Raw genomic sequence first — 72,089 nt, 5'->3', positions numbered from 1 at the left:
AAAAAAAAAGAGCCAGAGGAGGAGACAGTGACAGAGAAAGAAACAGAACAAACTATATTATCTGTGACAAGGACTCAGTGTAAACCTGCAACATCAAAGTAACAACAGAGGCTTCGCAGGGAGGGACTTTAAGCTGCAATACCTGCAGGTAGGAGAGAGCAGCGCGTGCGCCAAGGGGCTGCAGGAGCCCGTGGCCATCTGCCGAGGCAGGGGCTGGGCAAGTGTCTGACCAGCTCCTGCAAGAGGCTTCCAAAGATGGTGGGTGTTCATGAGGAGTGGTGAGGGGTCTGCCACAGGGAGGAAGAGGAATGGGGAGCCTCTGCCCCCCTGCAACGCCCCTGTGCATCCCCAGATCTCCCTGGGATCTCGGGCTGCTTGTGTCCCGACCGTGACATTGTCCTCGCACAGAAAGGCAGCACCAGGCCAAAGCTAAACCTGTATTGTGAAACCAAAGGGAAGAAACTGCATCTGGCCACTTGTTTTATCTACGCTGTCAGAGTTTCCTACCTCCCATACATTGCTTTTGCACCTTAATTAAACTCCTTTTCCACCTGGCAAAGTCTGATGCAATCAAAAGCAAACCCGAGACACTCGTGGAATTCGCTCTCTGGCCACTGCTTAGGACAGAACCAGAGATGCGTGTTGCCTTTTCAAATGTGCAAGAATTCCTAACTTCTCACCTCTTCCCATTACAGGCACCCAGTTTTCTTCTAAATCCTGGAAATGTAGTCTATATGATCAAAGAAACTCATAGGAAATACAAGCCTTTTTCCAGTGGCAGTGAAAGTCAGAGCATCATGTGCTCCAACACTGCTTTTTGTTCTGCAAAGCCATTTCTTGCACCCCATGAAAGACCCTAGGAAAGTACAGTTAATGTAATGAGCTACAATTTCTAACTATGGAAAGCAGTCAACCACAAAGCAAAACCCAGCGAAACTCTTGTTTTATTGCTACTTTGGTCAGTACTCGAACCACCGAGTTCTGTGCGCAGCAGCCTGTGCTTCAGGCTAATAGCTGGATGCAAATGCCCCAATCATTTCACTTTCAGTGCTCCCAAATTGCGTTTAGACCGGTTTCTACAGACTTTAGCAACCTTTAGAGAGAACAATACAGTGTTCGCTAGGTCGTAATAAATATATCCTGGTCTGGGTTATCTGCTTGGTGCTGCTCATGTGGTTTAACAAAGCAACGAGTCTGGCGTTACTGCTTTTACTCACAGTGCAAGTTATTTTCACCACGTCAGATACAGACCGGTATACTAAAAGTAGGAGGGCAGTGCAAATATTTTGTTGACTTAAAAGAAAGCAATTAGTCCCAAAGCGAAGCAAGGAGAGATTGTTGATGCTGGTGATTTGTATTTCACTATAAAGCAAATCTGGATTAGGGTTGACTTTAATCAGGTTTGTCAGCAGGGATCAGCAGATCCATGAGGATGCACCTTGTCCTTCTGGAGGAGGAATGCAGTGTCTGTGCCAGCTCAGCCTGCCACGCAACAGGCAGCTTGCTTGAAAATTGTCCCAAGCAAGAATTCTGCTTGGATATTGAGGAGCAGCTGATGTGAACACCAGAGGAAAAGGAGCGTGAAGCAATCCGCAGTCCCTACAGAATGGCTTCCAGGATGGCAACTTTGCAGACGCTGATAATAAGAAAGGGAAAATGCAGTATACAGCTCAAGCAGTCATCCCCCCAAAGGTATTTAGGAAAGCAGTGACACTTAACAGAGTCAGTGGTGCCAGCAGAGCCGTTAAAAGGTGTTTATTGTGCAGGCTCATCCAATGTTCTGGAGATTTTGGGTCAGCCATTTAATTTCCACAAGAATTTGATTTCAGGGTGGTGAGTTCACCTTGCAGTGAGATTTGACTGTTGGTTGTGCGTTTTGTAACAGCTCTGAAAAAAAAAACCAAAACCAAACCCAAACAAAAAAAACAAACCTTGAAAAAGCTATCACTGAAAAAATCATCTGCCCATTCTGAGCTCAGAGGGAAAGGCTGGCTGGCTCTTCTATTATTGATGAGAGAAGAAAGGAGCAATGCAGCAGAGCCCTCAGGAAGGGTGTTAAACACTTTATTTCTGCAGACTCTAGTAGACCTGGTATGAGTACAGTACACAATATTTAACTGGCTCATTTTCAGTGTCTCAATCTCCAAATCCCCTTCATAGACAGCAATAAGAGCCTCTATATGGCCCAGTACACTTCTCCATACCCTGTGTTGGGTGACATTCTACCTCTGCTCTGACTTGCAACACTGAAAGAGAACCTCACAGTCTTCTGAAACAGACAGAAACGGGAATATTTGTCATTATGAACCATGGCCAAATCAATAAATTAGTGTGCTTCTCTACTGGATAGCAGGCTGAAATCTTTAGTGTTGTTTGTGTCCTATCTATCTATATAGGCATAAAGCAAGCAGTTTCCTAAGGAGGAGTGACAATTCAGGAAGGGGATTGTTCATCAAATATTCATCCTGGATATTCTCCTCCTCTGGTACTGATGTAGAAGACAGTGCTGGACTTTCTTACTTTGTTTCTTACTATTCTCTTATTTGTCTGCCACTGCCTTGGGTAGAGCAGTCTCTTTAACACTTCTGTCTGTAAGAGCAGTGATTTCTGTAAAATGTGGGGAACTAATCTGTCGGTTTAGGACCCTAACTGTTGCCCAGCATCGTGGCTTTGAAGTCATTTTCACATGAGCTGAGTAACTGGTCTTGGAGTTGACTTTTCATTTTCCAGCCCTTCTTCCTAAATGGCATTAAATTGCTTTATGGTGGTCTTTCACTGCAGAGAAGTCAGAGTTCTCCACTAGCACAGGAGCTGCCTTGGGTGACATACAGAGTTTGGGCCTCAGAGGTATCAGTGACTCCAGTGGCAGTTCAGTAATAAAAAGAAACTCTTGTCAGTGATGCTACTGAAGCATTCTGGTCCTGAAGGGCAGGCAGAGAAGAAAGCATGCCGGACAGGCTTATATTTCCAAGCAGTTGACTGGAGGATTATGGTAGGAAGGAAAAAAAGGATTTCTTTTTCCACAAGCCCCAGTCTAAGCAGAGGCACTAGTAAAAACAATTATCTTGCCCTGCTGCCGGCTTATTGTGAGAAAAACAATTACTCATCCTCATCTGATTCTGTTCTGGGGACGAAAAAGAAAAATCTATTACAATCCCAAGGCAACTCTTGGTAATGAACATTTTTAAATATGTTACCAAGCTGTTTGTGTTTTATAATGAGCTTTCTGGAAAATATTATATTGTGTTTCTAATAATCCCCTTATTGAAGTGTTATTGATTTGGAGAAAAGAAAACTAACATATATTCTCAGGCCTCTGGATAAGGACAGAGACTTGTGTTAGCTATTTCCTCTTAAGAGGTTTTGCTGAGCACGGAGTTGCCGTACAGAAAAAGCTTTAATTTCTTATTTCGGATATCAGTGACCTCAGCATTTGTACTGCCGACTGTGCACATGAATAGCACTCTTCTATTATTTCTAGCCAAGCAGCCACAGAGAGAACTGTTTAGGGTGAAAGATTTCTTCTTGTTGGTAGCATCACAGAATGGAAAGAGCGGTCCTTCTTGTTTTAGCTGCTGTGTGCACAGCTATCCAGAGATGACCCCTCCCTGCAAACTGTGGTGGCGAGGCACAGAGAACGTGCATGAGTAAGAGTTTGCAGATGAGCCAACAGAAGCCTGCAGAGCTGAGCTGGTGGCAAAACTGCAAGCAGGACAGCTTCAGAAGTGCACAATTCATACCCTGAGAGAGCCCTATTCATGTATCACTCCAGAGAGGATGGGGCTGCACTCATTCCAAACCCAAATTACACTGTTGTTAGGGATGACTGGGCAAGACGCTCCTGGATGTCCCAGCATCACCGTGGGCATGGGGATGCAGCTCCATTGCTTCAACCACGGACAGAAAACAGTCCATTCCTGCTCTGGAAGGGCTCACAAGCCTCCTTCAACACAGCCTCAGGCAAATCGGCACCACCACAGCGAACCACACACTCCCCTTGCCGATAAACGGATGCAGTTACATCAGCCCTATCGCCAGACCCAGTAGCCAGCGGAGTGGTAGCCAACGCCACTTATTGAAACCTACTGTCTGCCAGCAGTGCTGTCGGTGATTAATGGTGTGGCAGCACGGTGGTTTAGATAAACAAGGTACTCATATTCACAGATTATATTACCCTGTGGTAAACCTCCAGGGTTGTTTTTCTGCCTGCCTTGAAGCCAGCCAGTGGAACACACTGAGCCTTTCTCCAACTGACCTCTAATTACAGGCTCATTATTAATAGATGTTATTATTCAGCCTCTTCCATAATGCTCCTCAATTAGAGAGGCTTCCTCTTAGCTCCTCCATCCCTCGCATTTGCTTACTGTCATTCACCAAGTATTTTCAGGTGTGAAAAATACACAGAGCCCCAGACGGGTAGATATTTTGTTCCCTAACTGAAGCCACATGCAATCCATTATTTTTCAGACCAAAATTGCAGGCAGGTCTGGAGAATGAGAACTGTAAGGAAGGAGGACCAGGAGTCAATTAAAAAGTCTGTAAAACAATTTCTGTTAATAGCATGCCAACATAGAAATCCCACTGCAGACAAGGTGTCAGGAGTTCACTCATGGGTTGTAATGATGGAATTTTAAAGAATTCCCCACTAAGTCAGAAAAAAAACCCCCAAAAAACCAAAAACCATCAGCCTTACCCATGTATACACCCATATTATAAAAATTCAGCCGCCCTTGAAATCACTACCAAATAAATGTTATGTGATGTTGTATTAACATATTATAATTATGCTCAGCAGTCCTGAGCTCTGGGAGGGACGTGTCCCTCCTTCATGGGAAAAATGCAGAGACAGTCCCAGCCCTGAAAACTTTAAAACCCGTGTAGACAAGATAGAAGAAAAAAATATCCATATTTTACAAACGTAGACTCGAGGCACAAAAAGACAAAACATGAGCTGGTGGAAAATTTTGATCAAATTTTTTTTCTTGGCTGAAGGCTGATGTTTGGATTTATTAAGTTTGGATTTATCGTTTTGGAAATGTATGTAAATTTTATCTATTTATTTCATAATGCAACATAAAAATAAAAGTACTTTGTTTAATCTTTTTTAAAAATTAATCACCGCATTTTAAATTTTGAAGTTACGTTTCATTTTTAAGTTAATTTCAGTTGTATTAAAAAAAAAAAAAAAAAAAGCCCTGAAAAATGAAACATTTGCAGATTGAACGTATTGTATTTGACCCAGTTCTCTGTCAGTTTTTCCTTTGCTGGTGATGAACGGAAGAATCATTTATTAGAATCAGTCTGTAAAAGATTTATCTTCACTGGGCTGGGGGCTTTGGCAGAACAGAGAATCGGGCTTTGATGCCCTTTGATGCTGCATTAACTGCGCTGTGTTTTCTCTCACTTCGTGAGATGAGATGAAGTCCCGCAGGTGCAGAGGTTAAATGAAATGCTGCAATCAAACCACAGGTAGAAGGGCAGTTGGGACTCGGGCTGCCGAACGCACTGTTGTGTGCGGCACTTGTGGTAAGCAGGTTGTTTCAAAGCAATAAATGAAAGCTGCCTGACACGCAAGAGGCTTTGCTTTCCTGATGCTGAGCACAGAGACAGGATCCTCTTGCCATCTTCTGATGTTACCTGAGCAAATGGACTGGCATCCCTGTTTTATCAGTACTGGTTTCTTAGGATTTATGACTTGTCTAATGTCTTCCCTAAGGATGGAAATAGGTAGATCCATAGATGAATTTATATATGCTGACTGGACACCGCAGTGCCTGTCACAAAAGCCACCTGAAGCCAGGTCTGTGTTAGAGCAAAGCAGCTCACCCCCTCTGGAGTCACCAGAGCGCCCTGGCTGACAGCAGCAGAGCAGCTGGGGACTGCACTCAGTGGACCAACACCAGGCAGGTGATGCTGGCTTAGGGTCTGGCCCCTGAGACTCCATCCTGATCTTCAGGACGGGGACTGGGTGGCTCCGAAATGATCTCTTTGGCTCAGTTTGTGCTGGTTTTGCCTTGATTTCTGGCACTGTTCATCTGGGTGATCTTTACTGTTGCGGACATGCCGTTCGCGTCAGGCTCGCTTGTGCCTGCAGAATTTAAACGCAAAAGGTATAGGCGAAGAGATGCATCTATCCAGTGCATACAGAAACTCAGACTTTACTTATTTCTGGGAATGAGCTGGCACTTCATTTTCTTCAGCCAGCTAGAACTCCTACTAGGGCTGTGATTTTCTGCTGAGACTCATTCCTCGTTTGAACTAATAGAAGCAGAAGAGAGACAATCAATACTTTGGAAATAGCCTGGTTTTTTTTCATGTGCTGTTTGAATATTAGTGAGATTTCTGACCCCTTCCCCATCTTGAGTCTGTAGCACAGCACGTGTACTCTCTGTATGGTGACGGTGGGCACAAGCAATCGCTTGCAGATGAAGGCACAGGCTACCCTGCGTTTCTCCAGGTCAAGTGTGTTTGCGCTTGGCTCAGACAAGGCTCACGTGGTTAGCGGCACAATGCATCTCATTGGGAATGAGGTCTGGACTGTATTTCAAAATAAAAGCTGTAATTACAATTGGCATTTCTGAGCCTCCTGCTGGCAGCAGCCGCCTGCCTCGCTGACAAAATGCTGCTATTTGTGACACTGGCTGCATGGGGGATCCATGGAAGTGGTGCTTAACCAGGTGCACCTGTTTGCACAACATTCAACCAGCTGTTAGCAAGATCTCCTGCTCTCATTCCTGTGCCCTTCCAGCATGGTGAAGGAGAGGAAGAACCACACACGTGCCCATCTGCCCTCTGTTAAAGCCTGTGGTGTGGACCATGGCATCAGCAGACAGTGCTGGGCTGTTGCTGCAGCCTGGGGATGAATTTGGTGTGGCCGGGAGGAGGACTGAATTTTCCAGGGCTGAGAAGTAGACCAAGATGCAAACTTAAATGCGGCCCAACCTCCTCATGTCTCTGTCACCCAGAAGCACCTGGATGTGTGATGCAACGTGCATTTCCAGCTTTATTAGTATGGGGATGGATGCTCTGTTTTGAGGCTCTGGAGACACGAAACGGGGTGTTAAAGTGCTGCTAGTTCTGGTAGCCGTCTGTTCCCAAAGGCAGCCCTTTGGCCCCCCTCTATCACACAGCTAGTTGCGGCAGCGTTTCTGAAGGTAAACTCTCACCCCCTGCTCCAACGGGGACAGTGATTGATGACTGGGATGCAAAGGGAAAGGCTGAAGCACTCTGGTCAGTGAAACCACAGGAAATATGTAATCCTGGATCCCTCTGCTCGGCCTTGCTTATATCTGACTGGTATTTATGGCACACTGTGGCAGCAGTTTACCTTTTAGTATCCTTTAAAGGCTTTATGTAAATGCCTTTGTGGGTTTCAAATGCACTTCTGCTCCCTCTTCTGCTTCACCTGTCTGGGCTGCCCTTGTTGTAACAATCAGATATCGGTACCGTAGATGCCTATACGGCAAAGATCAGGTCTGCCCTTTCTCCTTGCTTTCCTCCCATAGAGGCCAGCAATTATTCCTGAGCACGTAACCGCATCTCAAGCAGCTGCTGCTTATGCAACGATGACCGTCGTGTGCTGTGATTTGTCAGAGCAGGGCGAGGGGCAGACTAGAGCAATACTGGGGCAGCAGCTCACAGAGCACTGCATGCATTATTGTGGTCAATCATTATTTTCCCTCACTTGTGGGAGCCTGGAAAGCACATTTAAAACAGCTTCATAGTTCTAAAAGCAACGCCCAATAGAACAAAACCCATATTGGTAATTAGTATTTGCACAGGCCTTTCCAGCTGTGGAGATCATCACGTTTTGCAGAGGTGGAGCCATTTTATCAGTAGTTAGGTGGAGAGGTTGAGACAAATGGCCTCATACACTAACCTCTTGGTGGGACGTAAGAAACAGAATTCAATTCCCCTGACTCCCCAGGCATTATCATTTCCTCTCAATAATAATCATACTAATTCAAATCATGCTTCTTGCATGGCTAAAGCAACTCGTATCTAATACGCTGCAAGTGCTTTTGCCTTCAGTGAGAGAAGGTGAGAATCTGTGTTGCACTGTGACCACACAGACCGTTTTGGGGAGCTTTGCATTTTATTGCAATTTTTGGTTTGGGACTCACCTTTACACCGCATAGCAACCTGTGTGGAGGGAGCATCCATTTCCAAGAGGAGATGTGCCACAGCAATCTTGAGCCATTATCTCTGATTGCTAGTAACTAACTAACCCCCGGAAAACACAGTCTCCTGAGAAACCTGGCTAAGGAGTTGGTTGTAGGTTTTCAGTCTGAAGGTAAGGAAAAAGGAGCAGGAGAGTACAGAAGTAGAAATACTTGCTGACCAAATGAGAGGTCACATCTGCAGCTATGAACCTGGCTGAGGGTGAGGTGTGTTTCAGAGTAGAACCCTGTCTAGACTCAGCCAAAGAAAACCCCTCAAATGGGTGAGGATCAACTGCAAGGACAATAAACCTCAGATGTCTTGCTTTTCAAGGAGACTATAGCAATGGGAGTTGCAGTCATGTAAAACAGATGGGAGTTTTATGCTCTGAAGAAGGAGAGTGGCCATGGGGCAGATGGATCACTCTGCTGTCCTGGAAAGGTGTGAGTTCTGATGAGATGTCATTGGGGAACAGTTAATCAGATGGATTCCACAGCAGATTTTAAAAGAAACAATCTGATGAATAAATTAGCTTCGTCACGTGCTCAGCTCCAGTAAGAAGCAAATAGATAAAATCTGTGAATGCTGCAGGACAAATGGAAGGCAGGAGGGAGAGATTTCAACATGGTGTTATGCTGAGGGAGACTGAACAAACACACCGGAATGGTTCCTTGGAGCACACCCTGTGGGTAATAGCACTGCCTGGGTTCCTGCTCACAACTGGATCATTCCTTTCTGTCTCTGATGTTCCTTTTAATTGTTTGCCTGTCGCTTCTTGCTGGTGTTCCCCTGGCATCTGGGGCAGCTCCTCCTTCGTGCAGTCCTTGGGGGTCAGTCAGTCAGTCACTAGTGTGTGACCAGCTAGACATGGTGCAGTTGCCAGTGATCTGCCAAATAACTTGCCTGGGTGCGAAGACAGAGGAGAAAGGGGCAGCTGGGCTGAGAGTGAACATCTCCCTGCTGCCACGTACAGAGGCCCTTTGCAAAGCTGTGCTTCCCTGGCACCTTGCAGACAGCAGAGCACACATGCACACCTAGAGATACCAGTACCTTGAGTTCTCTTCAGTTCCTCCCCATGTGCAGACCAATTTTCTGGTAGTGACTAACCCTTACAACCCCTCCATAGCCTTGCACTCCCTGTGGGCGTACTCAGGTTCCCGCGTGGGACATCCCCGCGGCACGAACAGCAATCCTAAAGCTGTAGGGGCTAGGGTAGCCCAAATGCCATTTGTGGTGACAGAGGAAAAGCAGTAGACACGGACCCAGCAGGATCCCTTCAAACTGGCCTCCAGCTGACCTCCAACGTGGCTGTGCCACAAGGCCAGGGCACACGGCAGCGGGCACGATCCCTGCTCAGGGCAGCAGCTCTGCCAGCACTACAGCTTGCAGGTGGAGGAGACAGGACGAGCCTGACTTGCCAGCTTGTTTACATCTAAAATTAGAAGTGAAATGAGAGAATATTATGCTTACAATTTCCGGACAATTAAATTTAAATATAGTCATTTGCTGTGGTGTTCTGCAAGGTGCAGTTCAGCAGAGCTCCGTTAAACAAGCACGGGTGCTCTTGTCCTGCTCCAGGGGAAGGTATCATGTGTGACCAGAAAACTGGCTGGCCCTGGGGATTAATGACCCTATGGAGTCTGAAAGACAAATTGTGAGGAGAGAGAAAAAACACTGATTTTTTTTTTTTTTTTCCCTCTTTCTTTTATTAGACTCTAAATAATTAACAGGCGAATCCTGCTCTCCGGCTTAATGCTGTTTTGCAACCCAAGTGGGCCCTGAAGCAAACGAAATCCATGACTTGCCATTCTCAGTTCCCTAGCAACAAGCCAAAGCACGGAAATGTGCTTGGCCTTATCACAACAAGATGTTAAAGCAATTAATATTCATGACCAATGTCTTCCTGCATTGGAAGTGAAGCCCCCTGTTCAGAAAGAGCAGCCCTGGTGTAGGGACAGATTTGAAGAGAGACAAAACCATGTTACTCTGAAAACAAAGGTGCACATGTCTGCATAAAAAGGCATGTCTGAACGTGACGGCAGTCACACGCTTGCCTGTGTGCACATGTGGAGGCTGTACCTAGAAAATAAGGGCTTTCTCCAGCACAACAAGCCGGTGAGCCGTGCATGAGAAAACGGATACGTTTGAGGGATAAATCTAGCGGTTCCATGTGATTCTGCCAAGCACAGAGCCTGCTAAATTACTTTTGCAGTTTAAACCAAGTTCAGAGAACAGATTTCTTAAGCTTGCTTAAGATCCCACACGTAGCTGTTGATCTGGCCTGGTAAATGAGTTGGTCGTGCTGGGGCAGCAAATGATCTTTTGGGGTAGATGAGAGAAATGGAGCACTGTGGCTGCCGGGGGCAGTGAAAAAACACAGCAGCAGCTCATCGCTTCTGTGGGCTGAGCTGGTGGGAGGATGGTGAGGCAGCAGAAAACTAACCTCTTGGTTAAGACAGTAACATTCAGAGAAATAAAGTCAAGTCGCCTGTATGGTATAGAGGTGTCCTTTCCAGGGACGAACTGATTGCAACAGCAGCGGGCGTTAGCGGAGAGAAGGCGAGTGAGGGACCCAGTCCAGCACGTGACGCTGGGATGAGTGCCGGCGCAGGAAGGGCTCCGGGTGGTGCGTGGTGCAGTGTCCCCAGAATTTGACATGTGCTCAGGCAACTTTCTTTTGGACATACCAATGTTACAGCGAGCGTAGTTAGGTGGTTCTGTGAGACAATGTGTTAATCCTCGGCTGTTGCAGTGAAAGCTCATTCCTCATCCTGCTCTGAGACCTGCAGGCAGCTCTGTGGGGAGATGGGTAACCTGACCACAGAGCCCTCAGCAGCTCTGTGTAAGCTCCAGCCTGTTTATAGCCCCGTGCTTTAGTGGTGTAAAATAAATAACCACTGAAGCTGGATAACCACTGAAGACCCGAAGGAAAGAGTGGAGAGAGTCAGAGAAAGGGAGGCACGTCCCTCCCTCACATCTTTCATCTGACAGTGCAGATTCCCAGATCCAAGACTGCAGAAGCACCCTGAGGCTCACTAACAAATCCTTAGCTTTTCCATGTAGCTGGCGTGGGAACAGGCTCTATCATCAACGTGAAGCCAAGCAGGGCCTTTGTAACATCACAGTGTGCTGCAAATCCACGGTAAGCCTCATCTACCTGATCCTGCCCCCGTTTCCAGCCCCAGGTGATGACACAGCAACTGTGCTGACTCTTACCACAGACTGGGATACCCAAGAGGCCCTTCCTGTTAGTGACTTGTTTGCTTAATTACTACAAATGCAATGAGTTTGGGCCTGTAAAGTACAGATTAAGGGAAGGGATGGTCAGCTACGACTAGTCAAAAATGTGCTCATAGCACTTTTGTTGCCTGCATCTTTTTGAAGATGAGAAGCAACTCCAAATTTCCTTCTGATATAATGAAGGTCTCTGCTTTGTCATGCCAGCAGACTAGGATGCAGGTTAACGCACATTTAATTGACCCCTGGCTCATTAATTGCTTTGAGGGAGAAATAGCAACAGATTTAGAATATTTAATTAAATGCTAAAATTTGGTAGCAAGTTAATTAACATGTAACATTTCCCTCCTTAACAAACACTTCTTAAGACAGGGTAGGCAAGGCAACATTAATTGTAACAATCAATTAGGAATTAAACTGATAATGGGTACAGCTGCTAACAATTAAGAGCTAATTATGTCAAGCACTTTAACCATTTCAGAAAAGAACTGAAGGCTGGTGGAAGAGGTGTAGATAATTGGCTTTAGCCTTCCTGAGACCTTTATAAGGAACCATTCCCTCCCCAGGGCGTTTGTTGTGCTGCTTCACTATGTTTGTTGGTAGGTTGGGCCTTGCTGTTTTCCCTGCATCAAGATTTGCACAAGATAGGGTTGAAGCGCTTGTTTAATGTTGCTTTTAACCATAAAGTAATGTCTTTGGGATCTGTGCTCTTCAAGCATGTTGGTTGGTGCAGGCTGTACTCCAAAATGTGGAAGTGTGGGGATTAAAGTACTGTATAGCTGAAGTGTTGCAGGCTGGGGGCATGTCAGGAGAGTGAATATGCCAGGCTAGATATACCAGGGATGCTCTGAAGCTGTGGCTAAATTTGCTACTCAATGCTTTTGAAAAGCAGAATGGCAAAGAAAATAGCAGCACAAGGCTTAATGTGTTGTTAAGGTCTGGTATAAATTACGGAGTATCATTGAGAGAAAACATTAAATAATAAATATATGGTGGCAGTTTTAAGAAGACAAATTGTCACAGAAGCTATAAATAAAAGGAGTATGTGAAGTGCTGGCGCTGTCCCAAAGAATGGCTCTGCTGCTCAGCCACAGAGCAACAATATTTATGTCTTAGTTTATGGGTTGGGAGCATGTCTGCCGGAGGAAGCCTGCTCGCTGCCAGACAGGCTGGGCTATTGTAAGGAGGGAGGAAGGGGCAAGCAGCAGTTCCCAGGTACTGGAGATTGTCCCTGTGCCTCTAGAAGCAGGTGGGAGAGAGGGAGAATAGAGGGTGAACAAAGAGGGAAGGAAGAAGCTGTTTGCAGGCTGGCTCTACCCTGACTGTCAAAACTTCGCTGTTCCATGATGTGGAAAACCAGCTAGGGGCAGGACATAGGCCCCTCATAGCTTGGTAGTGAAGATATTACAAGACAGTTGCTTTTATATCCCGCTCAGCCTGTCTCTTGTTAATTTTTGCTTGAAAGTGCCATAAAAATGGGTCTGTGTGATACTGTGAGAGCTTTGAGTCCCTCATGCTGGTCTAGACAGCTTTTCCCCAGGTCACCCCTGACAAGTGTTTCTCTAACTGTTTCTTGGAAGTCTGATGCTCTCCCGAGGCAGCACAGAAAATGGTTTCTGCATCGCTTTCAGGCTTATCCACCTCGGTTCTCCTGCACGGGATGGGTGTCAGGAGCAAAAAGACGAGGCAGCCTTTGCCCTGAAAAATGAAGGATGAATAAACAGGAACAAGGCTGGAGGCATATTCTGAAATGTTTTCAAGTTTGTTTTTCTGCTTTAATGAGGCAAGAGGGAGTAAAATACAGAAGATGGGTTCCAGATCCTCTAAAACCACGCACTGAAGAATTGAAAAGGAACAAGGTGCTAAAATGTGATAGAGCTACTACCTGAAGCTGAAACAAAAGTGACATAATGCTTTCTCTTCACAATTTTGATTGGTTTGTTATAGTTTTTCCCGTGGGAAATGTTTTTTTTTTTTATTGAAAGCATCTCTCGTGGGCAAAATGTAACATTTTGACTAGTCTGGGCGCCAGGCTGACCTTAAAGCATTGCCCTTTGGGTTGAAGAGAATGACCCACATTGTAGTTGCCACACTTGCTTTTCTCTTGAAAAATAACAGCCTGTCAGCAAACCATGGTTGTTTTTGTATCATAATGATGCTTGGACTTTGCCAGCACAAGACAATGAAATGCAATAATTGAAGCTGTAAAATCCATCTGTTTGAGCACACTGAGTTTTTCCATGATGTGGAATTACTCGTGCTTTCCATTTATATTTAAATTCATGCCTGTGGAGATACCTTCCTTTGCCAAAGCAGCAGAGTCTCTAGTCGCTGGAATGAGGACATAGCTGTGTACAAGCACTTTTCAGAGCTGAGATCAGTGGTACAGACTGTGCATGAAGCTTGTTCTGCACCTTGAGAAGTGCAGATAACTTAGTCACTGCTGTCACTTCCAAAGTTTGCAATGAACCTTGGAAATGTCTTGTAGAATTGTGGGGAATGAGGGGGTCAAAATCTCAGTGGTGTAGGAGGCCATCACTTGGTGTTCACTGAAGTTGCCAAGAGTTGTCCTGGGAGTGATGTGCAGGTCCTTGCTTCTTTCTATCCTCCTTGTGATCTGTGTCTGGGGTTTGCCACAAGACATTAAAAGCAGTTCGTGTAAGTGAAAATTGAAGAGATGTTAAAACTACAGGGATATGCCTCTTCTCAGATGCACAGTTTCTCATTTAAATAATCTATTTAACCTACAGTTAACTAGCTGTAGGCTTGTGCCATCCCAGCAAAATTCATCCGTAACTGCTGTATAGGTGTGTGGATGACTAAGTTTTGCCTGAGACCTTCACCATGTAACAGGTATCTGTGCTGATGTCAGAGGACTGAGCCAAGCTGGCTATAGGACTTTGCAAGGAAGGGCCCAGTGATATGTTCAGGGAAGAATCATAGTATGTGGGATGGAGTTGCCAGGAAATGTGTGGCATGTCAGATCCTGGGCCATAGTTTATGTAAAATTCCATGCTTCTTGGAAATAACCCCATGCCCTGGCTATGCTGATACTCCTCTGAGCAATGGTTTGTTGCTTTAGCTGTGTGTTTGCCTATTTGAGGACAGAGAAGCTACCCATAATACTTCTATTTCTGAAGTCTTCCGCAGTAAACATGGACACAATCTGGGAAATCTGTGTCTACAGATTGTAGTGGTACAGGCTGGTATTTGACTCAACATAGGTGGTTGGTTAAATGCGGCAGTATTTTTTTTTTGTCAAGCAAACCACAAATGGCTTTTTCTGTTGTGCAGGAGAGACAGATCTATCAACAGGCGGACAAATAGGAGAGGAAAATGTGTAGATGTTTTCACATGTGCAGAAGGAATCAGCAGGAAGATATTCTTAAGAGCTGTAATGTACTTAAAGGGACAAACTCAGAAGAGAAACCAAAAATCCCTGTGTGGCCATCGGATAGGCCTGTCGGTATGAAAACTGAGATCAAACCACTTCACATTTTTTGAGCAGTGTGTTTTATGAGCTAGAGAGGCAGGAGGAGGATGCAGGAAAGCACTGATGCTGGTTCAATCTGTTTTCACGTTAGTGAAACTGTGTTGCTTACTGTGAAATTATGCATGGGTGCAGGGCTAAAGAGGTAGGAACAGTGGCCTTGAAGTAAAACCTTCCTTTGGCTTGTGGGTCACGGGGGCTCAGATTGCCAGTGCAGGGTATGGGGCTTTATTCTACCCGGCTTGTGCAGAAGGAGCTCAGCTGCACCTCCTTAACCTGAGCCTTCCGTGGCTCCCCCCTCTCCAAGGATGTTGCAATGGGATGTCAAATCTACACGGAGGCACCATCAGTGACAGGTAGATTGAGTCTGCAGGGTGGCTACTTGTGATTCCAGGAGACTTGAGTTCTGGAGCATTCCAAAATAAATACGTTCAGCTGCTTTAATGCAGCAAAACAGAGGTAGTTCTCCCTGCAGCAGGAAGGTGGCATTATGTGGAGACGTCTCTCTAGCAATTACTTGGTTTTGATGATCTGTTAAGGATACAAAGCAAAAAACCCCGAACACAGTTTTTTCACTCCCTGTAATGCTCCTTGCTTGCAATTATCTGTCTTTTGCAAGCACTTCAATTGCTGGAGAAGCACTTAGCACAGAACAAGGAGAATAGCTTTCAGTCACTCCTTTGATGTTTTCATCAGAGATGGACTAGCTGCCAGGTAAGAAGGGGACAAAACCAGCTTCCAACTGTCTTTATGAAGTTGAGGATAGACTTCAAAATAAAGATGAGCAGTTTCGATGCTTCTCAGTGTGCTAATCTATCAAGATTAGAATAAGGTTTAAAAATAAGTGTCAGGTTAAAGGGAATGTAGGTTTTGCCTTCAGTGCTCAAATGGAGGCACAGTTAAAGCAGTGATAATTCTTCGGGCTCATTGCTGTTTATGAGGCTTATCAGTCACAAGTTCGTCAGGGGTGTTGGAGAGGGGGATGAGGCTGCTTCATGGAATGTAATGGAAAAGTTTCCTTGTCACATTCTGTCCCATCTGACCTTCACAAGCCATGTGCATGGAGCAGTTTACATGGGTGACTTGGTTTATCTGCCAGTGCTCTCAATAACCGACCTCATCCAAGCGGCTGGGGCCGTGTTTCCTTGGAGCAGCGTGCTCTTACACCAGCATGGGATAGGATTCTTCAAGCAGTGCGGTAGTTCCTCAGACTCTTGACAAGGCAGGAAATTATTGTCTCAGCTCCTTTTAAAGTGAAGTAACCACGAAAATTAAAACTGGGAAAAAGCATTCCTAAACTCTTCGTTTTGCTAGGATAGCACAAGACAGATGTGTCTGGACGCATTCGGGTTCCTGTTACTGCTTTCCATTTTAAATGGTTTGCAGCGAAGTTATTTAAAAGAAACCTATACCCCTCCTGCTCCTAGCACAACAGATGCACATTCCTAATGAACTTTCCTCCTGCAAAGAGTCCATTGCTGCCCGAGCAATTTCTCCTCATACTTAGATGCTCCATTAAGATTGTGAGCCTCAGTAAATATTATGTTAGTGCTGTGAAATAAGTTTACATGATTCGTGTTATTATAAAATAATGTTAGGATTTTTTAGTCCATTTCCACCTACCTCAGCATATGGTTTTGCACAGTAAAATAGGTTTAAAATATTGCTCTTTTTATATGTATTTTTGACTGAAGTGTTTTTGTATAACTGCAGGTTTGAGGGGCAGGGTGACGTATCGTCTGAAGAGCTCTCTCTGTTTTTTACAAAGCCATCCTGATACGGTGTTCTAACGGGCCGGTCCAGCTGGTTCTGTTCAGGGTTGTTTACAGTTATCCTGGCCCAAGAAGAAGTTGTCTGTGAGACGCTTGGGCGAAGTTTGGGGTCACCAAAAGGGTAGGCTGAGGAAGAGTGTTTACTTCATCCCACGACCACCAGAGGGGCAAAAAAAGACCCCAACAGCCAAAGAGAGCATGCGAGAGAAAGATCTCCATAAACCCACCCTTTTCCTGGAAATGCTATGAATATGTATTAAAGGGTATAAATATGTATGAGGAGAGAGAGAATAAATCCTAAGGAGGGAAACTGGTCGGTGCGGGTCAGGTAGAGCAGGTGCTCCCGGTCTGACCAGTGCTGGTTTTGCTTATCTATCTTTAATAAAATGGAAATTTTGTTTATGATTAAATTTGGATGTGATCATTTATAACAGTGCTTCAAAGCAAGGCAGGCACCAGCTTCTTGGTTATCTCTCTTCAGATGATATATATTTTCTGCATGTGTATAACATCCTTCTCATTCTCTGTTACCTCAGTTCTACTGGTAAAGACAACATCTGTGCCTTGGACTGTTGGTCTGAGACCTTTATATGTGTATGGGTAGACTGGGACTTTCTCTGCAGTAAAAAGAGCCATGAAATGGGTATGGTTTCTTGGCTCCAGCCATAGAAAATACTTCCATGGCTTGAACTGCACATGTTCAAACAGTAAAATATATAGATCAGAGGTAGACGTGCAGGAAACAAAAAGCGGTATGAGCTCACTTTAATTTGGGATTTCTATGTTGCTGAAGTTGTCAGCCTGTTTAAGGATGCTTTGTAGCCTTGTGCTTAATATTGCTCTCCATCAAAATAATTTGGGGCAGAGGTGGGATCACTGTGGATATGTTGGTGTGGAAGAAGAAAATATTTGTAGAACACGAGCTTAACGGAGCCAGCACCGGTAATTTTGGCAATGCAGATGCAACAGCACAGGGCTAGGCGTGGGTGAGCACTGAGACTGTGTGAGTGGGATCCCTGGACAGGTTCTACTTGCCTTGCTAAGAGTGTGTGATACCCTGTCTTTGTGGCTGTTATTTGCACAGACTAAAGTATCACAGGTGTGCCAAATTATGCTATAGGTGCAGTTTTACATTAGCCGCAACTATGACTGACTTTTCTGAAGTGAGAGACTTCTAAGGAGGCAAGTTTCCCCTCTGATGGGGGGAAGAGTGTCCAGCTCAAGTAATGAGCTTTGGTAGCCATAACTCTTTACATGGAACGTCATTTCCCTGCTCACACCGCAAAATATTTGTCTGTGATGTGTGAAGTTGTTTTTAGTAAAAGGTCTAGTTTCTCCTGTAAGATTATGCAATAGTAACAAGTTTTCTGAGAAGGAACTCTTTCTCTGTATGGCACCCAAGATGATGTGGGCTGCCTCGGTGCTGCTCTAGTACTGAAGTGAAATAACGCCGTTAATAACATCCAGTTTACTCATGCCGCTTAAATTTAGTCCTGCTTAGTTTAAGGAGTTTGACCTAACGGTGAATGTCGGGTTTCTTTTTGCTGGTAACATGTCCTGTAGGGAAGAGATTTGCTCTTTTAGCATTTAGTTTTTGGGAGCCAGAGCGCAAAGTGATTCACGGCACCTGCCCAGTGCAGGAATTGCACAACCGGCCCATGAGGGTCATCAGGGGCTTCACAAGAGCTGCTGGCAAAAGTTGATGTGATTTTTTTTTTTTTGATACTTCTTGATAAGTCAGCACTGATAACTGTTCTGAAACAGATGCAATTGTGATATAGTAAATTGTTTGTTCACCAAATTTTGTTAAAAATAATGGAAACATATGTTGCCACATGAGCTTTGCAAGGCTAATATTGCTACAGCGTGTAAGACTAACCGCAAGCGCTTAGCTGAGAAAACATAAAGCAAGATTGTATAGGAGGCATAAGGGCACTCCCTTATCAGAACTTTAACAGCTGAAGAGGCCTGTAGAGACATGTCAAAGAAAAACCCTATCAGTTGGAGAGTCCTGTAGAGACATGCCAGAGAACTACGGAGGCTGCACAAAGCTTCGGGGTGAAAAGTTCAACAGCGAGGAAGAGGAGGTACTTCATCCCTGCGCCCACCGCCCAGGGCTCTGCGCCCACCGCCCAGAACTATTGAAGTTTACTACGCAGGCGCAAGTGGGAAGAAACCTCATTATAATACGAATCGGGGGTAGGCGGGGATAGATCATGAATATGTATAGGAGTCTCATTAATATGTAACACTTTGTAGCACATAAGGAAGGCGAGAAGCTGCGAAAGGGCGCGCCGTGGGTGGAGTTGCACTCCCCGGCCGCCCAGCGCTGCAATTTGCTTATGCCTTGCTTGCTGTAATTAATAAATTTTAATTGGATACTACTTCAGTAAATTGTGTGAAGTCAATTTATAACACAATCAGTAAGGAAAAGAAATTTAATTGCTGCTTAATTTAGCGTTCGAAGCTTAAAGCAGCCGGAGGGCGGAGCGGGGGGGCGGGGCTCCCACAACGGACCGCGGCGGCGGGAGCGTCGCGAGGCGGCGGCGTTCCCCCGCGCAGCTGCCGCCGCGGCCGCTGATTGGACGAGCCGGCAGGGGGCGGGGCCTGCGCGCGTTGCGCGGGAGCTGTGAGCGGGCGGGGGGCGGCAGCGCCCGCCGGGCCCGGCAGCCCCTCAGGCCCCGCTTGGGGCGCGCGGTGCCGCCTGTGGGAGAGGCGGCGGGGACGGCGAGGGCCGCGCCGGCACCGCCGGGGCTCCGGGGGCCTGCGCCGTGGAGGAGCCTTCGAGGCGCGAGGTGCGCTGGGCCTGACGGGATCTACCTGTGCCGGCGGGGAAATGGCGGCCTCGGGCGTCGGCGGGCAGGACGGCGTGAGAGAGCCCGACGCCGGGATCGCCAGGGGCAGGGGGGGGCCGCGGGGCTGCAGCGGGACAGCCAAGGGGTGGCGCGGCGTGGCCCGAGGGTGGCCGTGCTGGGGGGAGCGGTTACGCTGCTCTGGGATCACGGAGGGCTCAGGAGGGTGTCGGAAATGCCTGTGCCCCCCCCCCCCCCCCCCCCCCCCAGCCCGTGAGAAACAGGCAGGGTGAACTGGGAGCGTCGGTCACCCCAGAGCTGCGATATCGCTGCCTTAGTGAGACTTGGTGGGATTGGAGTGCTGGGGCTACTGCCCGTTGGGGAGGAACGTATCCTCTGTAACTTCTGCTTTAGAGTAGCGCCCACACGTACAGAAGCAATTCTTCCCTTCGAGAGGATTGCTTCCCCCTGCTCCCACTCTGCGTGCTTCGTATGGGCCCTCTCTTGCTGCCTTTAACAGCATCCTTGTAGTGTTGCTTGAATTGAAGCTGCTTGCAGGCATGGATTCAGAGCTCATGCTGATGCACAAGGGTTTATTTTTAAAGCCATGGATGTTTGCAATTATCTTAAGTGTGAGCACATGCTTTCTGCTTGTGAAAACAAAGCACTAGCCCGTAATGAGATTTATTCTTCCAAGTCTGAAATAAATTAAACATGGCAGCATGAGCTTTTTCTGCAGCAATGCAGTAAAGCTGTAAATATTTCTAAAATGATCTAATTCTTTTATACTTTTCTCCAGGCAGTAGCACTTCCAAGTGTTTCCCTTTTAAGGCTCCTCCTCCACCCAGATTCCTCTTCCATGCAGTCACTGGTGTGGTTTTGGTCCTCTCGGCTGGCAAAAAGCAGGGTGTTTCCCCCTGCACTCAGTGCTCTGACACAAACAGGTTATGAGGGAAACTTTGGCCAGAGCCAAGTGAAGAGTTGTGTGATGGTTTTAGGGACATGTTGGTTGATTCCAGCTTGAAATTTCTCTCCTATGTACAAGGTCCCTGCTTCCTGGAAGCTGTAAGTGTATTCTGGACAGGAGGCAGGGTTGCTGTTTTCTGCGTGCTTTTCCCTTTGTTTTCAGCTGGCTGAGCTGCAGACAGGATATGAGGTTGTGGAGGATGAAGTTCTCAAATGATGCTCTCCCCTAAGGCCCCTGCTCCTGAAAGTGGCATATCTTCAGGCTTTGGTGCAAGGCTTAGTCTCCTGTGCTCAGGAGAGGTGGTGGTGAAGAAGCAGCTAGGGGCAGGAGGCTGAGCACCAGCCCTGTCATGGCATGTAGCACTGCCAGGGATGCCTATTCATGCCTGGGCAAATCACTTAAATCACTCTGCCTTGTTTCTGGTCAGTAAACTGTGGTTAAAAGCTTTCCTTTTGTCCCTATTTCAGTCTGCTCTAGCTGTAAACTCAGGGAAGAAATTTGTTCCACAGACCAATGACTTGCTGGGAAGATGACAGGCAAGATGAATGTCAGCCAGCTAGGGAGTTTAGAAGCTTGGCTTGTAGTTCTCCTCCAGATTAGGAGGGCTCCCAGCTGTTTGCACACTGGGTTATATGTATGTGGCTAGCGATGATGTTCGTTCTTGTACGTGAGCTGGCTGGGAAAAAAACTGCTCTGGTGCACTGTCCCTCCTGCTGAAAGGTCCAACATTCCAGTAATTATCTCAAGTGTCAGCTCTTGTCAATAAAAGTTTAGGTTGTCTAAAGAGTAACCCCTATCACAGGACTCAAGTGCCTGCTGTGGCTCTGAGTAGTGGAGATGCAGTGAGAAACAGAAGTCCAAGGCAATATGCAAAGATTTCTTATTATGAAGAATAAAATTAATTAGGAACCACACTTTGCAGGAATCTTACAGGTCTGAAGAGTGAGTTTCAAAAAGACAAATGACTAATTCTGGGATGTCATTTCCTTGCAAAGATTAACTTGATTAGTGCTGGGCAAAGCAGTCGCCTGGTAGAACAGATGAAGTATGGTTTTAGCAGGGCCTAACAAACAGAAGGAACCCCAGACCCGCTGCTTTCTTAACGTTTCTGGCTTGTACTTGAGAAAAATGTTTTCTTTGAACTTATTAGCTATTAATTATGTGTCCTTAGGGTGTTCTTTCAAAAAAAGCTTTAAAAGCTTGATTTTAAATGACTGTTAAACTGTCAAATTAGGTTTTTACACCATTCCTTGTAAAAAGATTTGTGAGTTAGCGTCATAGACGTGGCTCTTGCAACCCCCTGCACAATTCCTTCGGAATTTTGCCTCACTTCACTACAGTTTAACATAACAGTCACTCTAGATTTACCTACTTGAAGATTTTGGGGAGTTTTTAAAGACAGATGTAACATGGCTATAATACATATTGAGTTACTTCTTCTCTGTAAAATTAACTCCCTTTATGTGTCAGTGATTGCTAAATTTAAATTAATTATCTGAGTTTTAAATGAATGGATTTTCCATTTGCTGTATTGTGTTAAATATTTGAATTCTATTGTTGTTTTTGAATTTTCATGTATTCAACTACTGATTTCTAGGTCAAAGCAGAAGAACAAACGGCCTATTTCTTCTACTTTGTTTTGATACGAAGTATCAGTGTTATGTGGGGTTATGATTCTTCCCATTTTCTAACCAGATTTATTTAAAAAAAAATGTGAAAAGCTTTGGGTCAATATTATCTTTGATTATACTGTTTGCTGCAACATGGGAAAGATTCAGAGACCCACTGAGTTTGACAGGCTGCAATTAGACCTTGCCAGCTGGGTTAATATGAGCAGTGTTGGTTGGATCCACTCAGGGGAGTGTCAGTGGCTCTGACAGAGTGTTATGGCAACCCAGAATCCACCTCTCCTGCAATATTAGATCATAGCATTGTTTAGATTGGAGAAGATCATTGAGTCCAACTGTTAACCCAGCACTGCCAAATCCACCACTAAACCATGTCCCTAACTGCTACATCTGCACGCCTTTTAAATATCTCCAGGGATGGTGACTCAACCACATCCCTGAGCAGCCTGTTCCAATGCTTGACCACCCTTTTTGTGAAGAAATTTTTCCTAATATAAACCTCCCCTGGTGCAGCTTGAGGCCATTTCCTCTTGTCCTGTTGCTTGTTACTTGGGAGAAGAGACCGGCACCCACCTCACTACAACCTCCTTTCAGATAGTTGTAGAGAGTGATGAGGTCTCCTCTTGGCCTCCTTTTCTCCAGGATAAACAACCCCAGTTCCCTCAGCTGCTCCTCATGGACTTATGCTCTAGATCCTTCACCAGCTTTGTTGCTCTTCTTTGGATGTGTTCCAGCACCTCCACCTTAGTCTCTTTCTTGTAGTGAGGGGCCCAAACTGAACCCAGTATTTGAGGTGCAGCCTCACCAGTGCCAAGTGCAGGGGGATGATCACTTAGTCTTGCTGGCCACACTATTTCTGATACAAGCCAGGATGCCACTGGCCGCCTTGGCCACCTGGGCACACTGCTGGCTCATATTCTGCTGGCTGTTGACCAACACCCCTAGATCTTTTTCTGCCAGACAGCTTCCCAGCTGCTCTTCCCTAAGCCTGTAGTGTTGCGTGGGGAGGTTGTGACTTAGCTGCAGGACCTGGCTTTCTTGCATCTCTCACAATTGGCTTCAGCCCACTGATCCAGCCTGTCCAGATCCCTCTGCAGAGCCTTCCTACCCTCGAGCAGATCAACAGTCCCACCCAACTTGGTGTAATCTGCAAATTTACTGACGGTGCACTCAATCCCCCTGTCCAGATTGTTGATAAACAGAACTAGCCCCAGTACTGAGCCCTAGGGAACACCACTTGTGACCAGCTGCCAAATAGATTGAAATCTTTTCACCACTACTCTTTGGACTTGGTCATCCAGCCAGTTATTTACACAGCAAAGAGTATACCCATCCATTCATGACTCCATCAGAGGTAGCTGGGTATTTAATAAGTCTGTGTAAATTGTCAATTTTTCATCTGCCTCTCTTGCTCTAAGAACCTTTTGAAGTGCTGAGGCTTGGACCACCGGCCCAAGCCAGAGTTGACCTATAGATGAATCCTGTACATTTTATAACTGACAACCATTGTACTAGTAGGTATTGTACTAAGTTATAACGACCCACTTAGACTGATGTAAAAAGTGTTAAAGTATGGGAATACTGCAGCCTGAACAACAGGCCCCAAGCTGAAGCTGCTAACTTAGTGTGTAGTCATTAATAAAGTATGTAAACTCACTAGTGAGAGATGCAGCTTAGACAAAATATAGTCGGTAGTGAGGAGAGAATGTTTCCAACTTTCCTTTCTCAGCCTTCTTCAAGGCTGAGAACCCAGGTATTTGGCCTTGTTAAAAACTCCCTTGGTTTCCCCCCCCTGAGCCCTGGCCAGGCTTTGGGTGGAATCCAACAGGAGGATGAAACCAGAAATTTTCCGCTCAACACAAAGGAGCTGGCTGTTCTGGCCTGTCGATCTCTGGTGTCTAAGGCTGGGCCTGTTTGCAGCGACTCTGGCAGCCTCACCTCCGGGTGGAGGCACCGCGTAGGATTTCCCACTTGCTGGGACAGGCTCTCCAAATCCTCGCTGTGACCGGGGCTGCCCCGCCACTGCGGATCTGGACGATGATAATATACGCAAGTGGTGATGTATTTTTCTTAATCCCCATTCTCTCTCTCGTGTAGTAATGATTTAATGCGTTACCCTGTATTTTGCTGTTTGCTGCTTTAAGTGCACTATTCTGCTTTTTCTCACTGCGTGTTTTCTGTATTACACTGTTATCACTAGTAAAATACGCCTGCTCTTTTCACTCTGGCGTCTGAGTTTAATTGGTATCCTTAATCAGCAGAACACCTTTTTAGTGCAATAATCTTAGCTTAGTGATGCCTAGAAGGAAAAAGTCTAAACTAAAGACTTAAGAGTCTTTTCAGTTTGGCTTGTCCCTACTTGCATATAACCCATTTCTCTTGGCTGACTTATTGTCTACCCAGCTCAGGGCCTGACCTCATATCTGTGAATTGGCTTTTTCCTCCAGATTTTATTCTCCATGCCCAGCTGAAGTCTCCTGGGGACACTACTCATGCAAAGATGTTCAACTTGTTGGAAAGCAGTCCTTCTGTTGACTGGCACTGACCTTCAGTCAGGTCTAGCCTGTTGAGATACAGTAACTGGAACACTTGCTGGAAACTCTACTGTACTGACAAAGATTCCTTATAATTTGCTGGGGCCTTTCTTGCAAACAGGTGGTAATAATTTGGCACTCAATTTCCATTTAAATGGAGGCATTAACCTTAGGAGTCCCATGGAGGCTAGTGGGAGTGTGAAGTTAAATTCAGTCCTTATTGCTGCACTGCTTTATGCTGCTGGAGGTAAATAAATTCTGATACCTCTTAATGAGCCATTTTCCTTTGATGCCTTTGTCCCTCTTCCCCTTCCCACCTCACCCCAAGCAGGAGGAAAGGGGCTTAGTGTGCACTCACCACCCTTAATTTCCTTGTACTTTCTTTTCTCCACCCTGGCCTTAAACATTTCAACAAATGTCCAGATGTCTGAATCTTGCAAAGAGGCCATCAGTGTCCAAGGTGGAAGACAGTATCTGTGACAGTTATGCACTGTTCTCCAGATGGATGCTACCAGGGCTCCTGGGAAACCAGTTCTCATTGCTAGCAGCAGAGAGGTGCAGGCTGTGGCTGAGGAGCAGGATGGGCAAGTGTGGCTGCCAGATCAGGAAACCTGGGCTTAAATCCCAGCTCCAATTGGTAAAGTCATTGAGGGGACTTCCTCACCTCACTCAGTGTATCAGTTTCCCCATCTGTATGGGAAAGGATAACAGCATTCCACTCCTTCACGCGGTCTAGAGGGTAGGCTGTCCTTTCCTTATAGGCTGTGCTTTGTTCTCCAGTGTGGGTCATCTGGGAAGGTGCACGTGAGTGTATGCTGGATCCTTGTGCCAGGTTAATCGGGGTGCCACTGACACTTGGCACTTGGAGCACTACTGCTTGTGCTTTCTGGAGCTTCCAGAGTCTCCCAGCCGAGCTCCATTCACACCAGTCTTCATGTTCCTATCACAGAGCTACTGAAACCAGCAGCCAGCAGTGCCAAGTGTAGCCACACTGCAGTGGTGACATCCCAGGACAGGAGAGCCTGCCATGCTAAAACCTGGTTAGAGGAGTGGCCGGTGTGAGTTCCCCCTCTCTAGCATCCCAGGATATTCAGTGCTCAAGCCCAGTGGAACCAAGGCAAGCACAGAAGGTATAAAAAGGAACTTGCAGGAATTTCTAGTCCTTGTGCCTTTTTCCATTCTTATCCCAGATGCTCTTTCTCTTTAGTCTGGGGGCATCATGGTGGTCTAGATGCCCCCATAATCCCTCTCCACGTGTCTCCTGGGTTTCTAAGATCCTGCCAGCCCAGTGCCTCTTTCCTATGAGAGGCTTGTCTCCCAGAGGCATCTGATGTGACACTTTGCAGCATCTGCAAGGGGCAAGCTGTATTCTTCATGTGCTGACAGTTCCCTAATGGCAAATCCCACATACCTAAATAATACAAAGCAGTGTCTGCACTTGGGCTCATCTGTGCTCAAGAGAGCTTGCCATTCTACTTTGAATCCCTTGGCAGATGTTTTCTAAAAATAAGGCCTTAACTGGAGCCAGCTGCTTGCACTTTCCATTGGTTTTCTCATTCCAATCAAATTTCTTTTGCTCTGGCGCAAGTTCCTATCCCATAACTACTGGTTTCCCTGACATAGATGCCATGTAAGGAATTAACAGACCCCTAAGAAAAAAACCTGACTCCAAACTTGATGGTTGCTTCAAACTCTAAAGTTAGCCTGGGTGTGTTAGAGGTTTTGGTTACAGAGGGATGAGTATTAGGTTTTTTCTTTGCTGTTTTCTTGCACTAGACATGTAACAGTATTTTACCCAGCTGACCATGCTCAAGAGTTCAGTAGTGCAGGCTCCAAGTGCCTTGCACCTGTCTGAATAACCTGGCACAGAGCCCCAGCTCTTGCTTGTGTGCAGTACAAAGTCTGGATTCAAGAGGGACTGCTGCCAAGGAAGTTGGTTGGAAATGGCTGTTCTATGGGGAGGAGGTGGCTGTCAGCCCTCTTAGGTGCTGGCCCCGTGGTTTACTGTACCCAAGTGACGTGGCATAGCAGTGTGGGGAGAGAGTAGGAGTAGGCTCTGTTTCTGTAGGGAAGAGGACTTGAGTGATCAATTCCCAAATAGGAGCAGTATCCTAAAGGGGAAAACTAAACCTCCAGGCTGTTAAGGTTGAAGTGCAAACCTTCATTGTATACCTGTAGCCCTGATAGAAGCTGCCTTGCTGCTTTCTCAAGAAGCTTCCTTGCTTCTTTAGCATAAATGATCAGCTATTGGCACAGTGGCCCTTGTGTACTTTAATGACAACTTTTACTGGGGTTGATTGTTAATTAGTCCTCATTGTCACTAAGAGGAAAATCTTTCATTTGGCCCCGATCCTTGTTGACTCAGATGGTGTGAATCAGTTTAGCAGATGGATTGCCATGTGAGGTTAACAGCACCCTTGTCAGCTATTTGCAGACTGTCAGCAATGGGTCCTGTAGGGGTGACCCTGGAGGGCATGTGGGCACCCTTTGCGGACTTGGCATTGCACGGCACTGCTGCACGTGCTTTGCGTAGCATAAAGAGGTAAATAAGAGTGGAAGTGGGACTTCAGTCCTTTTTCTTAAAGGAAGATGTCTCCCCAGAACTAATTCTTGAGCCTTCAAGGGAGTGTTTGTCCGTAGCATATGGGAAGCAATGTCCAGGACTAGATTGTGTTTAAAGAGCCAAGCTGCAAAGTGGGGAAGGTACAGAAGCTTTTTCACCCCTGGGTGATGCTGGTAAAAGGCATTTTACTAACATATTTTGGATGAAAACAAAATTTTTGGTAGGATTTTTTTTCACATCTTAAAATTATTACCAGAGAACTTTGATTTCAGAGAATGTTATTACAACTAAGTCTTAGCTTTTTACTTTCTAGTTTTTGAAAGTGGAAACATTTCAGCCCCTTTTCTGCATAGGCTCAGCACAATCTGGGCTGTATAAGCCTCCAAGTCTCTCCCTTGGCAGCAGTCATTCCCTGGGCAAAAGGGTTGGAAAGACTTGTTTTATGTTATTTTTCAGGAGATGGAAATGGCTTCATCCTGTCTCCTGTCAACTGTGGTCATTTCTATTTAACCCTGCAAGTCTCAGTAAATGAGCAGATAGCTAATAGAAGCATTGGCCTGTATCAAGGAAGTGCTGTTATCTAAATAAGAAAGGACCTTTTGGGCTGCAAAGGACTGGAGGAGGTCAGACAGGAGAGGGAATCTCCTTCAGGAGAGATAAGACATCTGCTGAACTGTAAGTGGGGCACTTCAACGTTTTCATTTTTGAACAAATATTCAGTGGCTCACAGAGAAAGCTTTGGGAGCTCAGCATGCAGCATTGTTTGTGACATTGTAAAATCTATCAGGTAGAGGGATTTTGGCAGGAAACCTTTAAAAAAGCAGTTCCTGAATTGAAATTCTCAGACATGTTGGTTTTTTCCTCCTCCTCCCCAGAGCAAAAGGGAGCTTCAATGTCAGACCTGAGGACAAAACAATCAGGAATGTGTGAAGAATTAAACATCTTGACAGTGTTCCTGTCTCTCCCAGCTGCATAATCTAGTGCACTTCTCGGTCTTTTAAGCCTTTGCAACCCCTGCAATTTGGGAACCAATGAAACTCACTTCGATCTGAAGCCAATAGTGACAGGAGCTGGATTGTACCACATGTTTGTCTGGGGAGATTCCTTCTTGCTGGCTCCTCTTTCAGAGAAGAAAACCGAGACAAACGCTAAGGAAGAACCTGATGTTGGGACAGCTCCCACAGCTCTGGAGAGAGTTCAAGTCTGTATCTCTGCCTGCTACCTTATCCGCAGTGCTTGTTGCTGCTAGTTGTGGCCCTACGAGCAGGGCTGCGGCGTAGGACTGCTTTTCCTGCATCGCTTTTCACATGCTTGTCCGCAGTAGGCATGCCCACATAAAAGGCTCCGCTTTACTGGTGAGTTTTAACTAGTTTCCAAATGTCATGAGCTTACTCCAACTTCAAGACAAATCTTAGTCTCAGGGACTTTCATGTGAAGTGCTTTCTCTGATATCCTCACTGTTACAGATGCTTGCTCAGCGGCTAGTTCAAAAACAATGTTGTATAAGCAAATCAAATATTTTCCACTAACAGTCCTTGAGGCAAAATTACTTGCTATCAGTCCCAGGCCTACATGATGCAATTAAGTGGCACCATGGTGGTCTGTACCTTGTATATAACTCACAGTGACCTTCTGCGAACAGGAAAATAGAATTTTATTAGATTCATTATCCTTTTCTCCAGAATTAATAACTTGCGAGACTCCTGGCTGATTTTTATATTGTAATTGAACAGTATCAGAAAAATTGCTGTCTTGATCAAAACAATCCACAAACCCTCCTCACCTGTTAGTGAGGATGCTCTGTGTGTGTGTATAAGAGTGAGCTGACTTTTTACCTGCTTTGGGGGGGCTGCTGCTGCTGAGATTCAGCAGAGCTCTCTATTGCGTGGGCAACTTAACTATTTCATCCATTTTTAAAGCCTTGTGGGACAATATGCTTCACTACTTCTACCTTCCTCTACAGAGAACGTTTTTCTCCCTCCTCCCTGCAAGTCTGAGAAGTCGAGGATCTGTCCCTAAGTTTCACTACACAAAACATCACAATTGGATATCTGAAGTCAGATTAGGATGAAGCCAGGCTTTGCACATCATTTGGGTAGAAGCCTCTGTACAGTTTATTAGTTCTAGGCCATTTGGGAACAACTACTGTGGAGTTTAGAGTCCCTCTGTGTAGATTACATGGGGTTGAGAATAAGCTGCTGTTGCTGATTGTATATAAAGAAGTTCTTGGTTTTTGCAGCTTTGAGCCTTTGGACCAAATCTTAGCAGTGTATAGTAAAGGAATAAGCTGACTGTAAAGTCAAAGTGTGTATTGGGACAGCATCTCATTGTGACTGACATCTGAATTTTAAGGTCTTTTGCCTGAACATCTGGGAAGAAAAAGAACAGGCGTGTTTACAGGAGTGACAGGAATAGAAGACTTCATAGACAATGGAAAAGTGAAGATATTAATGAGGGAGAAGAGCTGTGCCTGATGAGTCACAGGCCAGGAGAGCAAGGTTTTAAAGAGGAATAATGGAACAAAGTTATCAAAAAAACCCCAGCAAAAATAACTGTTGGCAAAGATTAATCGGTTTTAATGTCTGAAAAGACTGTTATGTTGCCTAGGCTGTTCTGTCTCATACAGTCTATGGTGTTAGATTTGCTGAGACCTGCAATGATGTCAGTGCAGGTGTCTTCCAAGAAGTCACCCAGGACCCTGACTCCAGGATCTTCAGCAGCAACAGGACCCTCCACTTACTATTTTGGGCAGCCTGTTCCACTGGCTAACGGCCCTCGTTGTAAAAATGGGTTCCTTGTTCTTTTCTAAGCTTGTGGAATTCTGCTTCAATTCATTCAATTACTGTTTCATGTTCTATCTGATCCAGGAGCAATCTGGTATCCTGTGCCAAATAACCAAGACATCTTCTGGTCCTATTTTCCTTAAACAGCTCCAAGGCCTACCATCATTGCTTTTTAAGATCTGTCTCCTGTGTCACCAACAACCCAGCTGAGTAACATAAAATTCTCATGTAGTATCGTAGAAAGCATCTGGCTTATCTGGTATGAAACAGTCAGTTTTTCTTCAAACCTGGTATAAAATGGCAGCACTCTCTCCATTTGAAACTATAAATGCTGCCATGATTGATTGTCTCTAAAATGTAACCGGAATTCTGATCGACCCTATGTAAAATTAAGATGGCATTTCTGTGAGCTCAGTGCAGAGGGAAGGCAGTGTCTCAGGGTTTGGCTGTCTAAGAATTCTGGAAAGAATGAAAAGGCAGTGGTTACTTCCTTTAAGGTTAAGCATCCTTTAGGTTTGGGTTTAAAACACTGCAGCCTGTTTGCTGCTGAGACCCTGGATACATAGATAACTCTTTAATTCTGTAGAAATGAAGCTTTGTGATTCCCTAACATTAGCAGCAGAGCTAATAAAACTGGGATCAGAGGGACAATTTCAGAAATTCTTTCTACCTTGGGAACCAGAGAATTCGGATCTAAAACTGGTGAAAGGTTGTTCAACAAACAATTAAAATTAGATGAGCCGTCCCACGTCACAGCAGGAGTCTGAAGATCTGTACAGAAGCTGTGGAGACCTTTGGTACTGCAGGGGAGCTGGGCAGGGGATGGGCTGCCCATGAACTGCTGCAAGGAGCGTGTCAAAAGCAAGGGGGAAGGACAAGCTGGCCACTGGTTAATTGCTTGTGACATTTGGCAAGTGCAATCTGGATGGCTGAAACATGCGTTTGCAAAATTAGCCCTTGCCATGATACTGTGTATGGTGAGACATCCCTTTGCGTCGTTGCCTTCTAACGCCTCCCTGAATTCGGTTGTGTAGCGTCAGGGGTACTGAGCAGACAACGAAAGGGGGTGTTGTTGGAGAACTGCGGCAGGGGAGAGCGCCATGGTAGTAACTAATTCCTGACTTGGAGTAGCTGGAGAAAGGAGGTGCTGCGCCCCCGGGGTGCGGGGCCTGGGCTCGGAGCTGCAGCCGCGCGGCGGCACTGTTGCCTCGCACAAATCCGGAAGGAGTGCCTGCCCTGGGAGGTAAAGAGGGGCTGCTGCCAGGGATGGAGGCTTTGAAATGGCACTCGTGCTGCCTTTCTTATATCACCATGGCTAGTTCCTTCTGTCATTTATGAAAAGAGGCATTGCATGTGATTGTGAGTGTTCTCCAGCAAGGGATGGCACACGAAGCCTTCAGCTTGGGCATGTTTCTTACAAAACAGGAGACTGCACCATTTTCCCAGCCTGCGTTTGACAAAGCTGTGGTTGGCCACCCCTTGGGCTTACAGAGGGAGGCTTAAGAGCAGGAGGCAGATGCTTCCTCAACCTCCCTTGTGTTCTTGGGTGCCCTGAGATAGCTTCAGACCCTGCTTTGTGGTCCATTTTGCTGAGTAGTCAAAGGACAGACTTGTGAAGGCTGTACGCAAGGGCTGGGCTTTGCTTTGTGCTCCCTTTTAAAGACTGAGCTGGTTAATGTGAGGGGGAAAAGTCTGAGAAATGCCAGGCGGAAGATAACCTGCAGACTGAATGGGAAATGACACTTCCTTGCACTGTGCTTAATGTTTGCAGGTCAGTCTCCCTTAGAGTCAGTTTTGGACCTTTTTCATAGCAGAGATACAGCTGTGAGGGGACTTTGGCCCTGAGAGACGGAACAGTGATGGCAAGTCCAGAGAGAGCTCACAAGGAGAGAGAAATGGATAGAAAAACTTTGTGTGAGATCAGCAAATGAAAAGTCAACCACTTGACCTTCTTTGAACTTATTTCAGATCCATCAGGCATGGAGAAAATTGAGACTATAACTCAGGTTGCTCCTGTTGGTCACATTACCATTTCCATTACACTGGGCTGTTTGTCTTAATTGAGCTGGAGCCTGTCCTGTGACTAATTGCCAGGTCACATTGGCCCTAAATTAAAGACCACCTTTTTTTAAAAAAACTTTTTAACAACTAGAAAGTATAGTTATTGGCAGACTTCCTCCAAAAGCCTGTGTCTTTTTCCAGGCAAGCTAACTAGTGTGCCAAGTTCAAACCAACCCACATTTTTATTACTGGGATGCTTACGTATATTCTAGTAGTGCCTACCTATAAAATGGTCCTGGAGGCTAGTCTGACCTCTGGGAGTTACAATATAGACAGAAGAAGGGCAGGAAAACTGCTTCCTGCTCAAACAAGCTCCTTGTGAGCTTTTAAAAGAGGAATAGATAAGTAAAAGCTAACCTAGGTTTATCAAGAGGTGGACTGTTAGACCCTTTACGTTTTGCATGACATTTTTATGAGCTGCTGTTATGAATTATGGTCCAAACAAAACTATGCAGAGGTATGCAAAAATGGTTTGTGCCTGAGAGCAATCAACAGTTTTCCTGTAAAACCATCATATGAATTCTGTGGGGCCGATGTTAGACAATGTTTTAATCAGTAGCCTTGATGATGGACTGGAAAGTGTGTAGAAAGAACAGGTGAATTGCAGAGGGTCAGAATTCCGAATAGTTGTGATAAACTGGAGGATACTCTGGGAGAAAATGTAGACCAACTGAACAGGGAAGACTGATGAATTCCCTGAAGGGGAACAAGTGACCGAGTAGCAACTGAGCAGGGGAGCAGTGAGTTAAAACAAGTCACATACCCACCAAGTCAGCCAGGTGGGTAGTGATGGTACAAAAAGAACAGATGCTGTCCAGAAGTGGGTTTTGTAGGAGACGTGAGGCTATCATTCCATTCTAGTCAGCACTTCTGGGGCCTCAGCTGCTGCACTGGATCTGGATCTGGACACCTAGCTTCAGGACAGAGCTGACTGATATGGGTGTAAGCTACAGGAATGCTTGAAGGGCTGGGAAGTATGACCTGTGAGGAAAGGTTGAGTAAAATGTCATGGTTTAGTGTAGGGAAGAGAAGACAAGATGGACGTGATAGCAGCCTTCAAGTATGTAAAAAGCTACTATAAAGGAGAAGGGATTTGTTTTCTGTGTTGATGGTGGACAGTGCAAAGCCCACTCTGTGGGGCATTAATACAGCCTCATTTCTCTGCCTTGTTTCATGAAAGTTGTATGAATGGAATTTATTTTACACTTAGCCCTCTCTGCCCAATTGCAGAAACTGGTAGTGTGGGACCATGGAGAACGAATGTATTTTCCTAGAAACCTAGCTATAAATGTAACTTTAGTTCAGCCTGTGTCACCATGGATTCTGCTGGATGCTCATGTCTAGGACATTGCTGTGAGGCTTGGGATGTACAGCCTGTTTCAGTCCCAGTGATATCACTCATCAAGCATGCCTGCCATCCTACAGCTCCAGGGAGATTTCACCACGTGGGATGCTGTAAGAGGCCTTGTCATATCTAGGCACCTGTGAAACTGTGCTTCTTTCCCTAGCCTCAGCTCTTCTCTTGCTCCAACACCAACTGATGAGCCCTTGCCATCAAACTCCATCTGAGATGAAGGAGCTGCGGGAGCAAGAGTTCACCGCTGGCAGGGGCTCCCATGTTCTCCTTTCACCGGTGGTATCATCTCCAAGATGTTATTCTTCATCAGTTGAGATCCTAGGGTGGGAAACCCACTAACAGAGGTCCAAGAGGATTCATTCTTGTTGGGGTTGCAGCCTTACATAAGACAAGCACAGTAGCTATATGTTAATCACCTCTGCTGTAAAAATAAGGTGGTGACACTAGAGGATTTGGAGAGATTTTGCCAGTTTGTAACTGGCTTCACCCGCATCTGCCCTGAGCTGCCTGGGAAGCGGTGACACAATGCACTGCTGTGCTACAGGGAAGTCTACACAGATGGCTGGTTCTTGCTGCTTCCCTCCAGCCGGCTTTGTCAATGAGTACTTAGTTGGGGTTACACTTCTCAGAATAAACCTGAGATTAACCCTAGGCAGATGTGGATGCTACTGGTTTGTCTCAGCTAGGTCTGGGAATGGAAGGGTTTATTGTTGTTGTGGGTCTGAGCTGCAAGCAAATAGCATATGCAAATAGTTATATGTGTGTATATATATAGCTGCAAGCAAATAGTTACATGTACCACAAGGTCCTGCCAGCCTTCCCTGTCACCGCTGCGTTCATGTTCTTTCCAATAGATGGAAAGCCACATTTCTTCTATGGTCTTTGTTTCCTCTACTAGTTATCTATCTATTTCCTCAATCTATTGAAAAGAATAGTAACATCACACCCGTTAAATTATGCTAAACCCTTCAGATTGGGAGAGGGTTTGAGATCACTTTGTCAGGCACTGACAGGACAGGCTAGAAGGGGAATAGCCGTAGCTGTAAAAGAGCAAAGCTCCATTTTCAGCAGCGGGCAGGGAAGCAAGGTGGAAATGCAGCCTAAGCATGTGTGTAATATGTGCAGCAACACAAAGTGCTCCTGTAAATCTGCTAGCTGGGCTCTCACAGTAAGCAGCTTTTAAAAGCACAAAACCAAGGAATCAAGTAGGTGGTGGATTCTGTTAATAAATTAAGTGTGGCCTGCAGAATGTCGTTAAAAACAGACCAGCAAATGAAGTCCAGTCAGGCAAAGGGCAGTGGATGGGGGAAGCTGCTTAACGTGCGAAGGGACTGTTTAATCCAGTGATATGGACTGTTCAGTTCATTAAACAAATACAAGGCCACTCAGTTCCATTGGTGACATCTTCATGCCCCTGTGGGGTTTCCTGCACAGAATAGTTTTTTGGGATGTCTGTCAGAACAAGAGCAGGGCTGAGCAGTAGATGTGTGTTAGCATAGAGGGGACTTGAGCTGGGCTGGGGCAGAAAAGTAAAGGTGCTTACTTCCCATTTTTTTTTTCCCTAGTGTGTGTGTGTGTGCGCTCTGGTGTAGGCCAGCAATAAAGCAATATTCTAATATGTCTTCATCTGCAACTGAAAAAGCCTCCAGTCGTTTGTTGCTAAGGGGCGTTCAGCCGTTGCTTTATGGGGGGGACATGGTGGTGAGGTGGGCAGGTTCAGGAGCTGGAATAACAAGGGGCTGGGAGCAATAATAGCTGGAGTCTTCTCTTTCTGAGCTGCTGGTTTATGCCCAGCCCTAGGCTTGCCAGTGGCTTAAAGGCACTACCCTAGACCTTGTTGTATTAACCAGAACAAGAGAGTGCCTCAGCTTCTGTTCTGGCCAAAGGGCCATCCTTACCACAAAAATCCGTTCTCTGGAATGTGAGGAGAACAGAGATCTGAACTCTGGGACCTGACATTTTCTGCCCCACGTCCTTAGCTGTGCTCAAAGATTTGTACTGCACCCAGGAAGAACTGACTAGTTGGCAATGGAGTGTGTAGCTCTCCCGGGAGCTGTCAGCCTGTGCTCGGACCCTTGCACCCACTGCCCTGATTGGCCGTTATTAGCCCAGCAGCAGCCAGGTTTTTCACCCTTCAAACTTTTAGTTGGAAGCTCCAGCCCAAAAGCTGTTAAGGGATCATTTTTTGACTTTTCTCCCTTTGGCTTATTGTAAGCTTGGTGCTGGGGCACACTGGACTGCACCTTCAACTGCTGCTGCAACCAGTTATGATACAGTATGGTCTGATGTGCCAACACACCCTGAGGAAAACAGGACCCTGAGTGAGGGGCTTGGGTATTTTGCTAAAGAGGTGCCTTAGAAGTGACTGGGGAGGGTGGGGGGAGACAAAAGCTCATGGAGACGTTGCAAAAAGCACATTGACTAAGTTGCCTATTCTGTTTGAGCAGGCAATTTGCAGGAGCAATTGCTGCCACAGCAGGGAATAAATTAGGTGAGCAATTGTGCCTGCCTGTTCATAACATATTACCCTTATGGTTCTGCCTTTCTACCCTGACATCAGTTATCTGTACTACCAGCTACACATCCATACTTTAGCCAGCTTGGCTGATACATAATGAAGCCATTACAATATCTCCCAAGCAAAAGTACTGTATATGAACTTTGATGGAGGCCTTGCTGGCAAATGTCATGCCTTGGCAGTGAAATTAAATGATGCTGTCAGATCTGGGGTCTCAACTTGATGAGGAAACTAGTAGTGCAGTGCTATCTCCACTAATAAAATTGCTCATGCTGAGCTGAAGCAATAGCTGTGTTCTGATAAGTGGCTGTGTGTGTTTAGCTTGATACATCATTATTGGTACTTGTTAGCATGATGAAGACTAAAGCACTGTCATTGCTTAACCACTCTGTTGTGAAGGGGCAGCATCAAAGAGTCTCAGTCAAAATTACTCTAACGTGAAGTTGCCTGTGACTGTTTTATGTGCTGAGTTCTGTGAGCTGTATGCAGAGGAGAAATAAAGCACAATGGTTATAATATTGTGTGAACTTGGAGTTCAGGATTGAGGTCTAACTGTATTGCTTTACTATTTATACTGTTTGCATGCTAGTGTGAACTCTGGGCTTAGAGTGGAGTGAAACTAGTGGCTGCCAGTTGAGGAAAGGTAGGCTTTCACCTGAGTTCTGCTCCCAGGGTAGACATGTACAGTGTTCACTCCTGGCCTCTTAAGACTTTGACCTCCAATACAGTTCAAAAGCAGCCTTTGGTAGCTGTCTGCTCTCTTCAGGGGGCTTTGTCCGAAGCATCCGAAGACCTCTGGTATGGCGTAGATATCTGTTACAAATTCTTCTTTCTTCCCAGCCCCCACCTCTTAACTGCTGGGACAGTGCTGGTGGGAGAAGAGCAGTTTAATTTCCATGTTGGCCATAGCTGTAAGACAAGCTGGAATCAGTTCTTACTTCTTGGAGTCCCTGTTGCATGAGATCTCTGATATCACTTTGATGTTATTACAGCTCTGCTCAGTTCTGTCTGACACATTCAGTTCCCAGATGTCTCTGGGATGAGCTGATTCCTGCTGCTTTGAGATTTAGCAGACCTGTTTATTATCTGGGAAAGCCTGGTGTTATGTTTGGTCTCAGCCTTGCTATGTTTAGCCCTCCACTGGGAGAAAATGGGAAGAAATGTGCAACTGAAGATAGGGAAGAAAAGAAAAGGCAAACTTCCTGCAGATTAGATGCTGAAGATCTGCCTGAACTATCCAATTTTAGCTGGCACTTCCTGGGGATTGCTGTGCTACAGAGCGGCAGCCTCCTCCTCCAACCTGGCAAAGCTGGGTATCAGGTGGATATTAGCCTGATTTCACAGAAGTCACTCTAAAGATGGAAGAATAAGTCAAGAGTAGTATTTCCCTCTTGCCAGTATTAGGATAAGCCTTGCAGACTGGTTGCCACAGTGCATGACAACGTGACAACTGCAGACGGGACAAAGAGGTTCTCTGCACCTGATATCACCTGCTCCATTAGATTTCATTAGGTAATCTCCCTCTGGGATGCAGTTTGCAAGAGCGGAGGCTGTACCTGGATAAATCACTGTGGCTGTAGCTAGAAGCTATCAGGAATGCTGCACAGACAAAGGAATTTCACATGGGGAAAGCTTGTAATCTTCTGCCTCTGAAGTACTTTAGGAAAAGATGCTACAGTGCGCTATATAGGTTCCTGGACCCCTTGCTGCTCTCTTTTCCACAACATCATCATCTGTGACTGGGATTTGGCTTCTCTCTTACTCTGGATATGCCTCACAGCATTACCTATGAGATGTGGGCCATGTGGCTTAGGCGTTGGAGCAACAGTCCTGGGGTTGGGATTGCTATTCAGTGCTCAGTTTAGTGGCCTGCAAGGTGAAATCCTCACTTGATCTTGGAGCCCAGCCTCTGGGGACTTTGGATAAATGCCAGATGCTGCTCAGTTCACTGTGCTAGATGAGGGACCTCACCTTGCTTCAGAGTTCAGGGCTCGGCAGCCGCTCTGTTAGAGACTGGCCTTGTCCTTGCGGCTCCCCATTTGACAGTCCTGTCTGGCACCACAGTACATGTGAGGGCAAGAGGTTCTTAGTCAGCCCCTGGTCTGAGCAGGCAGCTATTTCCTACTTACCCCTGAAGGCTTTGCAGGCAGTCCCATTGCGTTTGTGTTCCTTCTGAGAAAGCTTGTCATACCAAGAGAAAAACACAGGCTTCCCCAAGGCAGGATTGAGCCTGCAGGAGTTATTACCTGAGCACATTCATTATGATTAAAAGGCCTTGTCCCATAATTACTCTCACTATAAATTACACATTCATTTCGAATTGTTATTACAAGATGGCTGGCTAATGATTCTTCCCCTTTGATTATTTATAGGGCATTTACTTTACATGAGCTGTGGCTGCTAGGATGGGTTCTAGGCTTAGCTTTGGAGGAAGGATTGACAAGCCCTTTTCCGTTGCTTGCAGTTAGGGAGCCATTGCAGGACTCTGGAAACAGAGAGGAGGGGATGGGCTGCTTCCTGGAACAGGGGAAGAGACGGTGCTGAATTCTTCCTTTGCTGTGAAATACCCAAAGATGTCTACAGGCACACAGTCTGCTTCAAGGACGCTTACCAGAAACAAGATGAGGTAGGACTCCTGTTCCTTTAGTGAAGGCCGAAGTGTCAGTCCCCCTCAGAGGATGACCCTGGGCATGCACAGTACTCTGGGGAATGGTTTGTGAGGCTGAGGCAGAGGGACCTCACTGCACAGGGCCAGGAGCAATCAAGGGGGCTGGCCAGAGATAGAGACTGCGGTATTAGGGAACTAACTTGTGTCCTTCCCTTGCAGAGATCAGGACTAACTACTCTCAGGACTAGCACCCTCCTGACTGAATTCCCAGAGGAAGGCCATGCCAGTCACTCGGACCAGTGCCCACAGTTTGTGAAGGTCTTGCATTCTGCTACAGGCCTTCTGAGGGAATCTCATGTGAATTATTTAACTTCCTAGTGCCTTGGTTTCTGGTCTATAAAATGATGATAAAACTCTGCCCCACTCTGCAGAAGTGTTGCAAGGAGAGTCTAATTAATATACATGAGACAAGCTAATATTCCAAGGGAGGGGGAGGGCTGTATATGCCTTGACTAATGAACATCTGTCAACTTCAACACTCAAAGTTAACAGTAATATAAGAGTGTGAGATAGTAATGCTTACCCAGATACTTAAGGAGCTATCTACCTAGTCACACAAAACAAATTAACACCTGCTGTGTGAAGTGTAGGGGCATTCATTCTGACAAACAGATTTTTTCCATAAAGGATGTTGCTTAATAGATAGATGCAGTCATTTTCACAATTAGGCAATTAACTATGCTATTAAAAGTGAGTTAAGCTCATTGAACCAAAATGAAGAGCACCAAAATATTTGAAATTAGATATCACAGACAGGCAGCCCAAGGCAAGATATAGGCTTTACATTTCTAATGTCTATCACTCTGGTACTTGTGTTATGACAAAGAACTGACTCTCTCTAAATTTCTTGGAACAATATCAGCACTGACACCACTGCAGCTTTAGCTGCTGAGACATATGCTGTTTTCCTGCACTTCGCTCTCGGAGGCAAACACTTGGTATAAGAATCCTTGATTCAAAGGACAAAAAAAAAACCAAAAAACAACCCACTAAAAAATCCGGATACTGGATAACGCCTGTTTGAGCACCTTCCAATGTCAAGCGTACTTCCTTGAAGTTTTGTGTTTGTGGTTAAGCCAAAAAGTTATACAGTCTTCATCAGGGTGTCACGGGCAGCCTAGGTTTGCTGTGCTCTAAATGGAGCTGTAATAGAATCATGCAGTTTCTGTTATATCTGAAATGTTCCACCTTCTGAAGGGCTTTGATCTTATCCTGGCAAGATGAAATAACTGTGACCAAATGCTCCTGGCTTGGGCCTTATTCTCTGCTGTCAGGATGTTGCATCAAGAAAATGGTTTGCGGTGCTCCCTCCCTCCCACTTCTTTCACTGACCACTCTTGTTTGAAGTGAGGTTGCTCACAGGTTGGCTGCGCTGTGGGCAGCATAAACGGGGTAACTAACACTGACACCAACAAAACGTATCAACCCTCACCCTCGGGGCTGATGGCGCGGAGCATGTTCTCTAGCCTGCTCGACCTCTTCCTAATGCATTGTCTGTGTGTCTAGCGGGTCCTTCTGCTTTGAGATGTGACTCCATCCACACTTTGTGGACTTGCTCCCCCCACTTTCTGCTTCTCCATCAAGGTGACATCGTACCTCTCTCTCCAGCCACTTGTCAAATCAGAGGAGGATTTCTGGAGAGCTCACTGAAAGTCAGAATGAGACCAGATTTGGCCAGACCCTACTCTGGAGCCGATATTTTTCTAGTTATAGCAGCTAGAATAACAAACTATATCGGAACAGGCTTTCTACAGAGCTGCACCAATTTTTTGCTAGCTATGGATCTTGCCTCCAGGAAGATATCCTGAATATATATTGATTAATATAATGACAGTCTATAAGCTCCTGAGCACCAACTCCTTTTTTCATATGATTTATCAACGTTCACCGGAAAGATAGGTACTCTAAAAAGAACAAAACTCAGAAAAATAGCTCACTGCATACATCTTGTGAAAGCCACTTCACCCTTTACTGTTTCCCAGAGTAGTTATTTCAGCTTCATAACAAAGCTCCCCCCCATTTTTTTTTGTCCTCACTGAAGCTATACAGGGCCCAAGTGAAGTACACAGAAACAAGAGCGTGGTCTGTTGAAAGTGATTGTGAGTGAGCAAAATTGTCTACAAGAGGTCAGAAAATTATCAGTAGGAAAGTCTGTCAAGGTGGCAACTTCCTCAAGTTTGATTTCTGTGAATATGCCTTATCTGATTAGCTTTACATCTTCAATCTGTTACAGAAGTGTATTGTGTTGGAAACAATTCTCCAAACAGAGAAAATGCCTTATTATTTCTCAGGTCCTTTGTGAGACCCAAGGAGTAGGGATGTTTTGTATTTGGGATGAACCATGGCCTCTCCTCCTGATGCTTGTAAGATTTGTTCTCTGATTTGGACACACTTCAACAGACACTTTTAATATTTTTTATTTTTTGGCTGTCCATAGGTCTTCTGTACATATTTTTTTCCTTTTCAAGCCTTAAAGATAGTTTTGAAGATAACAAGTCCATTTGTCTGCTGCTTTTTCAAATGTGTATATCGATTTTTTTTTTTTGTTCAATTTCCCTAGTCAGCCCAGTTTGCACCTGAACTCGACTGGACAGATGAGTAGGGCTAGAGAGAGAGAATGATGGGTCACTGAAGAGGAAAAATGAGCTAGAAAGCAGATGAGACTCCCAGAAGACTTAGTTTCAGTTTTTCTGTCCCTTAGAGTGTAATATGAGCAAGTTATTTTGAGCAGGTGCAAAAGACTGGTGCTGGCTTCACACCGTGCAGTCAGAGGTATAAAGAATGTATTATCAACACAGGCAGGTACTTGTGATGTTATTTATACTTTCTATTGACTTTCTCCACACCACTCCAGTTCTGGGTTTGATGTTAAAATCATCTGAAGTATATTCCTTCTTTTGCATGTATGTGTGGGGGGCATTTTTGGGGCAGAAGCAAGGAAAAAGAAGAGTAGGTCATAAAATGATAATTAGGAGATGCTGAATTCCTTTACTTCTGTACATCTAGGAGGTTTATATTCTTGTACAGGTACAGCGGTTCCAAGAGGATTAAGATAATTGGATTTTTTCATACCAGATTTGCCATGATTATCTATAATTGCCAGTTACTGTGGCTATGTACAGCTCAGCTCGTATGCTGGGGTACCTGGTTGCTGGACAGGAGGCCGTGCTTGGGTGAGCTTTTCTGTTTGGGGACTCCTGTCTGGCAACTGCATTAGTGTGATGCACTTATATTGGGGTAAAACGGTTTTTCTGGTATGAGCTGATTCACAGTTAGAAATGCTATAGGTTACACCGGCAAAATGTTTTAAATCTGTGCCTCTGTGTTAGCAGTGTTTCAGTGTGCTTATGCTATCCAATGCTTTTTTTGGCATGAACTTCTCTTAGGATGTTTGAGCCTCCATCTCAGTGTTATGGTCCCTTTGAGGATTTTCCAGGGAGCTTTTCCTTCTTCCTGAGAGACACGGATGATTATCTGCACATCATATTAAAGCATCCTCTTTTAGCAGGACTGTTGCTAATTTTAAGGTGAGAGGAGGTAAGCTGTCACAGCATGCCAGCATTGTCTCGGACATGACATTTTAACAAAGCTACTGTAGGTCCTGTGTATGTGCGTTTGTAACAAACCAGTGAGCTTGTTAGATGCATTTTTTGTCAAAATATTTAAAATAAAATCAAAACAAGCCACTTCCCCTGTTCTGTACCAACTATCCAGCTTAACTGTGGCATAGCAAACATCTCCAGGAGGTTTGAGGTGGGGTGATGTGTTAGAAGGGATGTGAAAGGGTGTGGGGGACGCTGCTTTCATCATGACCTTTGGAGATTATAAGCCTTTGTTCAAAACATCATTTGGATATACAAAGCTGGTTTGACAGCTCTGTTATTGAGTTTTTACAAACTGTTGTTCCATATTGAAATCCTACAATGGCTGTATTTTGTGATGCCTTGTTTGTATGCACATTTATTCTTTTATTTGGAGCCTCTTGCTCACAAGAGAGGTGGGAGGAAAGGAAGAGATCAGAGAGGGGAACTGTAGAGTGAATTTGCCAGACCTACGCTTGTTGGCACTGCTTGGGTGTGTGTGTTTAGCAGAGATGTTATCTATCTGCCCATGCAGGCAGAAACACATGCACACACAAATGAGATCACAGACATCTCAAACTTGCTTCCTTCCAGACAGGCTTTTACATTATCCTCAGGGAAGAGAGGCTTTTTAAACAAAGGTTTGAAACGCGTTATTTTGTAATAAGATGTTTGCTCTCTCCATATTTAAAGAAATACGGTGTGTAAGGAGCCTCTACAGTTCTGCATCCCTGACAAAGAAAGGCACTTACCTCTTACGTAAATTATGTAAAAGCTGTGATTTTTGAGGGGAAACATCGGTAGTGCTTCAGTTTGCCAGCCATTGCAGCAGGCTGAGAGCTGTGCCTCCCCAGCAGCATCTGCCTCCAGTCAGCTTTGACTCCAGGGCAGGTGCAGTGGAAGCAAGCGAGGCTGACTGAGGGAACAGGCTGTACCTTAAAATCAGGGGCTGAAATGTGTGACTTGCTCATAGCAAAATGGAGACGGATTTGGGATGTGATTCTGTATTTACAAATATATCCATGAGAAAGACATGGTGGTTTCTGTCCATTTTCCAACCCTTTCTTCTGCTGGCAAGAGTCTGATGCTGAGGAAAGGAAAACTTTCCTTTTGTTTCTATTGTTTCTATTCCTGATTTTCATGGTTGTTTTTTTTTTCCTCTCCAGCCAGAAGTCCTGATTGCCAGGCGCATCTTTCCAGAGCCCAGATCTGTTGCTCCAGCTGTTCTCTCACAACACAGGTATTTGCTCCATCTATCCATCAGTTGTCTTTCCTCATAACTGTGTCCTCTTAGCTCCATTCAATAAAGTCCACCTGTCAGGACCACTTCCTAATCTGCTCTGCATCTACCTGGAGTTGTGGGCAGAATACTCAGTATGATTACAGACTTTCACTGGAAAACACTGGCTTGTTTGTATACAAGCCTTGCTCATAACACCCTCTGCCCTCACCTGCTGAAATAAAACCACAAACAGCAGAGCCTGGGATGGGCCCAACTGAAGGCTTTTCTTGATCAAAGGGCAGGCCTGCCCTGCACCTTCTAAATGTCTGTGAAACAGCCACTGAAAGGAGATCAGGTGAAGATCGTGCCCCTGGAGGGGATTGCCGTGTGGCCAGGCAAGACACGGGGCTTGGAGACTCCTCTCAAGAAGGTGCTGGCTACTTACAGTATTGCGGGAGCTTCTCTTCCCGGAGGTCTGCACTCCAGGCATTCAGCAGGTCCCATTATCAGCAGCTGCTCTGCACAGCATCACAGGTTTTAGGGGTTCCTCTAGAAGGGGGATGCTAAATGTTCTGCACCCTCACATCCACAGAAATGCAGCAGCTTTAGTTTATTCAGTCAGATGATTCAAATTGAATTAATCTTGAACTCCAGTTCCTGTGCATACTCTATTAATTTGTCTTCAATTAACTTATGACTCTTGCAGAATTAATGATTTTTTTCCTTGGGGAAAAAAAGGAAAAAAGGCAGTAGTTCATGGAGTCCTGCTTTTTAATTCTCCAGCTCAACAAACTGACAACTATTGACTCTTTTTCTTTTTACCAACAAGATTTTTTCCTTTGTTATGTTTTATTGTTTATGCTGGATTGAACAATAACAAAGATGTGAGAGTTAAGGCTGCAGGTGCATGATCCAGTTATTGTCAATGAGTACTATGTGTAAGATGAGATGCAATGATTTTATGGGTTGTAACCTTGGACGCAAACACAAGCAAACCTGATGATTTAGATGATGAGGAGAAAAGTTTAAGCTCAGCTATCTTTTGCTATGGTCTAGTGGGGTACACATAGATAGGTGCTGAGGTTTACTTAAGGTATGCCAATTTGTTTAGCCTGATGTGTGACTGACTTGGGGCTTTTGCTAATTTGTTTAGCCTGATGTGGGCTTTCATATAATGCAGGGATTATTCCCTAGGTAGGACTTAAACTCTGTATGTAAATGATGGTGAGAAGAAAGCACTTAATTTAACTTTGGACAAGCTTGCATCTTTCTTACAGCCTATATGAGGCACCAAGGTTCAGAATTTACACACCCAAGTTGAACGTTATAATGGGGGAAAATAATGCCTTGCAATTATATTTTGGTATTGCCTATTGTGCTTTTGAAATTTCTCCAACTCCAGCAATGGAATTTTATGTGTCTGCACATCACTGTTAGCATGCTTGTTATCATAAGCACCCATTGGTTAAAAAAAGGTAAAGAGTTGGGTTTCTTTGCTTATCTTCAAAAATTATCTGCCGATCAAGGTCAGCCAGCTGGACAAAATTCATGCAGCTGGAATAAGGGAATGATTCATGAACTAGATCACTCAGTTTTAATTAATTATTCTTCCCAAGAAAGAAGAGAAGCAACTCTCACCCCAGCCCAGCATGTCCAAAAATGAACAGCTCTGTACAATGTCTCCCACTGTCCTGGCTATGACATGAAAGGGACATTCAGGATTTGCTCCTGGAAAGGGAGAAGAGATTTATATACTGGAATTTCAAGGCATATGCTCGATGCACATTTTCCATGTAGCTCAACAGCTCGTAAGCAGCACTCCCGTAAAAAGCTGTCCCAATTCATGGTAATGGGACCGTTTAGAAAGGTTCTATTTCAGTCTAAAAAGCTTCATTTTCTTTCAAAGCTATTCCTTTTGTAGTTAGTAACTGAAAACGATAGCAAATGTTCATTGTGTGTGTTACATATTCAACATGTGGCTGCAAAGGAATAGCAAAGAAGTCAGTGAATGTGATTTAGAACAAAAAGACTGTAGGTGGTGCAGGCAGAGCTAACAGCAGTCTGAACGCCAGAATCTATCTTCCCTTCCCATTTCATCTTTTGCTCTCATTACGCTCTGGTCAGAAGCTGAAAAATCAGGGTTTTGGTGCAGTTTTGAGATTCTCAAGTCAAGTCACCTTAAACATTATTTATCCTTTAAAAGGTTTTTGTATTTAACTTTCCTACATATAGTCAAAAAAGCCAAGAGGACATTTGTCACAGTGTACGGATCTTACGTGTGCCTCTTCTAATCCCCCCTAAAATTTAATTGCATTTAAAACTCTGATTAGCATTTAACACCATCATAATATCACTCTTGTTTCTATCTTCTCTCTGATACAATGGAGATTCCCCACCAATTATGAGGGTCATGAACAAAACTCACACTCTGTTCCTGACAGAAATTAATCTGATGATCTCAGTTCTCAAACTCACAGCATTGAGTTAATTTGGCTGCAGGTACCATGAAGGAGATCTTTGGTGCTGAGCCCTGCAGGACACTTGTCCTCTGCTCACAATTGCACAAGAGGCTGACAGTGCAAAGGAAGGAGATAGAGAGCATGAGGCAGAGGAGGGATGCATGCGGGGATAACTGACACGTGGTGAGGTGCTAGGCTTCACTTGATTCTCCTGGGCTGACGTTTTCATGCATTACATACCATAGTGCTAGCTGCTTGTATTCTTTCTCAGTGCTAATGGAAATAACTTAGTCCTAAAGATTATGATAATGGATAAGAAGAAGCTTTTATCACTTGGCTGTAACACTGAAGTACTTCCCTGTGTCAGGAGTCTTCACAAATCATATGGAAGGTCCTCTTACCCTTCACCCACCTTCCTATCTCTGTCCAGCTATTTCACTGTAGTGTATAAGGTAGCCTCTTTACACTGTGCCTAGCTCCAAGATTTTGAGCAGCTTTAGCCCCTCTATCCCATCCAACTGCTCCCAAAACTTTACTGATCCTATCTACTTTAGCAATGTACTCCTGATGTCAGCTCATAAGGAGCTGACTTAAGCTAGAGCTGTTTCAGCTCAGACCATTTAAAAGAGAAGATACAAAAGTGGCAGTACAACAGGGGAAAGCTCTTCATAAAGTTCTCTTTGAAGCATGTCAAAGCCCCTTATGCAAGATGTGGTTATGTAGAGTCAGGGAATGCGTGCCATATTTTAAAAACAATAAGAAGCATTACAGATGAGCAAAGAAGGTAGTAAAAACCTTGGTGTCCTCCCAAAGACCATGAAAGAGGCAACGGTGGATCAGTTCTGCCTCCATGTGGTTATCACCTTTCAATAAAGATAACACATTTTCTAATGTGCACAAAGCTAAACATAAGGGCCCAAGTCATGGCTGTAACCAGAAAACATTCTCTTGCTGATTCAGGTAAATGAGACTAGCAGCTGTGTTAAACACCGGAGTACTGGACTGAGCACATTCGGGAAGTTGCTTCCATGTTTTTTCCCATTGCTGCCTAACGAGGGCTCACCTGTCTGCTGTGCCTCACCCCACATCTCTGGTTTCTTACCACAAGCAGGCTGATCTTGGTGGGTATCAGTATCCCACAATAATCAAAGCAGAGCTTTGTAGGCAAATGGATACCGAGCGTAAAACAGAGCAAACTTTTCTCTGTGATTACCATCTGTCCTCCTTGTCTCTGACTCTGTGCTAGTGCCTCAGCTTTGCTTTTTTGGCGCTATTCAGTGTCCAGGGATTGTTTGTTTATTTTGCCTTCACATTTAGTATTGATTAAATATTTATCAATGTTAAAAGAGACTCTGCACAGTGGGGAGGAGAGTAATCCTGTTTTCCCTGTGACTCTTATAAAAGTCCATTGAGGGGATAATGTATATGAATAGCAAGAGGTCCTGACAGGCTTTGCCTGCAGGAGGGGATGGTGGTGCACAGGGGCTTTAGGGTATGTCAGTTAAGCCATTGTATAGCTGATGGGTTTGTGCCAACGTGTCTGGAAGTAAGGATGGAACACGTATGGTGCTGGCCAAACAAATCAGCACCCTGAGCTGCAGCATTTACTGAAGAAAATGCTGATTTTCAACACTATTATTTATGCAACTAACCAGACAAGAAACCCAAAGATTTTGTTCCGAGCAAAGCGACTGTGGCTCCAGCTTAAAGGTTTTCAAGGGTTGAATTTGATTAAAACACTTTATTTTGCTTGGCCTGATGCCATCTCTGGGCCTGTCAGTCCCTACAGGGAGATGTCTGCAGATAGCAGTTCAACTCTTGTGCACGGTTTGGTATCGAGCGCATTGTGCCTTAGCAGGAACAAGTTGCTCTTTGGAGTCTTATGGTTAAAAAAAAAATATAATCAAAGGACTCTTATGGGAAGGGGGCACTGCTTATCAGAGGAGAAGCTAAATCCTTTACTTTTCAAGCACATTTCTCTTGAAAGAGGGAAGGAACAGTTCGCAGGCCACTCCCCACCCCCTGTGCAAGGCTTAGCCCACTGGGGTTTACTGCTCCCAACACAACAGCTACAGCAGAACAATATACTTTTTACCCAAAGCATCCAGTGCAGGGAAAAAACGGCCTTTGCAGAGGCTGGTTCTCTGCACAGTTAGGAGATGCTTGGTAGCCAATTTGCCCAGCCACAGTGGCTGAAAGGGAGTGCTCTGGGCTGACAAATTCAGTCTGGCTGCAACTTCTATCTACCTGTATTTGCTGCTGGTCGAAGTTTGAGTCGCTTTTTCTGTGGCTTGGGGACTGTTTTCTTTGCTCTTGTGTTTTTGTTTTTTTTGTTTTTTTTTTCTCTTGACTTTGCAGTTTGGTTTTACTTGAAATAGAAAAATCTGTGGCTGGTCTCTCTCTCCAGAGAACCAGGCCTGTTTTATTTTCTCTTTCTGGGCTAGATTGAGAAATTGATGTTCAAGCCAGGGCACAGAGCCCATATAGCTCCTTGGGTGAACTCCTGACTCCATGGACACTACATTTCTCTGACTTCAGTGGTACAAATGTATCCTTGAGTGGGTTTGGTATCTCTCAATTCTGGCATTTAACTAGTAGAGATAATAAGGCAAGAACTGTAGGGAGAGATACTCTGTAAAGGAGATGCACAGAGTATCAGTGTTAGGTTCCTGCTCTGTATGGCTGTCTGGAGAAACTTGTAATTCAAAGTTGATTCTAGCTGTTGAGCTTAAACTGTGCAAAGAATTATCCTATGAGAGTGTGCAATATCCTCTCTACCCTGTCTGTGTCTTAGTGTTGCAAAGATGTAGCTTTTGGCCTACCACTTTATTTAGGTTTTAAGAAAGCAAAGCAGTAGAAGAAATGGAAATTGCATGAGTACTTTTTTGTTCTAGGAGTTCATTGCTCTGCTGCCTTGATGAAAAGTTTGCCCCTAGGAGAAGATTGTACTGTTCTTCCCTTGACAGCTCTCTTCCCTCCACATCTCCTTTCCCCTTGCATCATATCAAAAGTGCCCAGGGAGCTCAAGCCAAGCCAGTATTGTTTCCAGGGGATTAGATTAGTTACGTCATTCTTGCTTGTCATGGGTTGATTGTTTCTGAAAGGTCAACCCAGGAGTTGTTTGTGCAAACCAGAGATAACTGAGAGCATCATGCTGTGAGATTGCATGGGCTCCTGTGTGGCAACTGGGCCAAACAGCCCCATGTCACCGTGAGCCCCTGCAAGAACCAACAAAGGAAACAAGTCCCCAGTATCGCCACGCCTCAGATGCTTCCCAGGTGGGTGCTGAATACCTGTTCTGATGAAGGGTGACATAGGACAAGAACATTGTAAGATGTCTAAGAGCTGTTTCTGCCTTGAAAAAAGTGGGAATGCTGTAAATTTTGGGCACCTGCTTGTGCTAATGGGAGTTATTTGAAATATTCCCATCCAATAAATTTACATATATTTCTGTAAATATTTTTATGGTGGTAAAACTAGTGTCTCTTCAGTGAACAAAGGATGTCCTGGTCTTCTCTGGGATGCTGGTGCTAATAAACATTCATAAAGCAGGAAGACCGAATTAGTTAAGCCAGAGTTTAAACTTTAAGGGAAGACTTGTGTGTATTCAGGAATACTAGGATTCTTATTGCACTGACCTAGTGCACGGAGGACAGACTAAGAAATAGAAAAAAAGCTGGTCTCTAATTTGGGTCACTTTTGGTTGAGGAGTCCAAGGGAAACACGGGGAAAAGCAGACACTTGTATATACACTTGCATGGATCCGTGTTCTGAGTAGGCTTGTGCCACACTTGCCAGACGACTCCGAAATCTCTGGGTGACACCTCTCTGAAAGGGAGAGAGCCGCACCTCTCAACAACTCAGCCATGTAACAGTTGTCATTCCTGTAGCAATATTCATTGGAGCCTCAAGACTTCCAGAATTTACTGTTAGGGAAATGATGCTTCATTCTGGAATAAAAATCCTTTCACTTCGAAATCAGTAGTATCCTTCCAAAGTGGAGCAACCCCTCTTCTTCGCTGGTGGTGTCAGAGCAGTCACCTCTCTCAGTTTCCTGAGGTAACAAACTCCCTGCATCTGATTTGCGAACACTGAGCATCTGAGTCTCCAGTGGTCTCAGCAGGGAGACTGAATGAGCATTCAGACTCTTTAAAGCATTACTAGCTTTCTTATTTAAACACTGAAAGTGGCAATCTTCACAAGGGCAGTGCAATTCTGACTTGGTAATTAGCAGTGCTGGGTAATTAGGGTGTAAATAAGGGGTCTTGTGCTGACAGTCACGGATCTTCAAGCACCATGTTTCGCATGCAGAAGCTGTTAATGCAGGGAGGGGGCATTCCTAATGTACCCAAGTGCACTTTGATTGAGGACCACTATGCACTGGCTTCAAGTCAAAGAATTCTGTTTCAGTATTCAAGGCTGTAATGGCTCTGCAGAGCAGCTAATGGGAAATCGGAAATGAAAATGCAAATGTAACATTGGTGGAAATACTGTGTGTGAGGCTACGTGGTGTTTCCTTTCAGAAGAGGTATGTTTGAGAGAGCTGGGTGTATGATTCACTGTCAGCAGCTGTGTTACTTGACCCAGTCATTAATTACTTTATTGATGCTCAAATGAAAGCAATGTGTAAACACAGGCTATTAAGATGAGGGGGACAAAGCCCAGCACACCCAGGTAAATGAGATCAATAGGTTCACTGCCTGTGGAAGAGATCTACAGCTGATTAGCACAGAGCCACTGACTTGGCCTAAGGTAGTATGGAGAGGCTGAAGCAGGGCGGGTGGGTCTACAGTATTCTCTATGCAGCCTGTTTACAAGTAAGCTGGTTCAAAACCACCGACTTAGAATATTTTCTCTAGCACTTTCTCTCTTCTGCTTTCATGTAAAACATTTCAGTTTTAGTTTGACCTATCTGCCTCTACATACAGCATAATCTTTTGCCCATTAAGTTATGCTTTGATACCTGGTTTTAGATGCAAGAATCTCCAATCATCTCATTTCTGTTTTCCCCTCTGATTCTAGCAGTTTACTAGTGAGCCATTTAGACTGAGGTTTGAAGTCTTTCAAAGTGAGGAGACTGGGAGAACAGTGGAAATGCATCGGATTTGGAGGACAGAACACAGGCTTTGGACTTTGTAGCACAAGGTGAAACAGATGCTTGGCCCCCTAGTTGCATGTTGTTTTTTGGAAGGGGTATTCTGAGAAAGAGGAAAAATAAGCTAACATCCTCTAGTGATCAGAGCTATGAATAGAGGTTTCTGAATAATCTTGAATCTTCTTACTGTTTTTTTAATCAATTGATTTACTTGGAGGTGCTGCCCTGAAGGCTAATGAGGCAGTAGAGAAATTTATGGATGATATTTTCCGAGCTCTGATGGGACTTTTTTAATGCCTAATTAACTTTGTATCAAGGCATATACCAATCCTCCTGAAATTTGAGCTGTTCAGAATCCAGTTCTTAATAATTTATACTCAGGACCAATGAAAACAGAGTCTTTGCTTTCCAAACTTACGCTTTCCTGATTTACCTTGTCAGACCTCGGGGAGACCACCAACATCACTGGTTCTAGGCCTCTTGTAGGCAAAGATTTGGAGCTCTCCATGTAAGATGTCATCTTATGATGAAGAGTTGAGGGAGCTGTGTGGAAAGTGAAATTGGTTGTGTGGCTGAGACTGAGAACAAACAAGTGGCTGCTTGGTAGATTATGTATCTCCTTTTAGAATAGTGTAGGGGAAAGACTGAGCCAAATATAAACAACTTTGGGAAGCCGGAAATACTTTCAATCCCATGAAAAGAACAATATTTGTGGAAAAGTTGGATAGCCTCATGCTGTATATAAACTATGCCCTACCATCTTCAGAACAATGCAAGCATCTCCACACAGTTTGTTTTTAAACAAAAGCCACCCAGAGATGTGAATGATGCTTTATGGCTTTGGTTTTTCTCATGGAATGTGTCTGTTTTCAAAGCGAGATGGCTTCAAAGTATCCTCAGGAGATAGAGGCCTTTGGACTTTGAAGTTGATACTGTAATTAAGGTCATATTTATATAAAAGTAAGCATTTGGGATGAGAACTCAGAGTTTCTTCCTTTCCTGCTGCTGATGTATGAGACCGGTGCAGCAGCAAATATTTTGCTTTTTAGTTCTGGACTTGGCAATTGAAACATCTCTCTTTAGCAGCATGTGCTCAGGGTTAGTACAGATCACTAACATTCACAAAAAAAGCAGCTGCCAAAGTGGTTGCTCGTGTGGTTCTAGGCATCACTCCTGGCAATTCCACAACCCTCTGAGGATGCTTGGAAGATGGCTCCAAGGGTTCAAGCTCAGGACACTTCTCTTAAATGCTGTTTAGAAACTGGATTACAGGAGCTGCTACAGTCTGTCATGTAAAGTGCTACAGAAACAGAATAAGGAATAGACTCTTCCCAAAACCTTTAGCACCTTATACTGTAGTGAGAGGAAGGTTTAAGGTAATTGAAGCCCTGAGGAAGGGAGGTGGCAGGAGGGAGTTGGGGTTCTGATTTCATGAATTTGAATCCTGTGTTCTAGCAACAGCTGTGCTACACTCTCCTCCTGGCTCTTCCCGAGTTTCATCACAACAGGAAGATTATCTGGCTGTCAGTTTCTGAAAACCAGGTAGTCTTCTCTTGCTTAGGCCCCCTGGATGTGCCCAGCTGGAGTTCTGTTTGAACACATCCAGGCCGTGCTTTCTGGTTCTCTTGAAGTACTTAAAAATGTGTTACCTCTTGTGACTATCAGAAAGTGGTGTACCAAGCTAGTAAGCTCTTTCTGCAAGCACCATTTGCTTCCTTTCACTTCCAAGTGGTTATATGTTTTCTAGGTCGCAGCTCAGCTCTCTCTTATATTACGAAATGAGAGGTAAGCATTTAGAAAAGTAGCTTGCTTTTCCTCAGCAGAGAAAGGAGAAAACCCCCAAATCTCCCCAGAAAGTAGTTTACCTGTAAGTGGCATTCCACCTGAGGGGGCATGCACTAGATAAACCACAATGCAAAGTAACTGGGCTGTTTCAAAGAGAAAGGAGGCTGCAAGGATGGGAGAAGTACTGATCCCAGTAGTTCAGGCTGCAGCAGTTTTGGAATGTTGCTTTCATGCAGGCAGGAATGGAAATCATTTCACATCTAGACCTCAGCTGGCATGATTTACTCTTCCTTGCAGTCCTGAGGGTGTCGTCATAAAATATTCCTCTGCCCTTTGCCTGCATCATCTGTCCATTCTGGAGAGGGGAGCTATAAACACTGGGTACGGAGAAACAGTTTATTCTCTTACACTGCAAAGAGGAAACCAAAGCAGAGTATCAAGCAGCTGCTATTAATGTGGTCTTAGAGTGGTAGACTGCTTAGTGCTTTAACTTATGGACTGTGGTGACTTCTCTTCACTTGAGGTTTCTCAAGAGGACTGAATTAATTCCTACCTTATAGCTCGATCGTCACAGGATACTTAATTCCGTCAGTTTCTGTGTGAACTCCAGCCACTGAGACTTGGGTGTTTTGCACAATGCTCTCTTTGTAACACCAAGAATGGGATCTAGGGTAGAGTTTTTCAATGAGTAAAAACTATACAGCATTATAATACAGATTTCCAGAAGTTCTACGAATCTACAAATGAGAGCCAGTGGGTTTGGACTATCTCATCTCAGTGTCTGTGTGAGAACCTGCAATGGGCTGCTTCTGGAGCATTTTTTATAGAGCTTGGTATGAGTGAGTTTGGGGGAAAGATTGTTGCCTGTTGATGTGACCTTCAAAAGGAGAGAAGGAATTTTAGGTTTGAGTACAGGCTGGAATGTCTTATTTCATGCAAAAGACACAAGAAAAGTTGAATTAATTGATGTATAATTCCCTAAGGGAATAGAATTTTATTAGAGGAAATGACTGCCAAAAAACCCCCTGAAAATAATTAATACCAGCACTTCCAGTTTAAGTGCTCTGAAAGATAGAAAAGGAGGAGAATTTATAATCCAGAGCACAGGAGCTGAATTCAGGGGGCTGTATGTTTTATTCAAGGTATTGAACAAGCTGATTCTGAGAAGCAGATATTTTACAGTTTCAATTAGCACAGCTTACTTTATTACTTTCTAGGCTACCAGACAGTAATTATCTTTGTAATGAGAAAGCTTTGCAGGTTTTCTAATTTGCACTGTATATACGGAATGAAATACAACAATAAACTATAATAAGAGGAAGTCAAATCTTTTAAGAACTTGAACCATCCATCCATTCTGAGTTTAAGAATACATTGTTGAAAATGAACAGCATGCAAATGTTGTGAACGTATCATCAGGCAAATTAGTGTTTATAAGCAAATAGACAGCATTTTAAAACCCCTTTCATTAGGGGGTGTGGTAGGAATAAGTGGAGCTGTGTGTGTGATGCAGCCCTTTTGTTAGAATGTATTTTGAGAAGGAACTAGTACAAGTTAAAAGATTAATGAATCTGTTTCAGGCACTTGTGCTTGAACTCACTCAACCTGCCTAATTTCAGGCACTGAAATGAGGAATCTAAGCTTTCCAAAGAGCCTCTTCTGGTGGTGTCCATTGGCAGGACAAGAGGCCATGGGCACAAACTGAAACACAGGGGATTATGTCTGAACATCAGGAAACTTTTTTTTTTTTTTTTTTACCGTGAGGGTGAGTGAGCACTGCAGCTGGTTGCCCAGAGAGGTTGTGGAGCCTTCATCCTTGGAAATACTCCAAAGCTGCCTGGATGTGATCCTGGCCAGCTGTGGTGGCCCTGCTTGAGCGGAGGGGTTGGACAAGGTGATCTCCAGAGGTGCCTCAAGCCTCAACCATTCTGTGATTTTGAGCTCAGAAAACCAGCTGAGAGAAGGAAAGCTTTCTGTTGTGTTGAGGAAGAAAAGATCCAGAATTTTGAATGGAACTACCTGTCCATTCTGCAAGACACTACCTTTACAACAGAGACAATTCCCAAGATGCAATTCTTTGCACCTTATGTAGTCTGTGTCCAAATCTACTGTAATTTAGACAGAGGGAAGGAAAAGTGGGCGCTGAAGAAAGTACTTATTTTTTCTTGTGAGGATCTACTTTCATGATTTGTACTGCACGGCGAGGTATCAGAGAGGCTGACCAAGGCACTTCCCAGGTGGTAAAACTGTCATTCCGGCATCCCAGTGCGTTCACTTACAAGTACAGCTCCGAGCTATGTACCCTGGTCCACCACTCAGATTGACATTTAATGTAGTGACGCACAAGTCTGTTTGCTGCTTTATCCTTTCATAATTTCCAGCTGTGGGAGTGCAGAGTTGAAGTGTAAATTCAGTTCCACAGCCTCACTAGCAGCAAGTGGCTAGTGACGCAAGTGTAATAGATAAGGGGTGTCACTACTTCAAAACCTATTACGAGACAAGAAGTCAGCTGACAGATACTTGACAGGTGAAGAGGTTTTGTCTCTAGTTTCAGGGGAACAAGAGGACTGATAGAACACTACTTGCTGTGGTGGTACTCGCAGCAGCATAGCCCTTTCTTATGCACTCTGCATAGTGGGGGGAAGACAATGAAAAAGAGTTGAGCAGGGATCCCACTTGGATGAGTTAGTTTGAACTGATCCCCTGTCTCCCATCCTGGTGGCATGCCATGATGATCTAGCCTACTTTTATGCTTGCTGAGAAACACAGATGTACCAATAAAAAAACCTGCTCTAGCCAGTGACATTTTCCTTGGAAGGTAGAGCAATTAGAATAGCAAACTCTAGTATTCTTCTCCTTCCATCTCAGCTGCGTTTGAGGAGGCCGGAACTGTGAAGCTGCTACACTTTGATACGGAGAAAGCAAACTAATTTAAAGGGAAGAAGATGAAAGGAAAAGCAGTTCTGTGTAGTGTTAACTTTTTTTGCATCCCCTTGAAAGCTTTTTATCTTTGGAGCAATCACCCTTCCTCTTTACAATTGCATAATTAGGATTCAGTTGAGTTTAACAAGCTCATGCTGTGATATTGTTAGTGAATTCCTAATACTGTGTATTCCGGGGTGCTATCTTAAAGACTGCTTAATAATAATAGTTTCATACACTTGAAGGATTTCAGCCACCAGTGTCCATCAAACACTGGCAGCTTTTCCACTGCAACCTCTTATTGTTGCCATCAACAGGAAGAGCTTGTATCTGCTGCCTAAGTGAGAAGGAGACTGCTGCTTCATATATTCATCTCTGCAGAGGACCTTGAACCCCTTCGAAAGGAAGGAAATATGAGAATATAAAGTTTTATTACTTATTTTGTTATTAACACAGGCAGTGAGGGTGGTAAATGATTTAAACAAAACTGCCAGAGGAAAGTGATCTTTTGAACTCATCACTTTGAGACTTAGATGCCTTGCAGGAAGATCTGCTCTGGTCCAGCACAATTTGTCAAGTTCAATAAAGAAGGAACTAGAAAGAATTGTCTGCTCTGTGTTAGATGGGAGGTCAGTTCAGATGATCTGATAGTCCCTTTTCCCTCAAAATTGTTGACTTGTGTTCATAAAGCCCACAGCAGCAGCAGACACACACACACAAAACAAGCTGCAACTGAAAAGCAGTATTTGGAAATGTTTTCAGTAGTTCCACTCTTTTTCCCTGCAATATGACCTTGCTTTTTCTGAGTGGAGCTTGACTTAATTTAAACTAGTGTGGCCAGGCAAAAATCAGTTGTGTTTGTATCTAGGTTCCCCAGCAAAAAAATGAAAGTGATTTCTTTCGCAGCTCACTGAGGGGCATGGACAGTGCAGCCTCTGATGCACTGAAATATGTCTTTCGCTACCACTGAGGTCTGTAACTCACTGACCTGATTATCACGAGGAAAACAACAGAGGACTGGGGATGCGGAGTGTAAATGGTTTAAACAATAACAGTGTCCCTCTCAGATATCCTAGGGGGCTTTCAGAAATAACTCGCATTGGAGTGTAGGGAAAATATATGCAAATATCTATATATATTAAAAAACTTCTCTGCAACCAGACAAAAAAGCACAGGCTTGAGGGACCTGAGGACTGTTTATCACTTTGGTTCCAACAGATAGTCAAATAAATAAAGTCCAGTGACATCTTTATAGCCCTGATGGAAAATGGTTTTATCTGGAGAGCTTATGTGTCTACACAGCTCTCTTAATCTGTGTTTTTAGGGACACAGAAAATGCCTTTTTACTTTGAACCATAGGGAATGATGAAGGGTGAGGTTCTCATGACCATAATGTCCTGTGGAGCTGGAAGTCTCAAGCTGTAGCTTCTCAGGTTCTGTTGGGCAGTGTTGTGCTAAGGTCTCTGATGCTTGCTGGAGTAAGCAACATGCCTGTTCCTTATCTTTATCCTTATCCACAGCCATCTCTTACTATCAGTATTATTAATTTTGTGCAATGTTCCAAATGTTCTCCAAACTTTCTGATGACAATCTACTGCGCGAGCTTAGGCCAGTTCTTCAGCATTTGAATAAGCTTAAGCAAACGAGCAGTGCCAAGATACGAGTCCAAGTTGGAGGCTGAGAATGCTAAGGATGGAGCCCCGAAAGGCTGAACAAAGGCTGAAACAATAGTTTCTTGGGGAGGAGGGGGGAGAAAAAAATTGCACTTTTAATGGCTATGTTTGTGACTGGGAGCAAAAAGGTGTTTCTACCCAACCCAGTGAAGATGTCAAGGTGGCACTAAAAATGACTTTTTATTTCAGACTTGGTTTAATTTTAATGTAGTTTTGGGGGATGTGAACAGTCCCTCAGCTCAGGCTTCCAGACTCCTTGAAATTCTTAGTTTTCACTTAAAAGCAGTAAATTACATTTTGAGTAGTTACTCTAGAGCAAATACTTTAAATACACACTTAAGCAAGATTCTGAAGAACAAGAATCCAAAGTGTCATTCAGAAACTACAGAATCACAGAACCATTCACCTACTTACTGTTTTTTAAAGAAAACCCTTGATGAATATGAAGTCGAATCTCCTTGTTTCAAGGAGTTTCTTCTAATGTTTTAGTGCTTGATGTTTGCATAATGTAGCCCTTCAGCAACTAAGATGGCTATAGGTAAAGAAATCAAAACCGAGACTGTAAAGGCTGCAGGGAAAGGCTGTTTTGTTTTGGTGTTTGTAAAGCAGGTAGTGATGCAATTGTGGTTCATAGCTGTCTGTCTAGGTACCTCCAAAATATAAATAATAACCTTCAGCTGCCCTTGATGGTGCTTTTAGAGCCCACCTGTTTCAGTGTTGCCCTTCCATGTTTCTCTGTGCAGTGATTTCCCCTTAGCTACAACTGCACCCTGTCAGAAAGAGCAGGGGGGGAAAACCCCTTATTGTGGAGCTTCAGTGACATCTTATCAATCTCATGACCCTGCTGCTGTACCGGAGGTTCTCTGCTGTGTCCGGCTTGACTATAATAAGCAGTATTTCCAGCACTGTGATTGCACATCCCCTCGCAGCGCTGACTTCCCACCTTCTCTGAGGGTACTGAGGTAGTATGTTTTCCATAAGAAATAAAAATTTTAAAGTTTCTTTCTCGGTGCGTGGGGAATGACAAAGGTTCAAATAGTTCTAGAGTACTGAAGTCTGTTACTTCCCTTCTGAGACGCCTCATTGAAATGCTGAATTAATGTCGGTATTGAGGAGCAAATGCAGAGGTATTATTTAGCAGCTATAAATAGACATTAAAATATTTAAAAATAAAAAGTCTGCAAACAAAGTAGGGAGGGTGCAAAAACTAGATGGAAAACCAGGAATGTATCAAAGCCAAATACTACTTCTTTACGTGAATGATATCCAAATTTCCCCACAGAAATCTGAAATAGATCAGACATTTCTATTTCAACAACCCTCTATTTTCTTCTTGGAAAGAGTTTGGTTGAGAAGAGCTGTTAGCTCAAACCAGACAGGGCTACGTGTAGTAATAGGCATTACAGCTCAAAAGAAACTGCCGTGTCCCTGCCTTGTTTTCTACGTTCAGGCAGAACTGAGATTTTATTTTACTCTAGTACCAATCCATAAAAGTGTGATTAGGAAGTCTGGCTTCCAAGCTGCTATTCAGCAGATGTGCCCATTGTAAAATTAGATCTCTTGTTTGTTCCCTGCCCATTCTTTTCAGATGTATCCCTTGCCCATCACCGCAGTGCAAACATGCGCATGGCACAGCAGACACGCTACAAACACCTAGGAAGAACTGGTCATCCCTTTCTTGTGCTAGAGAATGGAGCCAGGACAATTGTATCTGTTCTTCTGGTATCTTGTGGCTCCCCAGTGTTGTGCTTAGCTGCTGTTCTTCTCCAAGTCAATATGATTACTCAGAGTGGAACATTAGTAATAAAGGTCTCCGATTCTACGTGGCAGTTGTGCATATCCTTATCAGCCCCTTTCCAGTGATTATTTTCCTGGCTCATAATGTCATGACTTAGTCACCATAAAAATCCTGTACGGAAGGCATTCCTTTTCTTGGCCCTCTGGCTCAGTCATACGGCTGCAGTTTTGCACAAATAGGAATAAATAAGAAAACCAGTTCAAACACTAAGGGCTGTGTCTTCCTGTAGTAAAACCCAATATGGTTCCATTTATTTCCTAAGCTGTGGGGATTTATACAACTTGGTTTTTTTTCTCTCTTGTCTCTGATGTGGTTTTCATCCAAAAGCAAAATAAGGGAAAATAAAGCAGTTTGATCATTTATGGGACAGACATGATGGCCAATGTAATCACTTTTTTCATCATTTATTTATGAATTTGTGCTGAATTTGTGAATACTTTTGATCCTCTGAACTCCTTCACTTGACAAAAGTACCACTTGTTAAAGGAAAAGAAGTTACCTACCAATACATACTATGTAGGCCTAAACTAGGGATTAGGCTGCAAAACGCTACTGTAGTGGAAAACCTAAAAATCACTAGTCAGTATTAAGTTGCCCTGTCAAGGCTGCACTGGTGAGCTGAGCTAATGAAGCTGTCTATGAAATGATAGCAGCAGGGAGAAGATAATTTATCCTCATTATTGCTCTGCTCTGCATCTGGCAGCATGTCAGAAAGGCTCTTCTGACGTTGGCTCAGGAATGTGGCTGCTGACAGTAGGAATAGTTTTTCAGGCCTGCTGGGATGAAGCCTGAACCGTGCCCAGGGCTGCGAGTGGGCTCGCTCTGAGGAAGCCCTCTGCTGTGAGCAGTACTGTCATCCACTCCTTGGGGTAGTCTGGACTGCTTCAGTGGTAGCCTCTACTGCTGGGCTGTAGGGAGAGGCGCTCGGAAGATCTCGTGATGTACGGAAAGAACAGGGGACTAAAGATCTCATGATGTATGGAAAGGCATATATAAAGCAATTGCGCAGTTAATAAATTGAACAAGTGGCAACCACCATGTTGGCATCTGTGCTTTTGTTCCCGTGAAGGTCATAATCTCCTGCATGGATTAGCTGCGATCTGAGCACCACACCTCTGTGGATTGGCGGATAGAAAACGACAGCTAATACCTCGACCTCAACAAATGGTGACCCCGACGTGATCAGGCCAAAGACGGACCGTGAAGGTCGGCGGTGCACGGCAGGAGGTGAAGGAGCACCATGCAGGACGGGAGACTCCGCGGCGCGCCATGGAAGCCACAGTTAAGGTACTTAAAATATGGGGAAAACAGCATAAGACTTCTATTAAGTCGGAGACTTTAAAAGCCATGCTACAAAGATTAGTAAAGCTTGGCATTCTGGCCAAGCCGATCGATTGCATGAAGCCAGAGCTATGGCCTCATATAGAAGCTGAATTAACGGAACAGGCAAAATTGGGAAAACCAGAGCATTTGATGGCTTGGGGTAAAGCAAATGCAGTGATGAAAGCCATCCAAGCCGAACAACAGGCATGTACAGATGCACACAGGGGATTGCAAGGTCTCTCAGAAGGGACTACTCAGGTGGAGGAGCTTGCAGATAGTTCCTCTGAGGAGGAAGGTATCAAGCTAGGGGCGGCATGGCCCATAGAAGGCAAACCCCCTGACAAGGGTAGAGAAGGGGGTGGAAATATCACTCCCCCTTCTCCACCCTCACCTCCCCCCGTATATCCTTGGGGAGCACTACAAAAAGCGGAGGCCGAAGTACAACCGGCTGATTTAGAGGAGAAATGGAGAAAGCAAATGCAACAATGGAAAGAGGAAATGGAGGCAGCTCAAAACCAGCAGGAGAGCAAAAAGGGGCAGCCCCAGCTGGATCCCCTGCTTGATTGGCTCCCCGGTGCTCCCCCTCCTTCGGAGGAGGTGGCACCATGGAACGTGGCAGGGCCTGCTAAACCTTGTCATACAAAAGAATTGGGCAATCCATTTGCCCATTGGTGAGAGCAAAAAACCCAGGCGGAGTCAGATGACGAAAATGAGGGGGAGGGTCTAAAATACAACCGAATGGGGAAAGAAGGAACTATGCCAAAAAGGGAGGAGACAAAAGGAGAGGAAGAGATAACAAAATTGTTAGCGCGTCTGACAACAGCAGTGCAAGAACTGGCAGCCACTGCCCAGCAAAACAGACGTATGATCATGGGCGGGGCTCCTTCCCCTCATTTACTGGAACCCCCTACTGATTGGCGCCTCATAGCGAAAGAGTGTGTGATGTCAGGCGTAAAGCTTGAACCCGCAGCCATACGTCCTTACCCAGATAGGGTGACCCCAAGAGGGCAACAAGAATGGCATCCGCTTGATGCCAAAGCAGTACAAGCATTATTTAAAGCTGTAAGCGAACACGGACTAGGACATCCGGAAACGACTTTATTATTAGAAACTATCTTAGCCTTACCACTAATCCCAGCCGATGTAAGACAATTAGCAAAAGCAATATTAAACCCAGCTATGTTCTTGCTATGGAAGGAAGCATGGGGAGATCGTATTAATGCCCTTGTACAAGAGGCCGCAGATCAACACCACCCCTTACATGGAACTACCTTTGACCGCCTTACAGGACGGGGAGCATTTTCTACAACCCCTGCCCAATTACAACTATGGCCCAGAGAATTTATCGCCACCACTAAGGCTGGTAAAAAGGCTTTCATGGATATAGCTAAATTAGAAAAGAAGGAACCCCTGGGGACCTCTATTAAGCAAGGACAGAATGAACCATTCTTGCAATTTGTCAACAGACTCCACGACGCGGTCACAGAATCAGACTTGCCCGATAGTGCTAAGGAAGCTGTAATAATAAAATGTATCAGACAGCAATCTAACCTGATAATCAAAAGTATTGTAAAAGATATTCCTTTGAATACACCTGTTGCCACCCTCTTACGACAAGTGGTGCAAAAGGAGGCAACGATACACGCCCCAGGCAACATCCACTTTACAGAAAGACCTGTACCCTGTAGAAAAAACAATTCCTGTGGCATTCATAAAAGATCTCGTCAGGCAAACCGACAAGGACCACGACCCTCCAGAAGTGGGCCTTGTTGGGTGTGTGGGAAACCAGGTCATTGGGCACAGGATTGTTGGTATAAACATCCACAGCAGGGAAACAAGAGGGGAGGAGCCAGGAGTGGGGGCAGGCCTCCTCCAATGCCCAACAGGCAACCCCCACAAATCAGAGACAACTTTTCCTATACTCCCCAAGTGACAGTCAAATATGCCCGCGGTTGTCCGCGAGAGGGCCTTCCGAGCCAAGAACCGTGGCTCTGGTCTTAGATTGTAGCAACAAGCCCATGGTCACCGTTTGGATAAGCCAGCCTTGCCCGGGAAGAACAGAGGAAATAGCAGTACAGGCCATGATTGATTCAGGAGCTGATGTACCAGTAGTGGGCGAGAAATGGTGGCCAGGACAGTGGGAAACTACATTTGGGGGATTCGTGACGGGTGTCGGAGGAGAAAAACTAGTGTACAGAGCAATCACCGTGACAACATTTGAAGTCCAAGGCCAGGAAAAAGGGGCCTTAATTGCAATACTGAAGCCTATAGTATTAGCAGATTTCCAGGGGGTTTTGCTGGGCCGCGACTGCATGCAACAAATGAAAATTGGCATTACAGATTTAGGTTAGGGGCCACGGCCAATCACATACCGCCCTTAAAACTTACATGGTTGACATCTTCACCGATGTGGGTCGAGAAGTGGCCGCTGAACTCAGAAAAACTATGCGCACTTCAACAATTAGTGGAAAGAGAAGTACAGGCGGGTCATTTGGAACCCTCTCCAAGCCCTTGGAATACCCCTGTGTTTGTTATCCAAGAGAAAGATGAGACCAAATGGCGCTTACTCCATGACCTCAGGGCTGTAAATCAACAGATGCAGGCAATGGTTACCCTACAACCTGGATTGCCCTGGGGTTCCGCCATACCAAAAGATTGGTCCATTGTGATTATTGATATCAAAGATTGTTTTTTCAGCATTCCCTTACATCCTGCCGATAAACAGAGATTTGCTTTTACTGTACCATCTGTGAACCTCGCTCAACCAGCTCAGCGTTGTCAATGGACTGTACTGCCTCGAGGTATGAAAAACTCACCTGTCATTTGTCAGCTGTATGTGGTCAAAGCCATCGCATCTTTGAGACAAGGTAAGCCTGACCATCATGTGATACATTATATGGATGGCATATTATTGGCAGCACCTACAGCACAGCAAGTAGAACATCTGTTCCAGCACACCAAAGTCTTATTGCAACAACATATTTTGAGCATTGCTGAGGCAAAGATCCATAGCGAGGTACGTGCTACAATATCTGCGCGTGACTTTAACGGGGAATGACATAAGTCTACAACCAATAGGTCTTTCTCCAAACATTGCCACTCTTCATGATGCTCAAAAATTAGTGGGAGCCTTACAGTGGCTTCGCACCTTTATCTGTATTCCTTTGGGACTTATGCAACCCTTTTATGAATTGCTGAAAGGAGAACACTTGTGGGAGCCAAAGAAACTCATAAAGGAGTGTCAGGACAATTTAACGCTTATACAAGCTATTTTACAACAACAGAGACCTTTGCAGTACTGGGATCCAAAGTAGCCAATCATAGCAGGATGCTTTATTTCTGAACATGGCACGATAGGCATCCCGTTTCAAGGCACGGATGGCAAACCCGTGCCTTTAGCTTGGGCTTATCAAAATACCAACAAGGCTGCCTTTGTTACCATAGTTGCTGTTGTAGCGGACCTCATAGGACGCCTACGCAACATAACCCTTCAACACTTTGGAAAGGAACCTGACACAATACTCATCCCCTGGAAGCAGCAAGTGTGGGATGACATGATTACGTGTTCAGAAGATTTACAACGTGCCATCTTTGACTTTCCAGGCTCCATGACAACTGGAAAGGGTCTACAATGGGTTACACACCTGAAGACACTTCAGCTACAACTTACACTACCTATAGTCATGTGCCCTCTTAACGGCACAACATACCTTACAGATGCCTCAAGCTGCAGTCGTATGGAAAGCTGAAGGACGTTGGGAAAAGAGGTTGTGGACTCAGACTAATAAATCAGTACAACGGTTGGAAGCCAAAGCGGTCCAGATGGCACTCCAGCAAGAGACAGAGAATCCAATTAATGTTGTTACAGACTCTCTATATGTTTATAAACCTCTACACAAAATGGTAACAGTAGAATTTGTGCAGATGGAAGTGTCGACTTTGCTTTATGACGCTCTACAACAACGCGTAGGACAGGCCTTTCTTACACATGTGAACAGTCACCAATCCCTACCTGGTCCAACTGTAGAAGGCAATCATAAGGCTGACCAGGTGGCACAGGGTGTATGGTCACTAGATGCTGCAAAGCATTTACATGCCTTTCTACACCTCGGAGCAAAAGCCTTAGCGAAAACATGTCACATTTCTCTGTCACAAGCAAAAAACAAAGTGGCACTTTGTCCCTACTGTCAAAAGGGCCCACTGTGGGAAGCAGGTGTCAATCCAAGGGGTCTCTCCCCCAGTCAGATATGGCAAACTGATATAACAGAATGTGACCTACTAAAACCAAATAAATACCTCATAGTAACCATCGACACCTTTAGTTCTACAATATTAGCCACAATGGCTCGCAAACGAACAGCCAGACACATTATTGTTCATTGTGGGGCGTCATCGCCTTATTAGGGAAGCCACAAGAGATCAAAACAGATAACGGCCCTTGTTTCATCGCTAAACATACCAAAGAATGGTGTGCATTGTGGGACATCAAGGTAGTACACGGCCTTCCTTACAACAGTCAAGGGCAAACGATTGTGGAAGGTGCGCATCGCACCCTAAAAACCAAACTACAACAGCCTGGGGAGGGGGAAGGTCATAAGGGGACAATACCCATAGACCGGCAACAGACTTTCCCGCGCCCTTTATGCTTTAAATCATTTTGTTAGAGGTGACGAGTCCACACTCCCCTGTGGAAACACTTTATGCCAACCCAGGCGAGAAAAAATTATCCTTTGGTTCAGGTCAAGGAACCGGGAGCAATAGCATGGGGATCGGGCTGGTCGCTGAGAGTTTTTGGGCGTGGGTACGCAGCAGTGGAAAAAGATGATTTAATTAAATGGATACCTGCACGATGTATAAAACCTGAAGTAACTATTTCTTCTTAAAGTTTTTGCAGATTTTCTGTGGCTTTTGGCTACTTGGATCTTCTGCTAGACGAACCATCTCACCCAGACCCAACATCTGGGCAAGCACTACAGAGAAGCATGCAGCAGCTGTAGTTAATACAGGGAAAGAACCAAAAGAAAAAAAAAAAAAAACAAAACAACCCACCAAAAAACCAAACCCTTACATATGTAGAAATAGAACAACAAGCACTTCAATTATTACAAATATAGCTATATAGCATGGGGAGGGGGAAGTGGGGGGATGTGTAGGGAGAGGCGCTCGGAAGATCTTGTGATGTACGGAAAGAACAGGGGACTAAAGATCTCGCGATGTACGGGAAGGGATATATAAAGCAATTGCGCGGTTAATAAATTGAACAAGTAGCAACCACCATATTGGCGTCTGTGCTTTTGTTCCCGTGAAGGTCATAATCTCCTGCATGGATTAGCTGCGATCTGAGCACCACACCTCTGTGGATTGGCGGATAGAAAACGACAGCTAATACCTCGACCTCCACACTGGGCCACAGTGGGTTGCACGGGATCTGTGGACTGGGAACTTCAGGCTTAGCTGTAATATTTACCCTGGAAGACAAAGCTTTGTCTCTCTCTTGCCTGAGTCTGGCAACAGTCAGAGCAGAGTGATTAGTAAACAAGGTCTAACAAGTGGACACCAGGCTCTAAGCATGCTCTTTACTATTTTCTCTCTCACCCCTAGTTTAGGGCACAAAGTATGCAGGTGTGAGATGGAAGCAGGAGCTGTTTCATGGCTTTTTGATGTGCAGAGCTATTGTAATTTTAGCCCTCTGAAAGTCAGCTGCCTTATAATTAAGGCTTTGAGCTGTTTTTTCTTTGCCTTTCATCTCTGAGTTCATGTTTAGGAGGAAGAAAATAAGTAAGAACTCTCCCACGATCAACTCTAAAATTTTATCCTCAGAAAATGCTGGGTTTAAAATGATTGTGGTCAGTTAAGGGGGCAGCACTACAAATAAATACAAGTAATGGTGAATCTCCAAGTAATACAGGTCTATCATATAGCATAAGCTCTGAAAAACAGATGGAACCCCTTGGCTGACACTGTGACCTTGGTGGGTTTTTCAAGATTGCGGCGAGACTTCAGTGTCAGTGCCTCTTCCTGCCCAGTGCTGAACTTGCTAAACGCCTTCATTAATGATGCTTGTTTGTGCTTCCCAGTTACTATCAGACTCCCTGCTACTAACTGCAGACAACTTAGCTGAGAGGGTCAGGAACAGAGCTTTAGACCCTTCTATCACCAAGGTTATTGTCACAGATCCCACAGGAACAGCAGTGACTGTCGCTTCAGAATTGCTGTGATCGGATAGCTTTTGTCACTGTTGCCCTGCTAAAAGTCAAACCGGGGATCCAGCAGCCAAAGGATCTCAATAAATACCAGTTCTGTTTGCTATGTGGCAGAGAGTACTGAAGAGATTTTCATGCAGTACCACTCATACTGGAGTTGCTTAGTCTAGAGACTGGGCAGATAAATAAAAGGCAGTAGGAAGAGGGGAGGATACATTGCAATTTGTGCTGGCTAGATACAGCAAGAGCCTTTGGCAGCAGCGACTGAGATTTCTGTCAGATACTGGGAAACTTTGCCAGTGCTAGAGCTGAGCACTGGGATGAATTGCTTCACGAGGGACAGGAGTAAGTGGGTCAAGGATTATCTGCTTTCAGTTAGCACAGCATCTGGGCCACGAGAGGGGGAACTGAGGTGTCGGCTTCTGTGTTCTTCGCTCTGCTTGTTGCCTCAGATGAGTAATGCGTCTTGCTGCTTCTGTTTTGCTGGAGCATAAACATGCTTTGCTACCCAGAAATTCAAAGTGCTGTGTAAAGTACGCTAGAGCTAAATGATGTAGTACGTAAAGCCAAGTATATCCCACAGCCTTAAATTTAATCTACACAATCGCATTCTGTGCTATGAATAATAATTTATTATTGTAAATTAACCAAAATAGATGATTAATTGCCTTGTATTAGCACCGCATTCTCCAGTGAAATTATTGCCTCAGCCATGGCTTAAAAACAGCTTTCATCTCTTCTTCCTCAAATGAAAACAGTAGCACCTTTTTATGTGTTAATCAAGCCCTCCATTAATCAGGATTAACACATGATAATTGTGATTACAGTTAGAAATCAGTTAAAGCTCACCTTAAAATAAAACGTGGAGAAGGAAGCAATTAATGTAACAGAACCAGCACACCTGAAAGCGGCAAATCTTTTTTGACAACACCAAAAGCTTACTTTTCATTTTTGTGTGTATCTAAAATAGCTCAGAAGCTGCCAAGGAAGGAAACCGAGCTGGGACCTGTCTTTCCTCACAAACGGAGATGTATCCAGAGATGTTTAGGGCTAAGCAGCAGTGCCTTGGCAAACGCCCAGGGGTGATGCATGATGTGCAGCATAGGAGCAGGCCAAGGGGACGGCTGTTTCGAGCATCCCTACCTGCTCTAGACCGCTTCCCCTTATTAGCACAATGATTGAGGCAAACGCTTCCCGTGCTGCCTCTGCCTCAGTGCTAAGGATGGTGTGAGCAGAAATTAGGTGGCTCCAGGTGTCCATTCTGCCCCTCATCTTGTGGGGGGGAGAGCCCTTGGTCAGGAGGGCAGGACTTACTGTGTGTTCCCGTGTTCCCACTCGCTGTGGTCTCATGTGCCAAGGCATGACTGCGGGTTTAAACCTTGTCCCTTACAAAGGCAAACAACAAGCTGTGAACACTCTACGCTGGGCCTGTACTTGACCTACCTTGTAGCTGGTTCTTCCTGCACAACTAGCACCTTTATTCCCGTGGCTTTTCTTAAGCATCTATCTAGGATGTCTAATACTGGAGCCAAGGCTTGTTGCAGGCCAGTGGGGAGAGGCAGGTGTCACACTTAGGCACAGAAGTGAAAAGGCTGAATTTTGCAAATAAGAGTCCGGTCTAATGGTGCTTCTGGAAGTACTGTGCTATGCACAGCGCTCTCAACTAGGTGATGGCTTCAGCCTTTGGCAGGTGATCATTCATGTGCATTTAAAGCCCTTTGGTGCCCATAGCATCTCAAGCCCTCTTGCTTTGCATTCAAATGGACTTATTCACTGCCTTTTCATTTCCTTCAAGACGTTCTGGTGCTGCTTCTGGAACAAACAGTTCTGCAACTCAGCTGTATAAACATTCCTCAAAGGCAGAGATTAGCTTCTGCAGCTATTGGAGTGAAATGTTAAATGTGGGTTTTGTCTCTCCTGATCCCAGGAACTAATTCTGGTTTTGGCATCTTGCTTCCCTGGTTTGCTTGTTGATTTCTCCAGCTTGATTAATGTTCTGATTTTCCAGGCTCAAAACTTAGTTGAATCTTTCAGTTCAATGCAAACATTTGCAGCCCAAAAGATAGGGACCGGCACCATCAGTGGTATGAGACTGGGGTGTCATACCAGGCTTGAGTAGATGGTTATGCACTTTATAACAACCTCTTACTTCTTGTCCAGAACCCTCAGTCACTCAGCCATCCCTCCCGTGTGTGCTCAGCTCTCCTCAGTCTCATGAAAAGCGTGACTGAGAGCGTGGCCATCCAGAGAGTGTTCAAGGAGTGTATTCCTCTCTGAGCCTCCTGCTGTGCATAAGCTCTGAGGCAGAACTTTCAGGATCTGTCCCTAACTTCTTGGTAAAAGAAATCAGGAGCTGAAATGCTCAGAGGGCCCTGTTCTTGTGCTGAGAAAAAGGGGAACTGATGGTCAGACAGCAGCTCAAGGATGTGAACCCACTTCTCTTGCTGGGAGTAACTTTCTGGTGAGAAAATGACTGGCATAGATAGCAACAGCAATCACTGGGTCTGGACTTGCCAGCCTTGGCCTCTAATAATTAGGAGACAAGAGGTGATAGTAGTTTCCCTGAGCAAGGATTGCTCATCCCTTCTGTGTCTAGTAACAGCATCTTGCTGTCTTGTGCCAATGAGTTTGTAATAGGCTCCACGGGCAACAAGCTCCAAGAGAAAAGGTGAGCTAGCTGGTAACAAGGCTGATGCAGGGAGAAGTCAGTTTGGGACTGTCTTTACAAGGTGAAGCTGTTTTCTTTTCTTTTTCACTAAGCTACCAAAACCAAATCCAGTTTAATTTTCAAATGTGGATCTGATAAGCCAACTCTGTTTTGTCTTCCTCTTCAATAATCTTCTTTTCAAATATCACTAGTTTTGGTCAGGACCGTTGTTGCATGGATAATTTCCCCAAAGTAAACTATCCCTTTTGGCCTCTGGGAAGTGCTAATGAGTAAAGATTGCCCTACCAGCAGAACCAACACCTTCTGTCCCCTGCCAGAGAGCCAGATGGAGGTAGGCTGTAATCAGGTCACGTAAGAAAAGGGTAACTGAAAGACTTGGAGGAGGCAAGAACTGGGAAAGGCTATCGCAGCTATTTTTGATTCTTAGAGAGGAAAGATTAATTTAGATCTTATGGTGTACACAAGGAAAAAAAATCTGTTTGAAAACAAAGGGGCCCAGTTCTGACTGTTCTTACAGTCTTTGTAATTAACTGCACTGATGAAAAGAGAATGCAAACTGCTTCTGCATCTTTACTGAGCCTCAGTCTTTCAAACAAACAGTTCAAGACACGGGCTTTGTTCAGAGTAAAAAGGGAAGAAGCAAATTCCCTGGTTGCAGCAGAGGCAGATGTAAATGGAGTATCAAATGTCATTGATTAGGAAAGACAAAAAATTATATTGCCTTGAAAAGCAGTGTTGCTGACTTACTGTAAAAATCAATGACTTGTTATTGCCTCAGCCCAGAATGAAAAATGTAATATTCTAAGGCTTAAGAAGTGTGAGTCAAGAAAGATGCTTTCAGATGGAAATGTTACCATTCTTAACCAGGCTACTGTAAACCAAAGTTTATCAACAACTCTCTCCTGAAGAACCAACCACCAAAATGTCGCAAGCTCCATCTCAGCTGATGTAAACTGATGAACGCAGCCCTGGATAGCAATATGACGGAAGAGAAGGCTGTAAGAATTGTAAGGGTAGCGTGAGGAAAAGCTGGGTATTTGCAGAAGGAAGCAAGCCTGAGATACATTTACATGATGGGAGAAAAGGTTGATGTTTGAGATGAGGTGCATCTCTAGAGCTCTGTGTGTGTGTCGTTTTCCCTTTGCTATCCTGTGTGTTGTCGTCTCGGGACTGCTGGGTCTGTTTTCAGCAGTTGCTTATGTGGTACTTTCTGTGTGACCACAAGAGACTCCATCCTGTTCTCAGCTGGGTGGAGACAGATGAGCAGAGCGTGGAACATTAACTACTCCTCCTCACCCTCAATTAAAACCCACCCAAAAGCAAAACCAGATTTTATTTTTACATAAAAGAGCTTTTAGTGTGTAAAGCCATGGGGGTGGTGAAAAAGCAATGCTTTAAGAAAGCAATTAATGTTTGACAAGATAGAATGGATGTGCAGTTTTTGTGGCAATGATGGGAATTTGCAGGGGTTGTTGTCTGAGAGCATCACCTTCTCTGGAGACTTGTCCTACTTGCACAGACATGGGAAGCCCAGTTTTCTAAGCTGTTTTTGTGAGAAGGGTGATTATTGTGGGGACTGAGTCACGAAAAGCTCTGCATTTGGGGCTCAGCAGTCTAGAAGCACAGTCTCTAGCCGAGGAACTGTGTGATTCTTGCATGGACTGGCCTCTTTACTGATGGGTTTGCATTGGATTTTAGGAGAAGTTGCACAGACATCTCTTAGGAAGGGTTTTTATAGAGTAGATCATGCCTTGCCCTAACTGGACTTATGAAGTCCTTCCAAGTCCTATGATTGTTATCTCCAAAGACAGCCACATGCAATGGCTTGACAAGGAGATCTGACAGTAACAGTGTCTCTAACCCTGCGTCTCTAAAAACCAAGAGACTGAAGAGTAAAACCGAGGAGTACAGGAGCTGATATGTGTAAGAATAAACTGAAGAAACAGTAGGACAAAAAGGGTGAAGGCCTAAAAGGAGCAAAGATGGAGTGCAGGCCGATAGACTGAACAGGGTGAGGGATGCCGAACTGTAAAACTGGTGAGGGGAAAAAAAAATCCTGTTATTTCAGTGATCTGTTTTTCCCCCTTGCAAATATTTGAATCTGGAAACATTGATGTAAGACTAAAAGCGACCTAGGAAGAAGCTAGAAAGGACTGTGCAATTGAAAGCATTGCAGCAACTCAGATACGTTTGAAAGCTCAAAGGAGTCTAGGCTGGTCCTAGTCATTGTAACAGTGGCACTTGGGGGAGTTGCAGCATTAGGTGGCAGCACTGCTGTGGAAGCCCTTGGATCTTCTGCTGCTTTTCTTCTTCCTTTTCTCCCACATTAGCCAGTTCTACTTTTCTGACAGTGGTTAATGAAGCTGTGTGCTTGGTGAAAAGCTGAATGAATGGGAACTTCTAAAAATAGAAGCTGAAATGTTGTAGTAGAAGGTAATAGTGAGGTTGGGCCTGTTCAGAAGCCAATTTCAGGAGTTGCTAATCTACTCCTGCTTATCCATTCATCAAACAGGGGTTGGTAATCCCCATATTGTTGTGAGAACCGTGTTCATTCTGACACAAATATAGTAAATGAGGTGAAAACTGACTCAAACTTATTAGGAGTGGCAAAGTCTCCTAATGCAAATGAGTGGAGGAAGTACCTTTCAGAGCAGTGAGAGAGAAGGCACGATAACGGAGAAAGGTATTGAACTAACCTTTCCCCTCTGGTGTTTAAGTTTAGCTTACCCTCCGACCAAAAGGACTGCAAATCAATTAGAGCTGACAAGTCCAACTTACAGTGCATCAGTAGGGCAAATGGTAATGTCTCAGCATTAAGAAAAATTCTCTG

At 44.7% G+C, this 72,089-nt stretch overlaps 1 long non-coding RNA gene across 1 annotated transcript; it reads left to right on the top strand.

Annotated features, from left to right (window-relative positions):
- The first annotated feature begins 19,306 nt into the window (after positions 1 to 19,306).
- On the top strand, positions 19,307 to 65,626 carry LOC141970752 (uncharacterized). The gene is made up of 4 exons (XR_012635221.1): positions 19,307 to 19,454; positions 43,278 to 43,351; positions 60,135 to 60,352; positions 65,274 to 65,626. It is a non-coding gene; the product is annotated as an uncharacterized LOC141970752 (long non-coding RNA).
- Positions 65,627 to 72,089: the final 6,463 nt, after the last annotated feature.

The sequence above is a fragment of the Athene noctua genome, chromosome 26, assembly GCF_965140245.1.
Source record: "Athene noctua chromosome 26, bAthNoc1.hap1.1, whole genome shotgun sequence".
NCBI lineage: Eukaryota > Metazoa > Chordata > Aves > Strigiformes > Strigidae > Athene > Athene noctua.
Note: the sequence above shows the minus strand (reverse complement) of the source record. Positions and strands in the feature narration are given on the sequence as shown.